Below are 70,198 nucleotides of genomic sequence, written 5' to 3'. Positions count from 1 at the left end.
TTACCACAAGTCCACAATCAATAATCTAGTTCGTATTTTCTTGTATCATTCCATCCACTTGTGACTTGGTCTAAAGAGCATCAAATATGATTCCTATCTTCAATAGGAAACATATTTTTGTTATGTTTCCATGTCATGAACATGGAATAGAATCAACAAAGAAATAAGCCACAGGACATGCTTCACCTAAGGAGCATATACGGAAATCTAATAAAGAAGGAGATGATATCGCCAGTCATCTGTTTTTCGTTCCAAAGCCTTGAGAATTGAGATATCAAAGAAGGATGAATGTGTGAATGACATATTCAGGGATCACGGTCCTCACAGAAGAAAAAAAAGATACTTTAAACCAAATTTCCACAGAATAGACTGTCTTTCATCTGTCCCTAGTAGCAGGCAGCGTACTATGCGCCTAAAAGTGCTTTTAGCACAAGATCATCACATTTCTAAGAGAGGGAACCAAACTCAATAGCATATCCTAGTAAAATTGATGTACTCACCACTTCAGGTGTCTGCATAGATCCTTGCATAAGTGTCCAAAGTGTTTTCTTCAGCACATGTATATCAACTTGTTTTGAAGTTTCGTCATATTCAACTTCAATTTTATCAACCTAGTTCAGTAGGACAGCAACAAAAAAAGGAATTTCAGAAAATTACAAAACCAGAACTATCAAAGCAGAGATGAAAAGGTAAATCAGATTTAAAATTTGAGGTACAAGTAATTACAGGATTGATTCCAAATATTTGGAGACTAACTACAGCAGAAATTATGTATGCCAACATGATCTCAGATGACCCAAAGGAGAAGAGGAGCATAAGCGTACCCGACGAGGTTCAGAAACTAGGATGTCCTCTTCTGTATCTCTGTGAATAAAATTGTCGTCACATGAGCCATAAACTGTACTTTCATGGTCCCATGAAGGAAATGTGACATCATCTCCTTGAAGCAAGGAACCTAAATACAAGAGATGATTAAGAGGCTAATCACTAATGATAGAACATTGGGATAACTTCCATGTTTAATGTAAAGTTGTAAACAGAACAGTCAGACACCACCTGTTCAAGTCCAAACTAATGGTAGAATCATTCAGACCATAACAGTTCCCATATTTCCATGTATACTCATGAAAGTTGTGATCACATTCCCATTAACATCAAAATTGACAGCAAAAACCACTTAACTTGTCATGAGTAACGGCCCATAGTCCATGAGATAAATCAAAACATTTGGTGGATAACTTCGGAGCACGTGAGATCTTTATCATACACTCTCATAAAGACAAAAAAAAAAATATATAATTTATAGGTCTTAATCCAGTAACAAGAATCATTTTAAAGTCCTCTAGCTAAACATTATTTTACCAGTCAGATAATTTTAACCAACTCAAGTGCCATAGCCTTCCAAAAGTTTCTTGAAGAACATCTATAGAGAGTTTATTCACATTTCCTTTGGATGAGTACACAAGGGTAAGCAACGAACTTACCTATTGTTTAAAGTTAATTATTTATACTATTCTTATAACATAATTTGACAACAAAATTTCAGGAACAAATGTAATTATTTAAAATGTTATCGGATTTGTCTTGTCTTGATGTATATTCTTAAATATAGCCTTTTGTATAAATTTTACTGATGAGTGGGATTTCGTTAGTTACTTCTCAATATGTAGTTTAAAAATATCAAAGTTTCATAATTTTACTAACAAGTAGCAAGTACTTAAAAGATATTAATAGTCAAAACGTGCATAGACAGGGGTAAAACTGCAACCATGAAGAGCAACGGGAATACGGGATAGTTCAAATGCTAATGACCAAAGTTGCGTGTTAGCAACCATGAAAGACAAAGGGTTGCAAGTTTTGGCGAACAGAGGAAGTAATTAACTATCACTCTATCAGCCTATATAAGCCATCAACATGACAAAATACTACTCTAAAAAGATAACGAAGGTTATTCATAACTCACAAGGAACAGTGTATGAAGTATGAACTGCATAATACAGTAAAGTCAAAAAAAAGGTCCCTTGACCCTTGGCGAAGATTTCATACCTGAAACTTTTCTGATTTTACCCAGGCACTGCAATATATGCACATAAAATTAATTAACTAGTAGACCAGAAAACTTTGCACAAGGAAATTAATCAAATCTAATGCATTAGTAGGTGAAATAGGCTGCTGTCTACTTCATAGCTCATAGCCATAATAAGTCAAAGATCAAAACTTGTGCAATCTAAGACCTAGTTGCTAAACTACATTGAGCAAACCATGAGGCGAGCCCAGAGCCACAAAGCGGACTTGCTTTTAACAGTTCAATAATTAGCAGGAGACATCAAGCACAATATTTCCTTTGGAAGAAAACAAACTATTAAGTTGCAGTAAGATTTTAATTACCCAAGCATTATCTTATGCATCATTAGAAAAACTTATTTTCATTCCAGTAAGAGCACACTGCATCATTAGAAAACCCTTTAAAACAATCTATATCACTATGGCTCTAGCTAAAACAGATTTTTAAGTTTCATGGAGAGGCAAGACTAGCAAAAATAGTATTTCGTTCATTAAATCCCCCGCACCCTCCTTCTAAAGTAGCCTAACTTAAATTACCATGACATGAGGAAGAAGAAACAACTTCACAAGATCCTCTGGTTGATAATGCCAATCCTCTGGAAGTTTGTTTGGAAAGGGAACTTTTCTAGTAGGAAGAAGCAAAGACTTCGGATTTTTCACAGGAACAAAGATATCAGGCACTTTATCATCCAAATTCTTGATGAAGTCAATATCTGATGCCCATGAACTTTTACTTTTTGGTCTCTTACAAGCACCATCTAACCTGCTATCATGAACAGATATACTTTCTGGACCTACAAAACAGCTATAAGATAAGTTACCAATTGTTGATCAGAAGAGTAGAAAAATTGTGTTCTAAGTTCTACCAAACATTTCAAACTAACCATTAGGCTTAGAATACTTCCAATGGTCAGGCCCAGCCCATGCATTACGTGCTGATTCATATCCCAATCCTCTGCAGAAAAGCGAACCAACATTCTCAAAGCTGTCGCCCACAAGAGGCATATATTGCACTGTGTCCTATGAGCATAAAACGAGAATGTTGCAATATTAGAAAATGTTATTCCAGCTTCAAGTACAGTCAAACGTCAGTCATTGACAATTTGGAGTTTAATCAATGAGGATATGTAGTCTACAACTAAAAAACGTTTAAATGCAATATAGCAGGTTCAAAATGACAAATCATACCTCAGTATAGTTTTGCATCGTAGGAATACCCATGTCTACATCTTCATCAGAAATAGTCACATCATGGTCATTGTCTGCAGACCACACCTCATTATAATCAAAAGAGCTATCGTAAATCTGAGCCCCTATATCCTCAGTCGCACCAGTGGCACCGTAGAATTTCTTGTCAACTTTGTTTGTATCAATTATGTTTTCATTTATAATGGATTCTGTACCATCAGGAACCCTTGATGGGAACCGAAGCTCATCAATCTGCTTTACTAAAACTCTTAGACTAGGAGAGATATCTTGATTCTGATGCAAGTTCGCTGCCATTAGCTCAATATGTTCTGAGAGAGAAACAAAACAAGATAATAGTCTGCTGGACCATGTAAGGTGGACTCCATCAAGGTTCATATACTAACCTTTAGCAAAGAAAACATCGACCAGATTAGAACTGGTACTGCCATTTGTGGATGATATACACTCTGCTGGGACTTCTTGAGAATCAAACAGTACCCTGCACCCTCCATAAACTCCAAGATTACATAAAAGGAGACCCTTTGCCCCACCTTCATCAAACTGTGCAGATGTCTGATGATACAGAGGATCCACTGTAAATGCAACTAGTGCAGCAGAGGAAGGTGAATCTTTAAAGTTAGAGAGAGAGTGCATGCTCATATGTGTATGATTGGTGATAGGAAGCAAAACAAGATTGCAATACCATCAAACTTCTTAATATTCAGAGCTTCAAAAGATGACTCCACTGTTGACAAAGGTGAGACCTGTTTTGATTCATATGTTATTAGGCTATAACATGCCAGGAAATTATACAGAAAGGGTGGAGAGATCTGTTTGATTCACAATTAAATAGACTAAAATATGCCAGGAATGTATGCATAAAATTGGATAGGAAAAGAGCATAACCTTTCTCTCTGTTTCCTTTACAGATTTTTTCCCATTTCTCGCTATGCAGGTCCTAGTTCCTCCAATCGAAAATTCTGTCAACAACCAGAACATCAGAAAGCTGACCAGAAAGAAATTTAGACAATAACTAGACATCTACAGCTGTAGAAAAACTATGTTGTAGTAAACTGTTAACAACTAGCAAATAACATCTCTTCACTTTCCATGCTTAATTGCTTAGCACTTAAAACTGAAACAGGTCTATACATTTATACTTTTTATGTAGAAATTAAGCTACGGAAAACATGTTATGCAAGATCAAGAAGTCGCCTCCTACTTTATTAAAAAAAATTATATTAATTTTTGCTACTTCTTTCAGAAGATCTATAGGAAATCATTACATTCTACTAATGAATCAACGTCTTTACCTGTGCTTATTCTGAGTCTAAAATAGTGCATGTTTCTATATAAAAAGCAAAGTAAATTTTAGCTCATAATGCAAATGGAGTAGCCTATACTTCAATAGTTCAATGTATGTAGTCAAATAGACATCACAATAGTAATAACATCATTTCAAATAAATATCAAACCGTGCTCATCTCCTAGACCAGTTCTGCTGATTCCACCCAGAACTCTGTATGCATCAGCATGCCATGCATCAACCCTTACAGCATATATTTTAACCCCAGTTTCCAGTGTACAACTTGCCTACAATAATAAAAAGTTCATAACATTACATCAATGCTGCAACCACTAATACATAAATTTACAGTTCCATTTGACAGACTTCACCAACATATAACTGTCTATTGATATTGTGATATTACTATATAATATTAGGTGGGTTCCCATATGTGCATGGAATTTGTGTCAAAGAAGACATCACATGTCCATAAGACCATAACGTCACAAGGCTTAAGGAAGCTGGACATATCAACAGATTCATTGATCTTTGGACAGACAACTCCATTATTATACCACTATCACAAGCAGAAAAGAGAAGTTTATATACTTAAACTTCCTTTGTTTCTTAATAGTTACAACACTTCGACTTTCATACTCTCCAACGTACAACTTTGACCATCAATATCTTTAATCATCTATTTGTAAAATGTGTATAATGTTGATAATTTACCCTTGTAGTCCACATTTAGTGACTTGCCTCACAAATTTCAATCCCTATTTGCACCTTTATAGAAGAGATGGATTTACAAATGTTTGAAATTCTAATCATCAATAAATAGGCTACAAATATTTGATAACAGCACGAATTCAAAGTTTGTATCACACTGCTAAAACTAATTGTGAAACTTTAGTAATTGTTGGAGTTTATAGTAGAAACTCTTAAGTTTTGCTTCAAAAGAATATGAGGAGCCTTTTGCCTTTCGTCCCACATTGAAAGAATAGAAAGGAAGAGTAAGGTTTATAAGTACTACTCTTCCTCTATCCTTTGAGTTGAGTAGCAATGAGGTTTTTAATGGGTAAGAGGTGATGAAAAGTTACCACACGCGTGCCTCCGGGGTATGGGAATTGGGGAATAAATTTAACTATGGAAAGTTACCACATGCGTGCCTCCGGGGTATGGGATTTCGGGAATAAATTTAACTATCTTTTTAAGTCAATTATTTATCAATATTTAATGAACGTTTTTGTAACAAGAATAAGTTACCGTTTTTCCTCTAATTTTTCTCTTAAGTGACCATTTTCCATAATTCCTCTCCAAGTCTGTTGCCATTAACCTCCATTTATTGATCGTCTTATGCCACGTTTTCAGCCCATGATGTGATCACATTTGTTGGTTCAGTTCTTATGTTTATCAATATTCACCATAAATATTACACTCTGAGTTAATTATTTTTAATACCTTTTTATGTTACTATTAATATTAATATGTTGTCGCACGTATCGCATGCATATAGTGCTTATATAATATATGCCAAGAAAGGTATGTTGCAACTATTCCCAAAGATAAAAAAAATAGGAAAGAGTTAGCAACTACAAAAATGGAAGTATATAATGAATACCGAATACTATTGTGTATGCGTAATTGGGTATGATTCCTATAGTGTTAGGTTTGAGAAGATATGTAATTGGGTCTTAGGCAACCCATGCAAAAAAAGAAGAGTAAAGATTCCATCCCATAACCGATACGCAACACGTAGAGTAGAGTAACTCTCTAGGCTACAAGTTGGTCTTAGGCAACCCATGCAAAAAAAAGAAGAGTAAAGATTCCATCCCATAACCGATACGCAACACGTAGAGTAGAGTAACTCTCTAGGCTACAAGTTGGTCTTAGGCAACCCATGCAAAAAAAGAAGAGTATGACCCACTTAAAAGTCCAAACAAGATTCCATCCCATTAATTATAGGCAGCACGTAGGGTAAAGTAACTCTCTAGGCTACGAGTTGGTCTTAGGCAACCCATGCAAAAAAAGAGTATGCCCTACTTAAAAGTCCAAACAAGATTCCATCCCATAACCGATACACAACACGTAGAGTAGAGTAACTCTCTAGGCTACAAGTTGGTCGTTATCTCTCCTCTATTTCCAACATAGGATTGGGTAACACAAATGTGACATATATGCTATATGGGGTTCCAACACTCCGCGTCTGAGCGTCCTTTAAACTTGAGCAACACAACCAAACCCTTATCAAGTTGCATGATTATAGGCCCAAATTATTAACAAGCCAATATTAGCTCTAATACCATGATATAGAAACGGGTATGGGCATCGGATAGAAGATAGGAAAGTTCGACTATTTACAAGCCCAAATAAGGTTTCATCCCTAAACCAATTGAAATTAAAGTAGCAATTCCCAATCTTATAAGGTGGTTACTATCTCTCGTCTTTCTGGATATGGGACAACTCACACGTGCACATACGTAAAGAGCTCAACATAGAATTACTGAATTAGAATATGTTGAGTATCCGAACTTACTCTACTAGTAAAGTAGCATGTAACAACAAAAGCAAGCAGAGTTTACCCTCTGGAAGTTGGTAGCAGCATTGTTGTTTTCTTCTTCAACTTTGATAATCTCACTAAGATGATCAATTAACTTCAGTTCCCACGTATTCTTCTGAGTTATTTTCTACATTTTCCAAAAACACAAACAAAATATCTCATAATTCAAACACAAACAAAAAAAAAAGAGAAAAAAAATTCAAAATTATACATTTTCACTTGCAAGCTTAACGCAATTGTGGAACAACTCCATAATTTGGTGACGGTCAAGGCAGGAGTCAGAGGAGAGAGAATTTCGAGGAGGAACAATCTCGACGGGTTTCCGACGGAAGGCGGCAGCACGTGCGGCACGTGCAGCAGCGCGTTCGAGTTGATCGTCGTTAGAAGCTAGGAAAAAGGGAGTAGTTGGAGCAACAATAGGTGGTTTATTATTGTTCGGATTTGAAATTGGATTGGGGGTTAGGGTTTCCGCCATTGTTACACCTTCAAAGGAGAGAGAAAGAGAGAGAGTTGAAAATGGTGGTTTTTGAAAATAGGACAACCTCGTTTTGATGAAATGATCACATATGCATTACTCCATGCGTACTCTGTAAGATATGAGTGAATGAAACGATGTCGTATCGTGTGCTTTTACTGTTACTCCTCGCTCAAGTTTTTTGGCGGGAAAGAGGATGTTATTTAGTTATTTTACTTGCATAGGTGTTGTAATTTTAATTTTTAAAGATGGAAACTTGAAAAGATAACTTGAGATGATTTCATTTCTCAATCCCTATTACATAAACTTCTTCCGTTTCAATTTAATTATGCCATTTTAAAAATTACGGACTCATAGACAATTTTTTGAAGAGGAGAGAGATAGAGGAAGAAAATAGAAGGATATCATGTGATAGGAGAGAAGTTATTACCCAAAATAAAAGTGTCACAACTAAATTGAAACTTCTTAAAATAAAAAGTATCACAATTAAATTGAAATGGGGGAAGGAGTTTTAAGTTTACAAGTTTGGAAATACACGTAAATGTGGGTGAAATATAAAATAGAGAATTGAGATAAATATTAGCAAGAATTAGTTTTTTGGAAACTACCTCTTGACAAAAAATAAAAGAGATTGTTTTTTTAAAAGAAAAGTGAAAATAGGTTGTCCATACAATAGTAACAATACTATATGGAAACCCTAACAAATTGAATTTTTTTAAAGAAAACAATTTGTTTCAATAACACAAATTTAAAAATTTTATCCCATTTTTTCGAAATAGATAGGAATAAAACATAACATACTATATGGGTACTCTTTTTTTTTTTTTTTTGAAAGATACTATATGGGTACTCTTAAAAAGTGAAAGTTATGCAATCAAAATGATATTTTGGCTTTATATATAACATAGATTCAAGGTTATTTTTTTAATCATTTACTAATGCGAAGATCTATTTCTATGCATTTTTAGAATAAATATAAATAGTAAAACAGGAGTAAATATAGTATTATGATACTGTTATATTTTCCTTTTGCACTTGAAATTATTGATTTCAATAACGAAAACTCCCAAATAGATGCATATTGTTACAACTTTTGAAAAAGGAGTAAAATTTTGAAAATACATGGAAAAAACTACAAATCTTTTGAAATTGAAATGATTATTATCCATGTCTTAAAATGTTTAATATACAATATTAATGATTTATTATCCAATCATAAAACTTGTAATGACCAATATACTTTCTCTGTTTCACAATAAGTGAAACATAGAAAAAGTACACACATACCAAAAAATATAGAGAAAGAAAGTTGGGACCACAATAAAGTAAAGTCATGAAACAAATAGATTGTGATCCTCTCTTGTTTTTTGGTGGCATATTTATAATAAGAGTGAATTTTTTTAACCATTTAGAACTTAGTTTCACTTATTGTAAATATGCCAATAAAATAAGTGTTTCACTTATTGCGAGACGAATGAAGTATTATATGAACTAGGCAGCCCTTCCCTACATCAATACTTGCTGATGCTCAACTGAAACAGTAGCCAAGATAGAACACATGCATAACTAAAATATGTAACATGTGCTACTTTATTTGATCTTTGCGCACTCCTATAAACGGTAGAACAGTTTTACTTGCAGACATTATCATTTCACCACACATTAATTCATTTCAATTCCCAAACGCACACATTACTGTTATTCTAAAAGAACATAAACTGCTAAAACTCAGTTATCTACAGATAAAGGATACAAATACAACAAATTTGTATGCTTTGAGCTTAGGTCACAACACCAACACAGCCAAAAATTACAATATCAAAATACTTCTTTAACTTCACATTTTACATAAGCCTACTGCTAAATTTCTCAGTTATTCGGCCTAGGGTGCAGAGATGGAATGTTGCGCATGTTTCGAGCAGAAACCAACGACACCATAATGGGAATCCATCTGCCATTGCTGGTGATTAATGTGATGCCGCTTTGATGAAGGGAGGTGGTGCAGCTATACAAATTACAATTAAAGCAGTCACACTGATTAATGATTACAAGGGAAACTCTTCATAATAATGTATGCTTTGACTCACAGCAGCATTAGCTACAACCTGCAATGTTTACAAATAAAGCAAAAAATTAACAAAAAAAACATCCACTAGAAAGGTACAGATATTCACAAGAAAGTATTCATCTCACAGTACTAATACACAAAGAAAAGATTTCAGAGTTCAGACACAGGCCATGAAGTAGAAAGCCAACCAGAAGAAGATAGTGCATACTTCGTACATATATGTGCACTTAGAAGGGACAAGAGGATTCTGTCTCTGGAACAATTACAGGATGAGTGAACAAAAGAGAAAACGTATCAAAGAGAAGTAAGCATTGCATCAATAATTTTAATACAGGACTTCACATGTCAAATCCTGGACTCACCAAAATCATGATACACAAATAGGGTGTCTACCAGCCCCGGGATGATAAAACTAGTCATAAGAACTAAGAAGTCACTACTCTCTCACAAACTTTATCAATTTTTCCCCATTCAACACTAGATTTAAGGTTTGTTTAGCGTAAGGTGAAGCCGTGAAAGAAATGATCTTACTCTGAAATTCTTGAAAGAAATGAACCCATGGAGAAGATACAAATCAGCACTAAGATCTAATAAGTTCGCACAAGTTCAAATAAGTGAAAGTTACCATGTCTTAACCAATGTACAGTGTAGAAAAAGAATTGCTGGGAAAAAAGACGTGAACCTAATTTTTTTTATCTATTTGTCAAAAGTGGCCCAAGGGATATTATTCCCTACGCCACCTTCATCTCCTAATAGTAAATTTCTGCATTATCCATGTTCTGCAATATGATTCTCCATTTACCAATTACTCTCTTTTTATTGCGAACCCTGAGCCCCTGTCTGCATATCCATCATTGTTTGACATAAAGCAGAATAACAGTGACACTGGCAAAAGTTATCATTTATCACCACCTCATTTGGACTCCAGTTCCATTTCAATTTGTCTGGTCAGGAGCTAAGTTCTCAGCTCATTAGCCCCACTGTCAAGTAGAAGGATGCATACTAAGAAAAAAAAAATGACCATGAAAAGCCAGATTCAAATCAAGCTTTGATGTGTGTTAATTTGATATGACATAATGACACTGAGACAAAGATAGATGGTGCAAGTTGGAGAAGCGCGAGATAATAACACTAATCACAAACTCCAACTCCACCCATATACTAAGCATTTCAGCTTCAGAACCAACATTAGGCTAAACATGTACGAATTTAAGTACTAGACAAGATAGGCCCCAATCAAAGTATATTATGGGGCTTATATGTATTCACCTGTGTCCTGGGAAGATGTGGGCAGATGTATACTGAGGTCATCCATATTTGAGCACCCCTGGATCTTCAACCCGTGCTCATTGGCTAGATGCAATAGGCAGATAAAGCATAGATGAGGGGAAATGTCATGGGCTGCTGCCGCACCACAATCATCAGGGAACGTGGCAAGTAATTGTTTGAAAGATATGGCATCCTCATCAACTTTCTGACAATGTAGAAAAGAATGAACATCAGATTTGAATATTATAAAGCAAATCAGCTGAAGCAAAAGCATAATGAAATTAAGTTTAAATAATAATAATAATCTAACGAGATCAGCATGTACTTCTCATTATTCCTTTCTATTCAGTACTATTCTCATTATTCGTAAGAATGTGGACAACAAAAGAGCACCTGCTACAAATGCCGCACCAAATGAAGTTAAGTGTACTCACCATTTCAGGTGCTTGAACAAACTCATGTATTTGATCCCAAAGTGTCTCCTTCAGCAAATGTACGTCAACTTGCTTTGCAGTTTTATCATACTGAACTTCAATTTTGCTGACCTATATTTGGACATGGATTAGAGCATGCTCATGGAATCGGATGGAGTTAAACTTGCAGGCAATCACTTTGCCTATGGCCATGAACACTAATCATAAGAAGGGTCACCCCAAAGGTATGAGTATGACTATGAAAAAGAAACAATTAGAACAGTTTACAAGTTTGATACCCAACTAGTTGCAAAACCAATAAAACAAGAACAATTAGACCCATGAATTGCGAGTAAAGTACCAAGGAAATATGAGAAGGCCTGAGAAAACGACACACCCTTGCCTACCTAAACACTATGCAACATTAAATGACAGAGACAACGGAAGCACGGAATTAGACAAACCTGACGAGGCTGGGAGACCAAAATATCCTGTTCGTCTATGTCACTGTGAGCATAACCATCATTATCTGGGCCACTATAACCACTTTCGTCATCCCAAGCAGGAAATGCTCCACTCTGTTCTTGCCAAGATCCATTTTCTTATAATATGAAGAAAAAGAGAAAGATTGTTCAATAATAGTGATATTATGTATCATGCAACAAATGCAGAGGACAAAGAAGCCAAAACGCAAAACTACAAAAGTTCCCTAACGATTCTACAGCTGAAGTCAAAAGACACAAAAGTTGAAAGTTAAAACAATCATTATATTTATCTATCCTGTTAAGTAACCAATGAGCAAAAGAAAATTTCTACCGTTTGCAGTATACTGTTAGGGAGATATGTGAATCACTTAACACACATGTAATGCCCATATAACATGTAGTTTCTGTAAAATTTGTCTATTAAGAATTGGGATCCTAGTGCACTGAAATTTGTTCATGCAAAATGAAACAAAGTTGTATTACCTATGACCTGTCCAGTAAAAGAATGGCCAACAACTCTTTTCATCTATTTCAAAGAAATTCATGATTCATGAGAAGCACAAAGGATGAAGGTTCAACTCAGAGATAACTTCTCTAGGTACAAGTGGGTAAGAAGAACAATGACTGATATGAAAGAAATCGATTTTGTATCCTTTGTTGAATTCGCAATTTCAAAAAATCATCTATACTATATACTAGATTAGGAGTTACTAAAGTTGTTTTTCCCTCCCCCAGACCCCCTCCTATACCTACTAATAAATGAATGCATTCGAAGTTTATACAAAGGTTGTGTTGAACATTAATTAAGTGTTTGCATTTTAAATTAAATTGTAATGAATACCAATTACAACCTTCGTTTCTTAATAAGTGAAACACTTCTCTTATTTGGAATAGTCACAATAAGTGCAACCAAGCTCTAAATGGTAAAAGAAATTCACTCTTATTACAAATATGCACCAAAAAACAAGAGGGGACCACACAACAGGAAAGAGTCAAGTTATATGAACCGGCAGATAAATACATGTAAGTGGCATTAAGGTGACACAAGTGACTACGATACTCTGAAGTGGCAAAGACGTATATGAATTAAAAGAGAGCTTTTCGCCCAAAAAAATAGAAAAAAGGATAAGATGGATATGTTTATATGACTTATACCTGCCACCCTTCTTCTTCTCTTCCCAAGGCACTGCAATACAAAAACAACCATCAATAACAAGAGAAAAAGATTTTTATTAGACAATAGTGATTAGTTCCAGAAATGTGTCGAGCCATGGAGATCTCTTCTAGCATTCGAACTTATCAGACCCACAATCTAGTTAGAAAATGTCAAAACCATGCCATTGAAATAGAGCTTCTACACTTCAGTGCTTCAAATATTACAAAAAAAAACCACTGCATCCATTAGAGGACGGAACACCAGATATTCTGAATGGGGAATATTCGTTATGCTGAAATACATTTTGGTGCATACAGTTCTCTAATCAAACAATAAAGAAGCTAGAAAGTGCTTTAGTTTTATATACAACAAGCAAATGATAGGAGACAATCATATAAAATGAGATTAAAATTACTTCAGCTTTCACTCCGATTCAACACTGCAAGGCATCAATATAAAGCCACAGATAAAAATGTATGGCAACACAAGCAATCAGTTCAGCTACTTGGGGTAGAAAACCACTAATATGGGGTGAATGATTTAAATTGACCCTTAAACTTACCATAACATGTGGAAGAAGGAACAGCTTCACAAGATTCTCAGGCTGGTAATGGCAATCCTCTGGAAGTTTGTTGGAGCAAGGCACTTTTTTGGCAGGAAGGAGTAAAGACTTCAGGCTTTTAGGGGGTGTGAAGATATCAGGCATGTCTTCGTCCAAAGCTTTTGTCAAATCAATATCTACTTCTGATGCTTTTTTGGTTTTCTGTCTCTTAGCTACAGAAGCTAAATCTGTGTCTTGAGCAACAGTCTCAGTACCTACAGCTAAAAATCAATACCAAGTCAAAGGCTATAAATTGTACAGAACATGGAAAAGAAAGGAAAAGGAGAGAGAATAAGGAGTTTGTTGACTGACTCTTAGATTTTCGATACTTCCAATGGTCAGGTCCAGCCCAAGCATTCTGACTTGACATAACTCCCGAAACACCCAAAAGAAGGGAGGCAACATTTTCAAATCTGTCATATGTATCATGTTCACTAGACATTGATGTTTCTTGATCCTACAAGTTAAGATCAAGTGATCAATTTAACACTCCATCAGTAATTCTTTGTAAAGTAGTCGATTTTGGTTTTACCAGAGACAGAAATCACATTCTTTGTAATAGAAGCCAAAATGTCAAAACTGAATATCTCAGCAACTGAGCATGCGAGAGATACCTCATACTGATTTTCCAAATGTTGATTACTTGTGTCAAAACTATCATGAGCATGATCTGCGTCATCATTGTGATCATATGACCATGCATCAGCATTACCATACGAACCATCATCCAACTCACAACCTTTGTCATCATCTGCATCATTCACACCCGTGAACTCTGAACCTCGATTTGACTCACCAGTGATATCATCAGTTGCAGTAACATCACAAACAGAGTCCTGACTACTCTGGTTTTGCCTTTCTTGCAAACTGTTTTCATCAAGCTTCTCCACTATAGCATTAAAAGTAGGACAAATATCGTTCTTTGTGTTCACATTCATCACCATTTGGTCAACGTATTCTGTAGGAGAGCAAAAGTAAAACATTTTGCCAATAGAATATTTAATTAGACACTACATAATATTTCTCCCACTTACCTCCAGCAAAAGAGATATCAATTAGATTGGAGGAATTAGTATCACTGACAGAAGAAATGCACTTTGCAGGCACTTCTTGTGAATCAAAAAGTACTCGGCACCCTCCATAAATTCCAAGGTTGTTTAGAAGGAGACCCTTTGCCCCACCCTCATCAAATTGCGCTGTTGTCTGATGATACAAAGGATCCACTGCAAATGCAACTGGGAAACAATGGATATGTATATGTCATATAGCAAGGTGAGAGGAACATGGGATTTTAATAAAAACATAGCCATCTATGTCCATTACCATCAAGCTTCTTGACATTCAAAGCCTCAAAAGATGACTCCAGCGTTGAAAGAGGTGATAGCTGCATCAAGTGCACCCATTAGCAAGGGGATGAACCAAAAACACATTGCTTTGTCTATATATACATATATGTCAAGGGCTAAAAATAGAATACAACCTTCTTCTCTGAATCCTTTCTAGGCTGGCCATCCTGCTCATTGCTAACATTGTCTCCTCCAGCCGAAATTTCTGTCAGCCACCATAATATCAAAGGTCAAGACACTGAACAGCGAGAGAAAAATCACATGTTCTAGAACTGATCGAGAAACATCTTTACATAAGCAAACTGAATAACATATACTACCAGCTCCTTAGGTCCATGACTTGCATTCAAGAAAACTAGGAAGAAGGTGCCAGCAATTGCCTCCTTCAGGGTTAAAGTACATCAACCTCATAACGATGTGGATCACAATTCACAAATCATCAACCGCTTTTTAGTATCACAGTATCAGTTCTCTTCACAATTCTTCCATGCATACAAGTGTATAAGAAAAAACTCACACAAGGCCAACATAATAATAGTACTTATTGTTAAGGTGACAATGTAAAGAAAGATAGAATTCGCCATCTGGCTCTCTTGCATTAAAACTTTCCAACCTAGATTATATTCTCTTTTTTCTCTCTGCTAGCACATGGAGGTCCTTATATCTCTTTCTATTTCTCTCCTCTCCTAAATTCTTGTGCCATACTTCAATGTTGCAAGTAATAAAACGGAGGAATTTTTTTCCGAAGCAAACTTAGCATCATTTTTAGCATTTACATATATGTCAAACCTTGTTGATCATCAAAACCAGCTCTACTGATTCCACCGAGGACCTTATATGCTTCAGAATGTACCGAATCCACCCTTAGTGCATAAATTTTCACTCCAGCTTCCAATGTGCAACTTGCCTGCCCAACAATGATAAGATACATAGAGTCCCGATTATAAAGTGAAAGATGCCTTATGGTGGCTAAGACTTAAGAGTAAGACAATACATTGATTGTGTTAATTCAACTGTTAACCCCTGGAGCAGCAAAATTAAGGATAAACCAGCTTCTTAAATGAATCTTAATTTCAGCCAATACCTCAAACATTCTCTATAATCACCAAAAAAATTTGTTCTTATTGCTAATAAGTAGGATAACAAGATAAACACATGAAGGTACAATGTCAAAAAAAAAAAAAAAAGAGAGTTTAAGTACATCTAGAATCATCGATGAATACACAATCAAGCATTTACCATCAACAACAGACTTACGATTCTGCAAAATTTTAGATAAAATAGAACTGGTCTCCAAATAATTAGCATACATATCAATGTGTAGCTTACATGTCTCTGAGTTGATTGTCACTAAATATCATTTAGCAGATAAGTTACCCCAGGAGCGGGGCAAATATGGGCAAAAATAATGGGGTCCTGTACAATTTCCTTAATTGGGCCTTCATTTGTATTTCAAAAAAGATAAAAGTATAAGATTTGTATTTCCAACTGGCTAATGACGACTATTTTAAGAGTTTAAACCACAAAACTTTGATGAATTTCATGTACTCATTATTCCTTCCCTTACACTTTTACTACGGATCCAAATGTTTTCTTTTGTTTAATCTTCAAACAATTAAAAATAAATATATTTTGGGGCCCTATTACGTCGCCGTGATTGCATGAGCCAAGAACCACCTGAGTTACCCAGACATTTTCCTCTTTACTCATACCAAAGTTCACTGTAAAACAATACGTAGTCGAATTAAAAAAGAAGCACCTTACCTTTTGAAAGTTGGTCTCAGCATCTTCTTCATCTTCAACTTTGATAATCTCACTAAGATGATCTATAAGCTTCAGCTCCCATGTATTCTTCTGATTGATTTTCTGTAATTCCCAAAAGAATTTAACCATTTAATCACTTACATTAGACCCATTTTCGCTTCTACAATGAAAGAACCACCAAACTATCTCTCCATCAAATAAACTTAGCCTCAAAGTTAAACAATTTAAGCAAACATACAAACAATCCCAAAAAATATACATTTTTGGCTTGATAAATTTTCCTTTTTCCTTTTGTAAACATTTTCCTCCAAAATTTCGAGGAATTCCATTTTCCTCCACTCTCTCATTACCAATTAATCTCCATTCTCTCCTTATTAGCTTAATAAATTTCCATCAAAACCATATATAGGTACACTAATAAAGTATTTATTTTCATTTTCCACCAGAAAAAATTTTCCAATTACTATCAAAATAAAATGGTAAAAAAAACCCTAAGAAAATTGGGGGAAATTAGGAGAGAGAAAAAAGATACATTTTCACTTGCAAGCTTGATGCAATTGCGGAACAACTCCATGATTTGCGCACCATCAAGGCAGGAATTTGAGGGAGAAGAAGGAGGAGGAGAGAGAAGATCATCTTCGGCGATTATCCGGCGAACTGCGGCGGCACGTGCAGCACGTGCTTGAGCGCGTTCGAGTTTGTCGTCGTTAGAGGCTAAGAAGAAGGGGCTTGTCGGAGATTGAAGGCGAGTGGAAATTGAAATTCTGCGTTTTTGTTGTGGTAGAGGATTTGGACTTAGGGTTTCCGCCATTTCTGTAGGTTTGATTTCTTCGATTGGTGTGTTTGAACTTTGAAGAGGAGAGAGAAAGGAGAAGAAGAAGAGAGGGAAGATGAGTTTTTTTTGAATTCAGTGTAGTTTCGGAGCGAGTGTTTGTTTTTTTGAATATATATACTATACGACGTCGTTTCTTTTTTATTGAAAAAACTTTTTTTGGTTTTTGAGAGTTAAATATTTCTAGTGATTATAAAATTTGAATATAACTTACAATCAAAAAAAATTTGTAATAATTAATGGCAACTTAATGTTGGGATATTATGACTTTACTAAAGAAAAGGAAATGATGAATGGGATTCTCGCTTGATATTAACTTTTATATAAATGAAAATTAGAGGTAATTAGAGACGGATCAGTTTCATCATCATTAATGTAAATGTGAGAGAAAAAAGTAGGATTTTATTACTTTTATATGGTAAGGAGGAACCGAGGAGAGGGAAAAAGAATGAGAAAGCGATTATTAAAAATCACATGGGTCGTGTTGTGAACGACAAATAAATCACTGTCAGATTTAACGATACGAGCGCATGTGTAGTTGAAGTCGCGATGATACGTAATCATTACCTTCTAATACCGAGGTTCCAACTAATTATAAAAAGAGAACGTATTGTGTCGGACTCGTCCGACACAACACTCTCATCGGACGAGCAACGCAACAACGCGCGCGACTTATTAAAGACCGAAAATAAAAAAAAAAAATAAAAAAAACAAAAAAAAACACTTTCATCCCCTTCATCCGCTTCATCCGCCATTGTTCAAGAACAAAAACATATCCAACACTTCCACTTTCTCACTACAAATCTAGTTCCACTACTGAAATCTAGTTCGTTACAAATTGAACAAGAATGTCAGCCGAAGATTCGAATTCACAAATCGCAAGTTCGTTACAAATTGATCTGAGCAATGAGAATACTCACAGAGATCTCACATTACAAATCGAACTAAACAATGAAAACCGTAACACAGATATCACATCAGAAAAAAAAAGAAAGAAATTACATGAAGAATCAGCTGGAATACAAGACAAAGTAACAGGTATATGTCTAAATTTAATTTTCAATTGCATTTACTCATTTTCAGTTATAATTTTGATTGTATCAGTTAGTATGCATAAAATTACCTTTTACATTGCAACAAAAGTCTATTTTTCACTCATTAACTTTTTTTTCAGTTAGACTTAATTAGTTTTCAGTTAGACTTATAAAGTGATCAGTTAGAGTACTTTAGTTTTCAGTTAATATAGTTTTCAGTTACACTTAATTAATTTTCAGTTGGACTTATTACCTCTTCAGTTAAACTTATTTACGCTTCAGTTAGACTTATTTACTCTTCTGTTAGACTTATTTACTCTTCAGTTAGACTGATTCAGATAGACTTATTAAGTGTTCAGTTAGAGTAATTTAGTTTTCAGTTAGACTTATTTACTCTTCAGTTAGACTGATTCAGTTAGACTTATTAAGTGTTCAGTTAGAGTAATTTAGTTTTCAGTTAGACTTATTAACTCTTCAGTTAGACTTATTTACACTTCAGTTACACTTATTTTCTTTTCAGTTAGACTGATTCATAGACTGATTCATTTAGACTAATTTAGTTTTCAGTTAGACTTATTTAGTTTTCAGTTAGACTTTTTAACTCTTCAGTTAGACTTATTTAGTTTTCAGTTAGACTTATTCAGTTAGACTAATTTAGTTTTCAGTTAGACTTATTTAGTTTTCAGTTAGACTTATTAACTCTTCAGTTACATTATTTTCTTTTCAGTTAGATGATTCATAGACTGATTCATTTAGACTAATTTAGTTTTCATTAGACTTATTTATTTTCAGTTAGACTTTTTAACTCTTCAGTTAGACTTATTTAGTTTTCAGTTAGATTATTTCTTTCAGTTGACATATTCAGTTAGACTATTTGGTTTTCAGTTAGACTCATTCAGTTTTCAGTTAGACTTATTTAGTTTTAAGTTAGACTTATTTTCTTTTCAGTTGGTCCTTAATTTATTTCATTTAGTATAATTATTCTTTCATTTGATACTATTACAATCATTCTCAGCTACACTTGTTTAGTTTTCAGTTAGTGCTTTTGTTCTTTAATTTAGTGTCCTAATTTTTTGACAATGAACTCAACAGCTGAACATGAATATCTCAAGTACATCAATGACGAAAATATCAGTAGCAGTTTAATAGGGAGACATGTTACAGATCACAAAGATGGCTACAACTTGTATCAAGCACACTCAAGAGCATTAGGATTTAGTATTAGGAAACAAACTCTAAGGAGGAGGAGAATTGATAATTCAATATACGAATTCTACTTGGTTTGCTCAAAGGAAGGAGGCTCAAAATCAACAAACAAAATAACAGAACCAAAAGAAAAAGACACACAACAAGAAAAACCTGTTCAGATACCAGATGTTGAGCAGCCAACCAACAAAAGAAAGGAAAGAGTAGTCAATGAAACAAGAACAGCATGCAAAGCCATGGTCAGATTTAAGCAAGAAAAACCTGGTGAAGACTTTGTTGTAGTAGCTCATGAGTTGCAGCACAACCATGAGTTGGTAATACAACAAGAAATACATCATCTGAAATCAGAAAGGAAGATAACTGAACAAAAAGGACAACTAATACAAACAATGGTTGAATCTGGCATAAAGCCAATGCATGCATACAACTTTTTGTGTCATGAGGCTGGATCAGAAGAAGTAGTGGGCCACACAAAAAGGGACCATCTAAACTATATCACACAGTACAGAACAAGATTGGTTGAAGGAAAGGATATGCAGAGTGTGTTGGACTTACTTCAGCAAAGAGCGGATGATGATCCTGCATTCTTCTACAGGCTGAAATTTGGGGAACATAACAACATCGTCAGCTACTTTTGGCGAGATTCAATGATGTTGGAGGACTTCAAAGCATATGGAGATGTTATGATATTTGACACAACATATAGGACAAACAAATATGGACTGATATGTGCACCATTTGTTGGCATAAATTGCCATTGGAAAACAACAATGTTTGCATGTGCTTTCATAACTAATGAAAAGGAAGAGAGCTTTGAATGGCTACTAGAAACATTCAAGAGAGCAATGTGCCAACAAGAGCCAAAGACAATTTTCACTGATCAAGATAAGGCAATGGGCAATGCAATTGAAAAGGTATTTTTCAGTTAGAATTATTTAGTTTTCAGTTAGAATTATTTAGTCTTCAGTTTGAGTTAATTATTTATAATTCAGTTAGACTATTTAGTTTTCATTTAGACTCATTAATTTTTCAGATAGCCTTATTTACTTTTTAGTTACACTAATTTACTTCTCAGTTAGACTCATTGAGTTTTCAGTTAGACGTATTTAGTTTTAAGTTAGACTCATTGAGTTGTCAGTTAGACTTATTTAGTTTTCCGTTAGACTAATTTAGTTGTCAGTTAGACTCATTTAGTTCTCAGTTAGACTCATTTAGTTGTCAGTTAGACTCATTGAGTTTTCAGTTAGACTCATTTATTTCCACTATTTCAGTTAGACTTCTTTCTTTTTCAGTTAGACGTCTTGATTATTCAGGTAGACTTAATTAATTTTCAGTTAGACTTATTTAGTTGTCAGTTACACTTATTTACTTTTCAGTTAGACAAATTTACTTTTCACTTAGACTTATTTAGTTTTCAGTTAGACTTATTTAGTTTTCAGTTAGACTCATTTAGTTTTCATTTGGGCTTCATATTACTTCTTTTTGTCTAATGAAATTTTCAGTTAGCATTTACACTGTTTTCAGTTAGACTTCTTAAATTTTCAGTTGGTCTTCATATTATTTCTTTACCTTTTAAATTAGATTCACAAGAATTCAAATGAAAGTGATTTCTAGCATAATATGTACTATCTTAAATCAGGTTTTCCCAAATACAAGACATAGGCTTTGCCTTTGGCATATAGAGAAGAACTTTGTAAGCCACTTCGGATCCCTCAAGACCAATGAAGACTTCAAGAACATGTTCAAGAACTGTTTGATGGGGTGTCAAAATGAATCAGGCTTTGAAGAATTGTGGGCGAAAATGATGGAATTGTATGGACACGAGAAAAAAGAATGGTTCGAGCAAGTATATGATCAGAGACACAAGTGGTGCACCGCATTAAACAGGGATATGTTTTCAGCTGGAATCTTATCATCACAAAGAAGTGAAGTCACAAATAAGGCAATATCATTCAATGCAAAAGCAACAACAAACCTGTTTGAATTCTATCATATATTTGAGCAAACAGTGAAAAGATGGAGAAGCAATGAAACTAGTGACAACTTCCGGAACAGAACTGAACGTCCCAAAGCCGTCAAATCCAAATCAAAGCTTCTGAAACATGCTGCTGATGTATACACACTAGCACTATATAATGACTTTGAAACAGAGTATGAGTGGGCAATGGCATCATTTTTACGAGCATTTGCAACAGAAAACTCACAGCTGAAGTTGTTTGAAGTCTCACCAGAAGAAGATTTCAGCAATTCACATACAGTAGCATACGATGAGGCGACAACAGAATTAGTGTGCTCATGTCAATGCTTCACAGAGACGGGGATGCTTTGCTTTCACATAATAAGGGTCATGCACATGTTCAGCATATTTCAAATACCACAACAATATATCCTTAAGAGATGGACAAGACTTGCAAAGTCAGCAGTATGGGAGAATGTTCAAGGTTAGTGAAATAAATCAATATGACTAACTGACAAATGAAAGCAACTAACTGAAAAACTGAAGACTCCAACTGAAACAATTAACTGATCACCTGAAAGATTTAATTAGTGAACTGAAAAAAAAAAGGCTCCAGCTGAAACATTACTATAACTAACTGATAAATTAATGTTACTACCAGAACATTAATTGGGGGTTTTCTTTGTGTGTGGGAGGGGGAATATTAGTAGTGGGGGGTTTTGGGGGTGTGGGGTTTAACACTTAACTAACTGAAACAATTAACACACCACCTGAAAGAATTTATAAGCTATCTGAAAATTTTAGTTAGTCAAATGAACTAATTGACTAAGAAACATTTATTAAAGCAGACAAAGACCAAAGCCAAAATGCACAGTTGTGGACACCATGGAGACATGCAATAACCAAGAATTTCTACAACCTAGTGTCAATATGTCAATCAAATGAGGATGCAAGAACATTATGTGACAAGTCGTTGAAGGAATTATACAAATCAGTGAAAGAAGTTTTCAAGACTGATCAACAAAAACAACAAGAAATCGAAGATGAAGAACTACGAAGACAAACAGTTGAAAATCCTGAGTGATAAAGACAAAAGGAAGACCACCAAAGGGAAACAAGAGAGTAAAAGGACATTTTGAGAAGCGTAAAATGAAGACAAGGCATCCGAACGAATATGGAACAAAAACCCCAAATGTACCTCAAGTTGAATAGTGTTCAAATAATATTAGTTTTCAATTGTATTCCACTCAGTAATTGATTGAAATTTACACTTGTTTATTCCTAAGCTACTCGAAATTCATTAATATTAGTATTTATTGTCCTTCAGTTAGACTTGTTTTTTTTTTCAGCTAGTCTTTCTAGTGCTTCATTTAGACGTGTTTACTTTTAAGCTTATATTAATTCAGTTTCAGTTAGACTTTATATTTTTCAGCTAGTGTTAATTTGCTTCAGTTAGACTAATTTATTTCTCAGCTTATCTTTATATTGCTTCAGTTAGACTTGTGTCTTTTTCAGCTAGTCTTAAAAAGCTTCAGTTAGACGTATTTATTTTTCAGCTTGTATTAATTGTACTTCAATTAGACTTGTGTATATTTCAGCTTCAGTTAGACTTATTTGATTTTCAGCCTCTATTAATTACGCTTCAGTTAGACTTGTGTAGTTTTCAGCTAGTATTAAATTTCCTTCAGTCAGACTTATTTATTTTTCAGATAGTATTAATTGTGCTTCAGCTAGACTTCTTTATTTTTCAGCTAGTCTTTTTAGAGCTTCAGTTAGACTTGTTTTTTTTTCAGTTAGACTTAATAACTCTTCAGTTAGACTTGCTTGTTTTTCAGCTACTATTTACAGTGTATAAGTTAGACTTAAAATTTATATTTACAAATATATGTCATACACTTATTATTATGAGTTAGATTTTTCATTTTTCAGTTGGTATTTGTATTTTTCCAATTAATTTTCAAACAACTTCATTTTTACACAAATGTATTCCATTCAAAGTAAGTGTAAATGTACAATTCATTAAAGAACACATATATAAAATGTAAAATGAGTTCTGTGCTATTTGTACTGTACATTGCAAAATTCAATGGTTTCTATTTCTACTGTACATTATAATAATAATAAAAAAAAGTTTGGCACCTAACAATAATGAAATTTCAACAGTTGCTCTATTTTACTTTGTCTCCAAAATTATTATTCAACACATCTTCTACTTTCGCCTCATGATCCCTCCTTCGCCGTAAAATGTGTGCTTCTTTTCTATTCGTCTTCTTTGATCGATTAAATGCTAATTTATCTAGGACAGCCTCTTTATCCTTCCTTATCTTCTGTCTTGCCATCAGTTCAGGTTTCTTTGCAGACCAAACATAACAGTCATGCTTCACTTTCTCTCTCAGTTTGTTTAAAGGATGGTCCACAAGACGAACAGCAAGCCTACACCGCTCAAGGTTTTTGGTGGCTGCCTAAAAAATAAAAAAATCAAAACTATTAAAAAAGGTTCAAAAATGTAACAATTACAAAATAAAACTAACTGAAAATAAACAACAACATCAACTAGTCTTTATAGTGCTTCATTGTTTTTCAGGTAGTCCTTATAATGCTTTCAGCTAGTAATGATTGTGTTTCAGTTAGACTTGATTGTTTTTCAGCTAGTATTTATTATGTTTCAGTTAGACTTGTTTATTTCTAAGCTAGTCTTTACAGTGCTTCAGTTAGACTTCATTATTTCTCAGCTAGTCTTTATAGTGCTTCAGTTAGACATCTTTGTTTTTCAGCTAGTCTTTCAAGTCCTTCACTAACTGCCTATCATACCTTTTTCTATTAAAAAACTTTCAAAAACAGAAATTAACAAGCAAAATAAAGTAATCATACCCTTTTCAGGTCAACAAGTGCAGCATGGTTAGTATTATGACCGTCATACAGCTCCATGGTTTTGATTGCATAGACACCACAATCAAAATTGTTGTCCTTGCTTCTCCAAGGGAAGTAAAGAGTCGATGTTTGCCAATGGTGGAGACGATCAAAATCACGACACCTCATAGTCTCTTGCATAAAAGAATCAAAAGCACGACACTGCATTTGAAGATCAAAAAAAAAACAACAATTAAAAAACAAGTAATAAAATGGAACAAAAAAAAAATACAAATGCTCATAAAAAGGTACTTACAAAGTATGTAAGACCGTTAAATTCCTCATGCTTATATCTATCAATGTCCTTCATGTCTGTACGATTGTCAATATTTTCAATCCTTTTTGCTTTCTTGTTCAGCACCAAGACAGTATAATGATCATCCTTGTGAACAGGAACAAAAATCTGGAAGATAAACATAAGATGCAAAAGCAATAAGTCTACCTGACAGAGAACAAAAAGAAATGAAATACTAAAAACACTAGCTGAACTAAAAACATACACTAACTGAAAACATAAACTAGGACTAACTGACAAGTAACATACACTAACTGAAAGAGAAAATTACACTAACTGAACAAATAAAAAAATAGTTAACAATAATACAACTAACCAGTTCAGCTTCTCGAATATCATTGCGTGGAAATGATTTCACCCATGAAGAAATAGCTTCCTTACATTTCTTGTAGAATAAATCATCATCTTTTGTAATAAGCTTTTTCTTGTTTTCTTCCCATTCCTTAAACTTCTGATCATACTGCCTAGTGCCCTCCAGGTTCTTCAAAATAATCTCATTTTCAGCAATCTCACTCTCAAACTGAACCTTTTTTACCTTCTCAGCACACAACCAATTGATATAGTTCTACAACAAAAGAAAATAGATATTATGACAAACTGAAACATTAAGTTTAGTTTTCAGTTAGACTTTTTAAAATGTCAGTTAGATTTATTTACTTTTCAGTTAGACTTATTAAGTTTTCAGTTAGACTCATTAAGTTTTCAGTTAGACTCATTAAGTTCTCAGTGAGACTCATTAAGTTTTCAGTGAGACTTATTTACTTCTCAGTTAGACAAATTTACTTTTCAGTTAGACTCATTTAGTTTTCAGTTAGACTTATTAAGTTTTCAGTAAGACTCATTAAGTTCTCAGTGAGACTCATTAAGTTTTCAGTTAGATTCATTAAGTTTTCAGTTAGACTCATTAAGCTTTCAGTTAGACTTATTTACTTCTCAGTTAGAGTAATTTACTTTTAAGTTAGACTCATTTAGTTTTCAATTAGACTTCTTTATTTTTCAGTTACACTTATTTATTATTCAGCTAGACTTATTAAGTTTTCAGTTACACTTATTTACTTTTTATTAGACTGAAAACATAATATGACCAACTGAAAAACATAACATCACAAACTGAAAAACAGAAGATGACTAACTGACAAAATAATATGACCAAATGAAAACAAACATATAAAACTAAGCAATAACAACACTTACAAAAGGCATAATATTAAACCAAAATCTCCTTGTTGCAGAAGGTGATTCCTCTTCTTGCCTATTGAACATGAAAGCGCATCCGTCAATAACTCCACTTGTCAGCCAACCTTGACGAGGCATGCTAATTAAGTCGAATTTGTACAGCTGAACCGCATAGTTGCTATGAGGATTATCAAAATCCACAATGAGATCACTTGTAAGTTCACTTTGCATAATGTCATTTTTCATCTTCACTTCCTCAGAATCTGTATCCAATGACATATATGCAACATCTTCATACTCATTGTAAAATAGATAATCAACCAGCAACCTCTGGTCAGGAGACAGATCACTCAAATATCTATTATAATGCTGCAAACTTCGACATAATATTATGCCATGGTTGTTGACAGGAACAGCATGCAAACCAGGCGTAGAAGATGAAACAACACCAGCTTCATTATCATACTCTTCTTTTTTAGCCTTGTCAGATGATGATTCAACTCCATGATCAGCAATCCTATCAATCAGGTCCTCCAAACCTTCATCGTCATAATCATCACCTGGTTCCTTAACCCTCACAACTTTCCCAACTTTCTCTGAAGAAGGGTCATAGTCCCACCCCTTCAATAATTCAGGTGTTGAAGGGATTTCTGACTTTACTTGTTTCTGAGGTTTGTAGGATTTGTATGATGATTGATCAGAATAAGAGCCATCACACTGCATTCAATTAAAATATTAAAAAACATGACAGATATACTAACTGAAAGATAAACATACACTAACTGAAAATAAAACAGATACTAAATGACAAGAAACATAAACCAAATGAAAATTAAACAATTACTAACTGACAAGAATGATACACTAACTGAAACATAACATAATACTAACTGACAAAAAAGAAACACTAACTGACATGAAACTTACACTAACTAAAACAGAAAAATAAAAAAACAGAAACTAAAACTATACTTACTCGAGGATATTTTACATTTACTGGAGTGATGATTGGAATTGAACTTCCAACACCCTCACCACTCTCTTCACTGTATGGAAGATCCTCAACAACAGGACTAGGAGTTAATAGTTGGAATGAAGGGGCATCGAAATCAGCAATGTTTTTCTTTTAGCAGAAGAATCAACTCTCCAAGACTTTCTGCTATATACATTCTCAACTGCTTCAACAACAGGAGGAGGAGGAGGAGGAGGAGTTGGAGTACGAAGATCAACAATATCAATACCAGCAGCGGTGCGAGTAGGGACGTGTGTAGAAATTTTACACTTATCCTTATCCTTAGCCCCTTTGACTTGATCATCATCAGCATTCCTCCTCTTCCTATCAGCTTCCTTTGGTTGTTCTTTCTCAAAATCTTAATTCAAAAACAAAAAAAAAAAAAAAAAAAATATAAAAAGTTAGAGTATCAAAATTTTCAGTTGGTCTGAATATGCTTTCAGTTTGACTTGTTTATTGTTCAGGTAGTCTTTATAGTCCTTCAGTTAGACTTGTTTTTTTTTCAGCTAGTCTTTATAATACTTCAGTTAGACTTGTTTTATCTTCCGTTAGACTTATTTACTATTCAGTTACACTGATTAAGTTAGACTTATTAAGTGTTCAGATAGAGTAATTTAGTTTTCAGTTAGGCTTATTTACACTTCAGTTAGACTTATTTTCTCTTCAGTTAGACTTACTTACTCTTCAGTTAGACTAACTTAGTTTTCAGTTAGACTTATTTAGATTTCAGTTAGACGTATCTACTCTTCAGTTAGACTTATTTGCTCTTCAGTTAGACTGATTCAGTTAGACTAATTTAGTTTTCAGTTGATATACTTTTCAGTTAGACTTATTTAGTTTTCAGTTAGACTTACTTACTCTTCAGTTAGACTAACTTAGTTTTCAGTTAGACTTATTTAGTTTTCAGTTAGACTTATTACCTCTTCAGTTAGACGTATTTACTCTTCAGTTAGACTTATTTGCTCTTCAGTTAGACTGATTCAGTAAGACTAATTTAGTTTTCAGTTAAACTAAAACAGTATTTCAGTTGTTATTTATAAGATATTATTCCTTTAGAGCATCACATTTTTCAGTTGGTCATTGAATTCTTTCAATTAGGAATAACATGAAAGAAACTTACTTCCTCCTTTCTCTCCTTCTGTATAAACCCAGCATCCAACTCCTTATTTCTTCCTTCCTCTTTATCTCCTTGAAGACCACAATCATCATCAGCATTGCCAGTCTTCTTCTTACCATCTTCCTTCGGTTTCTTTCTCATTATCTTCATTCAAAAACAAAAGAAATGAATAAATTCATTGACAAACTAAAACTATTTTTCCACCAGATTAAATAAAAAAAAAATACAAAAAGTTTCATTTGGTATTTATATGATATTCAGCTAGTATAAATATTATTTCAGTTAGAATATTACCTTCCTCTCCATCTCCATGAAGACCAGCATCCTTATCTCCTACTTTGTCTTCATCTCCTTGAAGACCAGGATCACCATTATCTCCTCCTTTGTCTTCATCTACATGAAGATCAGCATCCTTATCTACTCCTTTGTCTTCATCTCCTTGAAGACCAGGATCACCATTATCATCAGCATCATCATCCTTTCTCTCATTATGATTCTGGTGATCCTTATCATCACCATCATCATCATCATCATCATCATCTTCTTTATGCTGATCATCATCAGCATTCATCTTCTTCTCATCCTCCTCTCCTTCTTTTCATCATCTTCATTCAAAACATAACAAAACAACTAAAAACACATAAACTGAAAAAATTCATTTAGTATTCATCTCATTTTCAGCTGGTGCTCATATTATTTCAGTTAGACTGTCAAAGTTTTCAGTTGGTCATTTTATTCTTTCCGTTAGAGTATCAAAGTTAGCTATTTCACTTCTTCAGTTAAACATTTCTTTCACTTAGAGTCTAAAGTTTTTATTCCAACCAGATTACAATACTACAACATGAAAATAATATAATGAAAGGAACTTACTTCCTTCTTTCAAATCAACTCCATGAACACCAGAATCCAAATCAGGAACATTTTCAATTCTTCCAAACTCCAATTCAACAGGCCGCTTCACCAATAGTGAAATTGTAGGATCAACTTTGTTTGCACTGTCTTTCGCTTCCAAATGACGCTTGCATATGTCGTCAATTTGACTCAGAAAATCTGGGTTAAATACTTCACTATCATCCAGAGAAATACTGTCTTGAGACAGCTTCTCGCCTTCCTCCCGAATATTCTGGGCAATCTCCAAATTAACTTGACAGAATGCAAGCGCATTCCTCTTCAACTTGTGCATGTTCTTCACATATTCCTTCAATTAAAAGAGCAAAATAGAATAAACAAACAAATCAATATGATGATAAGGACCATCTGAAACAACATAAACAGAAATATAAGGACCATCTGAAAGAATCAAACTATCAAATGAAAACTTAAATGAAATATAAATAAACTTATTTAGTTTTCAGTTACACTAATTTAGTATCCAGATAGACTTATTTAGTTTTCAGTTAGACTTATTTACTTTTCAGTTAGACTTATGTACTCTTCAGTTAGACTTATGTACGCTTCAGTTAGACTTTTTTAGTTTTCAGTTAGACTTATGTACTCTTCAGTTAGACTTCTTTAATTTTCAGTTAGACTTATTTACTTCTCAGCTAGACTTATTTACTTCTAAGTTAGACTTATTAAGTTTTCAGTTAGACTAATATAATTTTCAGTTAGAATTATTAACTCTTCAGTTAGACTAATATAATTTTCAGTTAGACTTGTTAACTCTTCAGTTACATAGTTTCACATCAACTGAAAAAATACAAAGATCAACTGAAAGAATACCAACATTAACTAAAAGCAGACCACCATCAACTGAAACAATAGCCTAGATTATTTTTAAGGTACTCTATATAGTGCTTCAGTTAGACTTCTTTGTGTTTCAGATAGTCTATATAGTGCTTCAGTTAGACTTGTTTGCATTTCAGCTTATATAGATTGTGCTTCAGTTAGACTTCTTTAATTTTCAGCTAGACTTATTTACTTCTAAGTTAGACTTATTAAGTTTTCAGTTAGACTAATATAATTTTCAGTTAGACTTATTAACTCTTCAGTTAGACTAATATAATTTTCAGTTAGACTTGTTAACTCTTCAGTTACATAGTTTCAGTTAGACTTCTTTATTTCTAAGTTACACTTCTTTACTTTTAAGTTAGTCTTATTTGCTCTTCAGCTAGAACTGACATTATTTCAGTTAGAGGTCAACAGTCTTCACTTAGAGTTCAAGAGTAAAAAAAATAAAAACATAAGATAAATGAAACTCACAGGAACATCAAGAGCATCTATTTCCTCATCAGTCATCAAACTATGAGGAAGATCCATGATAAGCTGCCTAGTTGAAGGTGATGGACCCTCAACCACCTTAATTATAGGAGAACCAGACTTCCTACTAGCAACACTAACACTGGGAGTTTTAAACTCAACCTTCTGTTTTTCACGCTTCACCGGCAGAATAAAATCCATGTTGATCTCAAACTGCTTCACAACATCAGTCAAATCCTTCTCATCCTGCCAATAACTGATAAATGGCTTACTGACATTTGAATAATCCAGATTACGACACTTGAAGTTGTGAATAACAACAAGAGTCAAAGCGCTGACGCATCCACGAAGCTTGAATGATACTTTCTTCTGTCCAAGCTCAATCTTCTTAATCATAATAGACTGATGACAGTCCAAAACAGCAGCACAAAGACTTCTCAATATATATCCACACCAGTCATAACTTGAAATTGCAGATACATCTTCTAAACTCTTGGCACATTTCAGCACAGGCCCTAAATCAGCTATAGGACATAGAAGCTTCGACAACGAAAAGATCACAAATAACTTCTTGAAATCATCCCCGGATTCATATTTCTTAAACAAATCATCCCAATTTTTTCTACCAATATATACCTTCTTGGGATCAGAAATACCAAGAAACCTATGCCAATCCTTCCTGGCACTTCCAGCCTCTATCTGACTACCTTTCCTCCTAAAGGCGTCATCATCTATAACCTCTACTGCTCTATCTGACACAGGTAACCCCAAAACATCACTAATGGTAAACTTATTAAAAATCAGTTTACCATTCTTTGTTGAAAACATCATTCCAGATGCATTGTAATTTAACAACACCTCCAAATTCAGATTAGGACAAAACTTCTTTATCCTAATATCTAAGAGACTCCCAAACCCAATATCCCTAATGTCTCTTTTTTGCTCATCACTCAAATTACTAACCACTTCATTTAAATGGGAATAGTCTGACAATACTTGTAGATTAATTGACTTTATTTCTTGCTCAGTGAAATTCCTAACAAAAGTGAACAAAAATAACTTTAAAACATAAAAAAAAAACACAATCATATAATATAAAAGGAGAATAATGAAAAAACATACGATCTATCAAATGTGTCTTTCTGTTGATCGGGATTAGATCTTGAAAATGAAAACTTGATTGGTGATAGATCAGATTTGCTTTTCTTCTTAGACAAGGATTTATCACATCTGAAAGAAAGAAAGTTTAATCAAACAATAAAACTAACTGAAAAAAAAAAGCATCAACTGAAAAAATACAAAGATCAACTGAAAGAATACCAACATTAACTGAAACAATGGCCTAGATTATTTTTAAGGTACTCTATATAGTGCTTCAGTTAGATTTCTTTGTGTTTCAGATAGTCTATATAGTGCTTCAGTTAGACTTGTTTGCATTTCAGCTTATATAGATTGTGCTTCAGTTAGACTAGTTTATTTTTCAGTTAGTCTTTACAGTCCTTCAAAGTAAATTCTTTATTTTTTCAGCTAGTCTACATAGTGCTTCAGTTAGACTTGTTTGTTTTTCAGATAGCCTATATAGTGCTTCAGTTAGACTTGTTTATTTTTCAGCTAGTCTATATACTGCTTCAGTTAGACTTGTTAATTTTTCAGATAGTCTATATAGTGCTTCAGTTAGACTTGTTTGTTTCTCAGATACTCTCTACAGTCATTCAAAGTAACTTCATTATTGTGCTTCACTTAAACTTGTTGCTTTATCAGCTAGTCCTTATTATTTCATTTAGTATAATTATTTTTCATTTCATTCTATTCCAATTACACTTAAAATTTTCATTGAAAATTTACATTACTTCAGTTACACTTGTTTCTTTTATCAGTTAGTCAATATAGTGCTAAAGATACACTTGTTCGGTTTTCAGCTAGTATATAAAATGCTTCAGATAGACTTGTTTGGTTTTCAGCTAGTATATAAAGTGCTTCAGATAGACTTGTTCGTTTTTCAGCTAGTATACAAAGTGCTTCAGATAGACTTGTTCTTTTTCAGCTAGTCTATATAGTGCTTCAGATAGACTTGTTTGTTTTTCAGATAGACTTATTTAGTTTTCAGTTAGGCTTATTTAGTTTTCAGTTAGACTTATTTAGATTTTAGTTAGACTTATTTAGTTTTCAGTTAGACTTATTAAGTGTTCAGTTAGAGTCATTTAGTTTTCAGTTGGACTTATGAACTCTTCAGTTAGACTAATTTACGCTTCAGTTAGACTTATTTACTCTTCAGTTAGACTTATTTACTCCTCAGTTAGACCGATTCAGTTAGACTTATTAAGTGTTCAGTTAGACTTATTTACACTTCAGTTAGACTTATTTTCTCTTCAGTTAGACTTATTTACTCTTCAGTTAGACTGATTCACTAAGACTTATTTAGTTTTCAATTAAACTTATTTAGTTTTTCAGTTAGACTTATTAACTCTTCACTTAGACTTATTTGCTCTTCAGTTAGACTTATTTGCTAAACAAAATCAACTGAAAAAATATAAGAATAAACTGAAACAATACAAGAATCAACTGAACGAATATAAATATCAACTGAAAACAACATCAACTAAAAGAATACAAGTAGCAACTGAAAGAATATTATAATCAACTGAAAGAATATATAAATATCAGCTGAAAAACAACAACAACTGAAAACATCTGTATAAAACAACAAAAACTGAAACACAAACCCTAAAAACATGAAATAAATACTCTGATAAACTGAAAACATTCAAAAATAGAAAAAAAAAATATCTAAACTACTCTAAGAACTTGAAATCTACCTTGGATCATAATCACCATCTTTCTCTTTCTTCTTCCCAGCAGTAGACACTGCCAAAATTTTTCCTGAAGATCCAAGACTCTTCACCTTCTTCGACTTCGGGCTACATTACAATTACAACAACAAAAACGCTCAAATTTTGAAAACAAAAAAAAAATTACAGCAAAAACAAACGAAATTATACCTAGAATCATCATTTCTAATCCTCTTCACCATATTTGCGATGCAAATGTAATGGATTATGAACAAAAAAACACGCTAAGTTTCAACAGCAGAGAAGCAGAGAAGCAGAGGAGCAGAAAAATTCTAGAAATAATCAGTAAATAATATATCGGTTTCTTTGAAATGAAGAAGAATCAGTTTTAAAACTAGCGAGAATCAAGCAGAAATCCAAAAAACAGTTTCAAAATCGAAAAAAGATAATGACCTAATAACCGTTATATGTTTTTTCTAAAAATAAACAAAACTGCTGATCAACAAAACAAATATGAAAAAAAAAGGAAAGCCCGCGCGTTTTTTTTGGCCAGGCCCGTCCGACGGAAGCTATTGGGTCAGACGGTCTGACCCAATACTTTCTCTTATAAAAATGGTTAATTATTGTGAGTTACCATTCAAGGCTACCGAAAAATCAAAACACGAAATGGAACTTTTATTATCATTCCAACCCTTTATATATCTTGGCTATCAAATGGGTCACTAGTATTCTAATAGCTAGTTGTGTCGAATACCTATCTCAAATAATTACTTCCCAAACTCAAACTACTCCTACAGCTAATAATTAAGAAGGAATTAGCACAACTAATTTTACCAAATACTCCTTTAATCATTTCATCAATGAGTAGATATCAACCACTCCCATTTCTCTCGCCTTGTTATTTCTTTCATGTTGTGCAGCAATGCAAACGCTTGCAAGTGAACATACCTTCGCGAGTTACCACATTGCCATGGATGTTCGCAACTACCATTATACATTGCCATGGATATGACCATGGTTGCAAGGTGTAACCTTAACAATAAAATCAGCCATTTTACCAAACACCCCAAATAGAGTTTTGACCAATCAAAAACTCTATTTGGGGTCCAAAACTCTAAAAACACCTCAAACCTCTCATTGCCAAACACAGCCAATATCTAAATCATTGTTATTAAAATCTCGATTCGAATCTTACGATTCTACGATTTTACGATCCTGGAGTACCTCACCGATCCCGATCCTACGTAGGATCTTAATCTTGTAGGATCTTTCGATCCTGCCCAACCACAAAAAATCACATGGTAGAATCTTAACACGATTCTACGATCCTACGACTCTACGATCCGATCCTACCGTATAAAAACAATAAACTAATTTCACATATTATATTTCTCCTGTTAGATTTTGGTCGCATGTTACTTCAATCTTATAGTATTGAAAAACTATCATCATTTGCTAATTAAAAAATTCATTATTAATATGTATAAATTTTTAACATGAGGTTCTCACCATATTTTGGTATAATTATCTTTATTTCACCGAATTGTAGGATCTTACGATCCTATGATCCGATCCCACCGATTCGATTCTACCAACCTCTACGATCCAAAGTAGGATCCCGATCCTGATAACATTGATCTAAATCCCTATCCCAGAAGTGAAAGGAGAGCCTCCAACAAACTAAGCCAACCTTAACAATAAAGACCTTCGCTTACTATACACTTCACTATCACATGCTTTCAAGCATATACCAACGCAAATTAGGAATTCCATTCTATTATTCTTGAAAGTTGTACTTCCTATGTTTCTTTTTACTTGCAACAGTTTGACTTTCACGATTGCCAATGCATAATTTCAACCATCAACAACTTTAATTACCGATAAATAAAAATTATAAAAAATATATATTCGGAAAATATACATTCAGACGAATCTAACAAGATCCCACATGAATATGTATTTCCTTAACAATAAATCATCATACATAAACTAAGTAGAGTTAACTTTACCTTGAAAGAAAGGAAACCCTCTCTTCCCCCCCGAAAGAGCGATCTACCCCCTGGTTAACCTCCGCCGCGGCGGCCACCCTCCTCCGCCTATGGCTGAGGAGATCTCAAATTTCGTTTCAAAACTTAGAATAGATGATGAGGAAGACAAGGTTCTTGATCTTGTTTCCATAAACCCTAACCCCGAAAACAAAATCTCTCTTCTTCTGTTAGGGCGCTTACTCACTGAGCGTTCTTTTAACGTCGAGGCTTTTAAGAAAACGATCACCGGCGTCTGGGCCCCATCTCATGGTCTGGTTATTCGCGTCCTTCGCCCTAACCTCTTTGCTTTCCAATTTTTTCATTGGCGTGATATGTTGCGCGTCCTCGAAGGTCGTCCTTGGTGTTTTGATAATATGCTTGTGTTACTAAAGGAAGCAGATGGTGATGAACCCCCGGACCAGGTAATTTTGAATCAATCCCCCTTCTGGATTAGGTTAAAGAATTTACCTTTTAATATGCGTTCGGATGATGTAGTTAAAGCTTTGATTGGTAATATGGGACCTATAATTGAAATTGAGGAGGATGTCTTAGGTTTTGGTCGGTATCGTCGTGTCAAAGTGCTTTTAGATATCACCAAACCTCTAAGAAGATACAGGAAACTAAGAGACAAGAAAGGGCATGAAATTCAAGTGGACTTCGCTTATGAACGTCTACCTTTCTTTTGTTTAGCTTGTGGTGTCATGGGTCACTCAGAGAAAGATTGTCAGATTGTATTGGAAGAGGATAAATGTGAGAGTTTGGGGTGGCATTTGGGTCTTAAAGCCACCCCTCGCAAGGGTCGAACGAAGGAACTGGAAGAAGAGAAGCAATTCAGGCATTGTAAGAAGGTGCTTTTTGATGACAGTAAACCAGTGAGGGGGGACAAGTTGTTTGGAACAATTAATAACTCTTCTTTACTCCCATGCACAGATGGTAAAAGTAACAGCTTGCCATCCCATGCAATCTCGAGGGTTTTGAGTGAACCTGTTCTCTCTCCTTCCCCTAATGATTTGGCAATTATTAATTGCCCACAGGTTCCCCAAATCTTGGAATCTGGAAAGAGCACTCAAAAGGTGCATGGCACGGTTCACGAGGCATTTAATGAAGTGTCACCATGTGTTAATCCCAACTTCTCCCCAAAAGAGGCGGCTGGGGGCTATCATAGTTTGTCCTCTGTTGTGGTCCCTACTGCAGGAGACATGTGTCTCATAAAGCAAGGTGCTTCCACTAATCCATCAATGCAACAAATGGATTCCACTGACCCACCTAATGTGAATTTTGTTTTCTCCAGTAATAAGGAGCCCAAATTGCACAAAACCCACTCATGGAAAAGGCTGGCCCGTAGCAAAATGGACGAAAAAGGAACAGCTCAAAATATGGAAACGGATACTATCATTCAGGTTGGAAAAAGACCATTGGAGTATGATGCTATGGTTTGTGATGATTCTGAGGGTGTTGGGAAGCGCATGAAGCAGAACACCTCAGCTGATTCATCTACCTTTTTTTCGGCGGAAGTTGGCCTAGACCAACTCCGCCCATCATTATGAATATAATATGTTGGAACTGCCGGGGTTTGGGCAACCCCCGGACAGTTCGTCAGCTCCGTAAATGGAGCACCTTTTATGTCCCGGGTATTATTTTTGTTTCTGAAACAATGATAAATAAGACTGAAGTTGAAGCTTTAAAAGGTCGTTTGGGCTATGCAAATGCCTTTGGAGTTTCTAGTAGAGGTAGAGCTGGTGGTCTGTGTTTATTCTGGAAAGAGGAAGTTCTGTTTTCTCTTGTTTCTTTTTCACAACACCATATTTGTGGTGATGTGGAGGATGGTGATAAAAAATGGCGGTTTATTGGAGTGTATGGTTGGGCTAAAGAGGAAGAGAAACACTACACTTGGACTCTCATTCGTCATTTGTGTACTGAATCTTCTTTACCCATTCTACTTGGTGGGGATTTCAATGAAATATTAAGCATGGAGGAGAAGGAGGGTGGGGCTCTTAGAACTCGGGGTGAAATGTTTAACTTCAGAGATATGATGGACGACTTAACTCTCAGGGACCTTGGCTTTGTGGGCACTCGGCACACTTGGGAGCGAGGTAATTCTCCAACCTCTTGTATCCGGGAACGTTTGGACAGGTTTATAAGCACTTCTTCATGGTTTGAGCTATACCCGTCATCAGTTATTGAACATTCGTTTCGCTATATGTCTGACCATTCTGCCATCATACTCCGGTCCAGTACTTATCGCAGACCCACAGGTAAACAGCGACGTTTTCATTTTGAAACATCCTGGTTATTGGACTCGAGCTGCGAGGAAGTTGTTACGGATGCTTGGCTGGGTTCAGTAGGCGAGGCTTTGATGGGCCGCATCTCTGTTTTGGCCCAGAGCCTTGTTAAGTGGAGCAGCGAAAAATTTGGTAAATTGGGTAAGCAAATATTAGAGGCTGAAAAGGAGTTGGGTCGCATTCAGGAAATGGCTATCTCGGATGTTAACTGTACTCGGCGGCTGGAAGTGGAGAAAACTCTTGATGAACTCAATGCTAGACAGGAGGCATATTGGTATTTACGCTCTAGAGTGGCGGAGGTTCGAGATGGGGACAGGAACACCAAATACTTTCATCATAAGGCATCCCAGCGTCGGAAGAGGAATTATGTTAAAGGTTTATTTGATGAACAAGAGGTTTGGCGTGAGGAGACACATGACATTGAAAGTATTTTTACTGAATATTTTTCGTCGATATTCACCTCGGCCCATCCTACGGATTCGCATCTGAATGAAGTTTTACAATTCATTGATCCAGTGATTTCTGAAGCTTACAATCAGTTACTTACCAGACCTTATTCAAAGGAGGAAGTTTATGCTGCGTTACAACAGATGCACCCATGCAAGGCCCCGGGCCCTGATGGTATGCATGCTATCTTTTATCAGCGTTTTTGGCATGTTGTTGGTGATGATGTTTTCGCTTTTGTTAGTAGTATTTTAAATGGCTCCCTCTCCCCTAGCTGTGTAAATAATACCAACATAGCTTTGATCCCAAAAGTTAAACACCCTACTAAAGCTTCTGAATTCCGGCCTATTGCTTTATGTAATGTGATCTATAAGTTGGTGTCAAAGACTATTGTGATTCGATTAAAAGAGGTTCTGCCTCACGTTGTGTCTGAAAATCAAAGCGCCTTTGTTCCTGGAAGGCTTATTACTGACAATGCCCTCATTGCTCTAGAAGTGTTTCATTCGATGAAGTACAGGAATCGGAGTCGAAAGGGTGTTATTGCTATGAAGCTAGACATGAGTAAAGCTTACGACCGAGTGGAGTGGGGTTTCCTTCGAAAGCTGCTTCTTACTATGGGCTTTGATGGTAGATGGGTGAATTTGATTATGGATTGTGTTTCTTCTGTGTCCTATTCCTTCATCATCAATGGAGGTGTTTGTGGTTCTGTCACTCCAGCTCGAGGTCTCCGACAAGGAGATCCTTTGTCTCCATATCTTTTTATCCTTATTGCTGATGCTTTCTCTAAAATGATTCAGAGAAACGTGCAGGAGAGACAAATTCATGGTGCTAGAGCCAGTCGGTGTGGTCCAGAGATTTCTCATCTTTTCTTTGCGGATGATAGTTTACTCTTCACTAGAGCCTCAGTTCAGGAATGCACCATTATAGTTGATATTCTCAACAAATACGAGCTTGCATCCGGGCAGAAAATTAATTATGACAAATCGGAGGTGTCTTTTAGTAGAGGAGTCAGTATCGAAAGAAGAGAGGAGTTGACAAATGTTCTACACATGAGACAGGTGGAAAAGCATGAAAAATACCTTGGTATCCCCTCTATTTCTGGGAGATCGAAAAAAACTATTTTTGATTCTCTCTTAGATAGAATTTGGAAGAAACTCCAAGGTTGGAAGGAGAAACTGCTATCTAGAGCGGGGAAGGAAATTCTACTGAAATCTGTTATTCAAGCCATTCCTACTTATCTGATGGGGGTTTACAAGATCCCGTCTTCTGTTATCCATAAAATTCACTCAGCTATGGCACGATTTTGGTGGGGAAGTTCTGATACTCAGCTCAAGATTCATTGGAGGAATTGGGAGTCTATGTGTACGTTAAAATGCTTAGGTGGCATGGGTTTCAAAGATCTTTCTGTCTTTAATGATGCTTTGCTTGGTCGTCAAGCATGGAGATTAGTCCGCGAACCACAATCTCTTTTTGCACGAGTCATGAAAGCAAAATACTACCCTAATTGTGAGTTTATGGAGGCCTCTCGTGGGTATTCATGTAGTTATTCTTGGAGTAGTATCTGGAGCTCTAAAGCCCTCTTAAAAGAGGGTGTGGTGTGGAGAGTTGGTAATGGTACGCAGATTAACTTATGGGATGATCCGTGGGTTGTTGATGAGGATGGGCGGTTTCTCACTAGTAACCGTCTGGTGAACTACAACATGGTGTGTGATTTGATTGATTTTGAGCATAAGGAATGGAAGGTGGACGTGATTGAAGCCTCTTTCAATGAAAGAGACATCAAATGTATACTTAGCACCCCTCTTAGCTCTCTCACAATGAAGGATGAACTTACTTGGGCTTTCACAAAAAATGCTTGCTACTCGGTCAAAACGGCATACATGCTTGGGAAAGGTGGAAATCTCGAAAATTTTCACCAAGCTTGGGTTGATATATGGTGCTTGGAGGTAAGCCCAAAGGTCAAACACTTTTTGTGGCGCTGCTGTACGAACACACTCCCAGTTCGTGATCTTTTAAAACACCGCCACATGTTGGAAGACAATCTCTGCCCCCGTGGTTGTGGCCTTGCTGAAACACAGGAACATGCCATCTTCTCGTGTCCTTTGCTGCTGAATTTATGGAGTGAGAGTGGGGTGGATGAGGTGCGACAACTATCCACCAACGTGTCTATGTGTGAGGGTTTAGTTCGCTGGCGTGCTGTGGATAAATCGCTTAGAATCAAAGCGGCCTTCCTTTCTTGGGGATTATGGGGTGACCGAAATTCTCTCGTTTTCTCTGGTAAGTCTGCTCCACAAAATGTTCTACTTGCTAGGGTGGAAAGATGGGTCGAAGAATCTGGGTCTTATGTGCAGAAAATCTACCAGCCGCAAACTTCTTTGAGACCCAGCAGCTTGAGTGTGTGGGCTCCCCCCCTCCTGGTGTCCTGAAGATCAATGTTGATGCTTCTCTAGCAGTCGACGGATGGATTGGTTTGGGCAGTGTGGCTCGAGATTCTAGTGGGCGTGTCATTTTTGCAGCAACTCGTAGGATGCGAGCTTACTGGTCGGCCGAAATTGCAGAAGCTAAGGCAATCGAGATGGCTATGCGGCTTTGCAAGAGGTTCGGCTTTCAACACATTATCATGGAGTCGGACTGCCAGTCTGTGATAATGCGCCTCACAAAGAATGCTATCTTCCTTTCTGATTTAGACATTGTGCTCCATAACATCTTATCATCTTGTATTGATTTCTCTTCCATCGTTTGGTCACATGTTAAACGTGACGGTAACACTGTAGCTCACAATCTAGCAAAAATAATCCCTTTTGGGATTGAACAAGTTTGGGAGAACCACTCTCCTATGGAAGTGGCTCCTTATGTCCTGATGGATTCGTTATCAATGGAGTAACATGTCTTGCTTTTCCCCTCAAAAAAAAAAAAAAAAAAAAAACTAAGTAGAGTTGGTGAATAGTGTAAAAGTCAAACCGTTGCAAGTAAAAAGAAACGGGGGAAGTATTAGTTAACATCTCTTATTTGCTTGCTCAGTAAACCCAGAAAGTAAGATTTCAAACCACGAGTGAACCAATTTCTAATACACTCATAATGCACGTACACATACAATTCAGCTCTATTTGACATTGAAAATTAAAGAATTCATGCTTCTAAATAAGCACTTCAATATTCTTATCTACAACTATTTTAAAAATAAAAATCCAAACAGAAACAATAGATACAATGGTTAACTTTGGCCTAAACTTGGCAATCCAAAATAATGGTGTAACTAACAAACTTTAATAGGGTGCTACCATGTATATATATATGTGTTGTAACAAATCTTGACTGTTTTGTAGTTCAGTTATCAATAGGAGACTGACGAACGTCTAGCTGCTTGAGCTTCCTCATCCATCATCGAATCATGAAAACTGGCCATGCTGCGCAAAGAACTCTTTCAACTTCCACAGGTTTCAAAGTTTCTGATAATTTTAAGGTTGCCTATCGGTAGAATTTCACAAGGTAAGCAACAACAAGCCCCAAAATAGCCCCTGCTAGAACCTGCATCCCATGGAAAAAAACAAAATTGTTACTCTGAGAGAACCAAGAACGCACAAAATAAGGTAGAAGGCGATGTACAAGGTTTCAGGGTAGTCATCAAAGGAAGCAAAGTTGGTCCATGCACAGAAAAACGACTTGCCAATGCGGAGTAAACAGAATATTAGTGACGTAAAAAATCCAAGAGTAATAAAACCAACGGAGCACATGATTGAAGCAAGTAACATTAGATATGAAGTTTCAGATTGCTAAATCTTAGAAGGGAAAAAAGAGAAAAAAAAAGGTTCCTCTTATCAGGGAAGCAGCATTGACTGTTTGTTTACAGAGACTATCTAATAATCTGATCTTGAAGTGGTGATTCTGGTTGAATTTAAAATCTGAGAAATTTCCGAGGATCAAACATTAAAAAAAAAAAAGTCTGATGGAATATGAGAGCAAAGCTTCACCCTAGCAAACATAAAGTTATACAAAAAGCAATCCAATGAGACAGTCTGACCATTTAGGAAAGAATAAGTGAATATTTCCTCCTTTACCCATTTGATCCTCACATCACAGTATCACACTGTTTAGGAAAATTAGATACTACCGACAGATCTTCAAGCAAAGAAATTTCTGTTTCCTAAATGTCCAAAACTCCAGCTAAATCATGATAGTCCCTCTCCTCAGTCTAAGTGCATGACATCCCTCCAGCAGTTGACACGGCTAAGAAGGCCATTTTATTTGAAGAATGAGACATTAAAAACGAGAAGGATTCAATATTTGACCTAGCTCTAAATAAAGGGCTGTCTTCCTCTCAATAAGGTAGAACTTAATCAGCTTTACATAAATCATATTCTGAGAATCACACAGCTCCTTCAGGTGTCTGACTCCCACTTAACTCAAGGTTATAGATAGAGGCAACATGTTCTGCTCAGAAAAGAAACATGTCTACGAATCACAAAATGGTCACTGCATGTCAGAAGGAAGAGAGGGGTTTTCAACTTGTAGAAACATGCCTTTCGTCCATCCAAGAGATACCTTTCATCCATGCATTTGAAGATTTTAATTTCTACAAGCTTCTTCACACAACTGACAAAAGAACAAGTAACATCCAAAAGAATTTTACTTCTAGAATTCATAGGAGCATTCCTGAAGCAGTCCTCTGTTTCACAGTTTCACACTGTCAAACAACTCATACTTATTCACTAGCTAGCCTTTTCTCGGCAGTTTTTTGACCAAATTGATATACCAATTACCAAGGTGGTACTATAGAAGTTGCTAACAAGCAATACTTTAATACTAAGTCTTTTTTTAGAGCACAAGCAGTTCTATGCTAAAGATGACTACAAAATCTCAATAAAACATACTGACTGTAATCAGCCTCTTTCAACTATCAAAAAGCATCTGCAGAAGCATACAGCTACATTCAATGTTCAAGATGACATGCTGAGGAATTCTGTCTCTTGGAATGTGAGTAACAGTCATACTCTTTGACTTCCAAGCTTTCCATCTCATAATATCATACTAATACTTGTCTTTAATTAAAAATTGTAAAAAGGCAATTTAAGTCTAAAAAATTGTTGTCACTACTGCCAAATTATGATCATGTTATTTAAACATAAAGTCGGACAATGCCATTGGCCCACTGCACAATTTTCAATTGACTGCATCATTCAAGCAACGGTAATAACAGAGAATATATTGAAAAATATTAAAATCAGAATAAGAAAGTATGTCAATACAATACTAATAGAAAGTGTTACCAAGTATAACATACCTGGAGAGGCGTATGACCTAAAGAGTCCCGAAGAGGTTTACAATTAGAAACAGGATGTTCGGGAGGTAGCTCACAAACAATTTGATTTAATAACTGCAATAAGAAATCAGAAGGACCAAATTTAGAAAGAGTAGCACTAAAAATAAAAGTTCTACTGAAAAAAAATGAGAAGCAATATTAGAAGCTTTCTACATTCCTCTCAATCTCCATGATAAAAAGATTATAATTTACCCTTAACGAACAACTGATATAATGAAAATTCGTCAAATCCAAGCCAACTTACTTGAGCTTGTTGACCAGCATGAAGTCTTACACCGGAGGCATCATACATCACCTGCCAAGCAGAGAAACTTATTTCTTAAACACGTGTTTGAAACTCCTGAGAAGTAATACAAAACTCTTTTCTTATTCTTTATGCACAATGCATCTTATCTGACAAGCATTATTGAGTATGGCACAATTTGGCATCCCAACTACCTACCAATATTCTAGTCCATGTCTATGTCTAGCATATGAGAAAAACATCAGTTGCTTGTTTACGCATTCTTACCATCAATAATTCGCTTTAAAGCTCATGGAAATTATAACCTAGCTAGTCATGACTCATGACAAGTCCTTAATTCCCTGCAATATAAAAAACTAAACAAGTTCTATGCGTGCCTAAACATAGATGGGTAAATGCTACGCTAATAGTCATTACTTTGAAAAACAACGCCAAACAGTGGCCTCTAAATGACACTGTTTTGAGTGAAACTAAGCGTTCAAAAATAATGTACTTTTATAATGCATTTCCATTCTCCTATATGAGTGATGACTAATGAGGCAAACTCAAAAGTCCTCCTTCAAGATAAAAGATCTAAGATTCAAACTGCATGTACAGTTTTCTGATCATTAGTAAGTATTATAATAAAAATCAAAATAATCCAATCAGTTGCATTTCACAAAATTGCCAAGGCACTATCTGTCACTTTTAACAGGCAAAATTTAATTAAGAGCCTTGATACAAGTCTGTAACGATTGAAAGAGCATATTCACTTCTAGCTCCTGCCTCATTGAAGCAAAAACAGAGTCAAATGGACTCTGTGTCTAGCATCAGAATAGCCTCCCAAGTTACAAGGGGATCTTCGCTTTAAGAATTTTAGTATAAATCATGGCTCTCTGCCTCTCTTTCCCTTTAAGGATGTTTGTTTCAACATTTTTTCATTCCCTTTGCCCAATTTTCCTAAATGATAGACCCCAAAGTAGGTCTTGCTTACTCCCCTTTCCCACCCCCAAATTCTCCTACTCTTGATTTTGAGACTTAAGCTAGCTGTCAGTTTTAAATTTCCAGACCACAAACCCATTCCAGCCAATTCCTTGACCAATAACCACCATCCTAGTGACCTAGCCCTTCCCCAACCCAGATTGCCAACTACTAGCTCACAACGACCACTACTTGATCATCCACAACCACCATCACTCTAGCCCCCAGCCTTTCTGTTTCCTCTGGAGATTAACCGTAGTCCCTCTCCTTGAAACCCTGCGGTCACTCCTGGACCATATCCACTGCTAAACCACTGTATGTCGCCGAGAATGACACACCATTCCCAACCAAGTAGCCCCCATCAATCACCAATTCCTTCTCCTCAACATTTCCTCTGCCCACAGACCACTAACTTCCCCAGTTCCCCCTCCCCCTACCATCCTTCACCACTGAGAAGACAATCCCAACACACCTTTCTCTTGTACAAGAAAAAAGCATAACTACACAAAAAGAGCTCATCAACTTGATAATACTTCTCCAATACTCTCCATCAGAAACTGGCCACGAGCTTGGCTTTAGATGATTGACATTTCTTCATGGCCCAATCCAACCACTAAATGTCAAATTCAGAGCCTATGAAAACAAAATAAGATTGAATGGCCAGTGGAAACTGCGTATGAGACTGATGGTGGAGGTAATTGAGGGTAAGCATGATCTAGGAGAGTATCTGTAGAGGTTGAGGATGGGGGAGAAAAAAGACATTTATGTGCTTTTGCCAACCAAACATTTGAAAAAGAAAGAAACCCTTTCCCCTTCCCTAAACAAACAAATTAGGAAATAAAAGGGTTTCCATGTGTCTTTTCCTTTTTTTCCCTTTTCTTTCCCTGTGTGTCTTTCTATATTTTCTTTCCATGCCTTCAACTTGACCCAAACAGCACCTAAGATGAACCCCATGCAAATATAAAAGACTCTTCCCATAGCCTTTTAAATAGAAAGCATGTGAAGCTGTTAAGTGAAAAATGCTTATTCTTACTAGTAAAGATATCCCAAAATAGGTGAGACAATTGATTCATGGTAGTGAAAGTTGAAACTGGAAAGATGAATCAACATGTCCCCAAGCTTTAGTCTTGACAACCTTTTCACATGTTCCAATATAAAACCATCAAGTCAAAAGGGGGAAAAATACTCTAACAGCAACAAGCATGGCATCCACAGGGGATCCAACATAAAAGGCAGCATCCAGTAGGAAAGAAAGAAAACCATCTAGTTGAGAAATACATACAACGCATGCCAAAACCACAGCTAGAGCAAATGCTGATCCACCTGTTCCTTCTTGCAAGCCAATTGCCATGGCAAGAGCTGTCACACCTGCTGAATGTGATGACGGCATGCCACCAGAACTGAGCATCCTTTTAGAGTCCCATCTCTTTTCTTTGAACCTGCAAGGTTAAAAAAAAAGATTGTATTATAGAATAAACAAACTTAAGGACAGAAGACTCAGGGAAGAATTGCTCAAAACCCCATGTATCATATCATTTCAATAAAAAATTAATCAAGTCCTAGGAACTCAAACATCAATTCTCAAATATAAAAATTCTTAAGGAGATAATTGTCAAAAAAAATTAAGAGCATATTTAGAATTCCCACATTTTCCTTTATCTTTCAAAGATAACTTTTAGAGCAATTTTAGAATTAGTCTATGTTCATTAACAAGCTCATGTTTGTCTAAGAACATTGGTCCTCAACTCAACTTCATTTGTCTGTTACCATAGAGGTGGTGAGCTTGGCTCAACCTTGAAGTCAAATCAAAGCTGAGAAGGTTAGCCGAGAACCAGAACAGCAAAGCTCACAAGAAAATTACTATTAAAAGACCTGCATTTCGGAAAAAAGGGTAGTGCCGTGCTCCCGGCCATCTTATTAGATATTGTATCAGCCATTTTTTTCCACTCAGGTGCACAAAACCTAATCTCACCAACTGATCCAGTTCATGGCAGACTCAAAGAAGCACACTGCCTAGCTTGGCGAACACTAGACAAGAGTGGTCCCTCAATGCCCATCTCTGAAATTCAAACCACAAAGCATCAAAATTAACAACTAAAATTCTTTCATCTCCAATTGAAGTGTGGAGAATTTTGTTTCTCTTTCACTCCCTACAGATCAATTGCTTCAATTGAAAATTGTACTACCAAGTACCATCAGAAGCAATCCTCTATGATCCACTCACCACCTATGAGTAACAATCAAACTACTTGTGCAACCATACAGAAGTCTTGCCATAATTAACATAATTTCTATTTCATCACAAAAGTAAAGAAGCTTATCAGTCCATTGATCACCTAGATCATTATGCTAAAGCTCCACAACATATCATATACACGTGTCCTCCGAGCACCATAACGATATCCAAACTGCTTCTTCAACACATTACTCATTACATCTCAATCACCACCATATCAAACAAAAAACTTTCCCTACTCCCACAGACCACAATACATGTCACATGAGCCAATACACCCACAACTTCAATGAAATTTCAGCTTAAACACTCAAAATACATCAATTGCATCACAAAGACACCTAACCCATCAAAAACCCAAACCAAAAGACACCAAATTTGACATATACATAACATTAAACATCAAATAACACTTAAATTTCAAATCAAACTCATAGAAAACTAAAATTAGCAATACCCAAATCAAATTAAACAAATTAATGAACCCTAGACAAAACCCAATTCACAAATTCCATCCTAACCCACGAAATTAAACCAAATCAATGAAATTAAACTAAAAATAAATTGCACCCACCATGATCCAACATTTGAATCAGTACAAAATGCAATGAAATCAAACAATACAAAAAGAAAAAAAATGGTAGATGAAAAATACCAAGAGGTGAAGATCTTGAGAAACTGAGCAAGAGAAATTGCAAGGAGAGAAGAAACAAGGGGAAAATTAGGGGGAAACATTAATAGTTGATCTGAAGAACTTGCTGAGTTTGCTAATAATACGTCGTCTAATGTTCGACCCGTCATCGACACCTTTTTTCTGCTCTTTTTTTTGCTTTCTTCTTCTTCTGCTATCAACAGCAATAACAGAAGAAGAAGAGAGAAAGAGTCGAATTTAGGAGAGAGAAAGAAGGTTGGTTTGATGGGAAATGAATGGAAAATGGGGAGTTTTCAATTGGTTAGACTTGTCAATCGGAAGTTGCTTGAGTGGTGAGTGCCAACGGTGGAGATTGAAAGATCATATAATAGGATTATAGGACAGTAGTCTGTAAGAGTGTTCGTAATCGAGCACATACATCATACACTCGGATGTAGCATGTTGTTTTTTTTTCGGAATCATGTAGATTGGGAAACGGTGGAATTGTTTTGCTAAACACATGTTGTATCACTTTTTTCCTTTAGAATTTCCATTTTTCATATTCAACCAATCAATTTTATGTGCATTGGACCTTATAGTTATGAGGGAGTTACACTTTCTATATTCAATCAAATTACCACTGAGAATAATATGAAGTGAGTGATTATATTAACAGATGGAAAAACAAAAATGAGCAGCTCTTTGTGGAACTTAGGGTGTCACAAAATGGTATTAGGAATTATCAAAATTTATTGTTGATTAGTTAGATAATCCTCTAAAGCCCTATTCTTTTTTCGGTTTTTTCACCAAGTACCCACGAGTTTTCAGAAAATTCACCTGGTACCCTCCAAGTTTTCAAAATTCACGGGATACCCCTAAGTTTCAAACTAATACATGGGGTACCCTTAAATGCCCTTAATGACTAACGGCGGTTAACGCCGTTAGTCTTAACCTTAATTAATCGTCCCTAAACCCTAAAATCTAACTCCTAATTAAACCCTAATAACTTCTAACCCTAACCCTAACCCCCTTCCCCCACCCATGGCAGCCCCCACCCCAGCGGACCCCATCCCACCACCGCAGCCCCCTTCCCCAACCCCGTTGCCACCCCCTCCCCCACCCCGTCAAATTTTCGCACCCCCACCCCCGACGAATTCTGCAGCTCCTCCCCCCACCCCCGACGAATTCCGCGCCCTCCCCCACCCTCACGAGAATTCCGCAGCCCCTCCCCCACCCCCGACGAATTTCGCAGCCCTCCCCCCACCCCCGACGATTTTGCACCCCTCTCCTACCCCATGTCGAATCACGCCTACTCAGCTCTCCAGTTCGAAGATGAAGGCGATAAGGTTGTATGGAGCGCGCTAAAGTGGGGAAGGTCGCCGGTGACAAGGTTGTTGATTCTGGGCTCGCGAAGGCTTCGGCCTGTTGAATTTCGAGCTCGTGACGGCGGATGGGAAAGGGGGAAGGGAGGGGTGAGATTTCGAGGGTTGCGGTGGTTGCGGGAGTGGGGGAGGAGGGTGGGGGTTGCGGTGGTTGCGGGAGTGGGGGAGGAGGATGGGGGGTTGCAGGGAGTGGGGGAGGGAGGGTGGCTGCAGGGGGTGGGGTGGGTGGAGGGGAGGGGGTGGTGGTTGGGTGGTAGTGGGGTTAGGGTTTGAAATTTAGGGATTAGGATTAGGTCAATTAGGCCTAATTAGGGTTTAGTTAGGTTGATTAGGCTTAATTAGGGCTTAATGGGGTTAATGACTAACGGTGATTAACGCCGTTAGTCATTAAGGGCATTTAAGGGTACCACATGTATTAGTTTGAAACTTAGGGGTACACTGTGAATTTTGAAAACTTGGAGGGTACCAGGTGAATTTTCTGAAAACTCGGGGGTACTTGGTGAAAAAACCGTTCTTTTTTTACTAAATTGATTGGAACTGAAGTGAATTAAACTGAAATTGTGAGAGAGATTTGTCTAAACTTGAATTGAACTTGATTTGTCTGAAGTGAAATGAACTAAATTTCCATTATTTCAGTCCAAAAGAACAAGACCTAAGTTACGAATTTATACATATTAGTTTTTGGCTTGGTGGTGCAATAGTTTGGTGGTGGTTGGTATGGTAGTGCAACGGTTCCCCAATGGTGCATGGTGGTGTATTAGTTTCATATTGTCTTGCTGGTTTGAATTTCGGAATCATATTTACCTAAATTGTCTTCAAAAAAATTATAATAGCAGTCACACAGGACCTTCATGCTATTTTATTGGAGGATCTACGTGGAGTGGATTAGTCGCGAGTAGGTTAGTTTTTGTTTGTGTTTTTTTAGTTTCTTTGCTTTGCTTTTATTTTCCGTTAGCCTGTTTGTTTCCTTAAATCTGTTTCTTATTTTTAGAGGATGTGCCCCTCTCAACTACAAAAAAGAACTAGAATTATAATAGATTGGCAACCAAATAAACAAATATTTATTAAGAAACAAATTTTTCTAGTACCAATACAAATTTTTTACGATCTCATTGCATGTTAGTAGTCTACTTGGGACTCACTATAAATTGCTAGGAGTTATCATCAGTTCATCATTGTATCTAGTTATCTACCAATTTACATTCTTACTCAAAATAACACTAGTGAAATAGCATCAAAAAGTCTAGCAATATGCTATGATCTTCTATTACTAAATAAAACACCAGTAACTTAATATCATAACTGAAAAGTCTAGCAATATACTGTACTACTTACATAACGCCAAAACCTTAAGCTTCAAAAATACTCCTACTTATCTAATCACATCTTAATGCAAAGATCATAAAAAGACCCTCAAATTTATCATAGCATCATCTGATCACCATTCTCATCCTACAGTCTTTCAGATGCACGAGCTGTAATAGTTCTAAGCCTCGCCTGTATTTTACCAGCAGGCGAGCCTAGAACAAGCCTCTGAACACAATCTTTAGCAAATTTAATCGCATCAACTGATCCAACAATGTAAATTTGAGAACCAGCAACCACAATCCTAGTTTTAGTAGCATTCTCAATCATGAATTTAGTTTTGCCACCCTTCCCACATACCCTTCCAATCGCGCGATCCAAATGATTCCCCTTAAGTGTACACTTGACATCCCTCATATCCAAACTCGACATTTCAATATGTTCATACTTGAAAAATGCATCCCTGATTTGTTCAGGATCAAAACCCGCCATAAAGGCTTCGACAAAACTAACACTCCTACATAGGTTGCTAATGTCTGGAGTGTGCGGCATTGTCTTAAGTTCAACTCTTTTAGCCTTGAGATTCATACGAATGTCGATCTTCATCTCGTTGCGAATTGGTTCATATATGTGGCTAAACCATGCCTTTTTAAGTGGTGCATAACGGTGTTTTGGAACAAGCACAAACTGAGATTGAATGTCAGCATTATCTAACTCATCATCAGGCTTGATAGGTTCAAATTCTGGCTTCTTTGGCAACTGCATTGCAATGTCTCTCTAAATAACAAGAAGAACAATGTAATTAAACATTAGAAACAACCTAAGAACTCTCACAATAAAGGCTAAAAAGTTTCAATAGCTTAACATTGCGTTAAGGATAAAAGAGAACAAAAATTATAAAAGGATAGTAACTTGTAATGGCCAAATTATAAATTCATAATGGTTATGAACAAATTTCTAATAGGATACTTTAACCATAAAAGTGGTACATTGAAAAAAATTCATCATCTTATATAATTAAGAGATGACGTGAATACGCAATTTACATATACTTCCTTTATATTTCGTTTTATTTGCATCCATTTCTTGTTAATGTATAACTTCAACCATTAATATTTTTTATTTTCAATAATTAAACAATATGAAAAATAGATATTCAGAAAATATACATTGAGACAAATCTAAAGAGTCGTCAATATACAAAATTTGTTAACTCTTTGTGTACAATTTCTTTTTACATTCTCTTATATCCTCCCATGTCAATTTCTGATAGATTTGAATTTGAGTATGAGGAATAAACACACCTTAATATTATTTAACAACATAAAATTCAGCACATAAAACCGAGATAGAAAAATATAAAACAACCGCTCGATTAAAAAAAAAAAGTGTAACTATTAAAAAGAAACCACCGTAGTACTTTCTCGATAATAATAAAACCAAGACACTTGTAAAGCAGCCAACGACGAATTTCTGATCAATCAAACATCATTGAACCAACTATTCAAACAGATTAAAATCTATGACATGAACCAATAATGAAGAAAAATACAATTAAATTCTCTTAATTCAGTTATTCCAAGCAACTTTTTGGTGCTGAAAATTGCAAAAGAAAAAAAAAACGTACGTATAAATAAAAGTAGATTTAAAGGCCTCACGAAATTACAGGGGAAGAGTGACAGTAAAGTCGATAGCAACGCCGCAGGAAGACGCCAAACCCTACGTACAACGGAAGCTTCCTTAGTGCTTAGTATTTTTTTAATGTTTTTAGCAAAGTTAAATGGAGATCTTGGAAATTTTATGAGCTTATATAATCTTAAGATCTGGCTTATAGCATATTTATAAGTCGGCCTTGTCTGATTGCTTTGGTTTTAATTGATCTTTTTGGGGTTTTTTTTCCCTAAGGAAACTACAACAAAATTATCAAAAAATTTATATAAGAGGTCTTGTATTTATGATCTCTTATTATTTTTTTATTTTTTGTAGTTAGTAAGAGTAATCTTTGGACTGTCCTCGTACACGGCCTAAGCACTTGGAAGGAGGGGGAGTTGTAAGGGGAATTCTCCTTAGTAAGATGAGTAATCTTTGGACTGTCCTCGTACACGGCCTAAGCACTTGGAAGGAGGGGGAGTTGTAAGGGGAATTCTCCTCCAAGTTCCCCTCACTTGGTGGAATTCGAACCAGTCAAGTTAAGCTTGGTTATGACCTCTTTACTTTTTCTTTTTTGGGTGTTTGCACCTGGTTTACCCTTCGAGCTACATTCGGATCGAGGCCAAGTTCGGGGTGGTTATGTTTCATTCCTCTCCCAAGGGATTTGTTGTGGGGATTCGAACACGGGTCCGTCCTACCAAAACCAGTCCCCATCACCACTGAGCTAACACTTACTTGGTATGACCTCTTTACTTTATATGTCATGAATTTATCATTAGACTATGAATTATAACAAAATGTCAACCTCATATTATATACTCCCTTTGTTTACCAATGATGTCTTGGGCTATTGGTTGAGATTGAAGTGTTGTGAATGATAGGTCACAGGTTCGAAACCCCCCTCCCATTCTTTGTACTTTGTACTGCCTTCTTGGCTCATATGGATCAAAAAAAATATGCTCCTTTCGTTTTCTTTTGTTGTTCCTATTTGAAATTGAGGAAGAAACCAATACAACTCAACAAAAGGGTAAGATTCTGCTATATTAAATAATATAAAATTAACTAAAAATAAAAATTATGCCCTTTTGAGTTATTTTATGCTAGACAACCAGTGATACAAACAAGTTTGACGGGTAAAAAATTAAAGTAACTACAAACTAGTGTGAAAATATTTATTGTTCTTTGAGTTACTCTATGTTAGACAACCAATCACGCAAAAAATTGAGGGGTTAAAAGGTAAAAAGTAACTATTAAATAGTGTGAACACATGTATTGCAACATAAAACTAATGGAGAATTTAATTTATAAATTATATTATTTGTGGAAAGATTCAAAATATATAGGAACAACATATTGAAATTTCTCAATGTAGAATACAGGAACAACAAAATAAAGTATCTTTTTAACTTATTAAATTTTTAGAGAAATCACCCGAGCCCAATAACTAGTTTTCTCCATGAAAAAACATATAATTACTTAATAAATTATATACTCTTTCTGTTTTCTTTTGCTAATCCTACTTGAAATCTTTTTGTAAGAGAAAATTAGTCAAAATAGGAATAACTTTTGGAAACGGAGAGAGTATAAATCTAACTACCAATTTTTTTTCCAACATTTTTCCCCCAATTTAAAACTCTAATACTGAAAGTAACAAATGTTATTGAAATAAATGCAAATTAAAAGTCCTAGTCTTTGAATGTATGATTTACCACCAGAATTCAAACCCTATTAATGAATGGTGAAAAAAGAGTAACTAAAAAGAAAATATGCACAAATTTAATCCCTAATCTTGTTATTGATTTTCATCCCAACATTTTTAAACTCTAATACCGAAATTGATGTAAGAACCAAATATTAAAGACAATCTACGTAGATGGGAGTTTATATGGAAGAATCGAGATAATGGGAAGGAAAATAATTGGGAGAAAAGGTGAGAAGGCATTGAATGGGCCCGACAATCAGAAAATTTGATTGTTTTCTTAATCGTTAGTGTAACTAAAATAGTTGATACTAGAAAAAAAAAATTAATGTCAACCAAACAACAATTTTATATATCTATGGTACATGAAGTTTCACTTTTCATGTTTTTCATTGTCAACTAAACTAAATGTAAGTATGTATGAAATATAAAAAACATCTTAGTGTATAAATTAAGATGATATGTTCGCCACAAATAAGATTATATATGAAGTCATCAAGTATTATAATACAAAATTAGATTGTATACGAATTTCAAAGGGTGGGTTCAAATTATTTTTGTTGGGTAAACAACATATTATGTTATTGGACTCAGATTGATGTTTTAGATATTAATTCGTAAGTGGATATATATGTGATGATGGGTTGAGTGGCTAGCGGGTATCATATAAGAAACATATCTAGGTACTTTACTATCCATTCTTACCTAACTAATTATATAATACAGATACAATTGGCAAAGTTTGGTTCACTTGACAAGTTTTTTACTTTACACTATAAAGAGTTGGGATGTGAATCTTGTCAAATGATTAGGGTATTTGAAAGTTGAGATCGTCTCTTATATTTTTTCCGTCTAATCTTAAGTATTTGACTCGCAAATACTATATCTAGAACGCCAAGATACAAAGTATCTAACTCGCAAATACTAGGACTGAGGTACAACTAGTTTCCACCACGCCTTACGAGTTACACCGTTGGCATAATGGCATGACTAATTCAAGTAAAGCTAGTTTTATTAGATTAAGAAAGGAATGCTATCATTTTTAATACTCAAAAGTACAACTATCACCGGATTTTTCATAAACCGAAATTTCTTCATACTGAATAGTCCTTAAGGACCACTATTGACCATTTTGATTCTACGGGTTCCCCTTTTTCTTCATCAACCTCCAACTCCATCACTGATGCTCCTCCAGCGCACTGACGGTTGCTTCACGTTGTGTGGTTTCCTCCACCACCTTCCTTCAACAAACTCGATTTTGATGGTTCGGTACGAAATTCTTATGCTTCTGCTGGAGTTATAATTAGTGACTCGCAAGGCTCCCTCATCAAAGCATGTGCATACAACTTAGGAACTGCCAAAGTCTATATAGCCGAAGCTATGGCTCTCCAAAAAGGTATCCTACTTGCCATACAAGAAGGTATATCACAACTCCACATTGTAGGCGACAATCTTCTTGTCATTAACACTGTCCAAGTTAAATGGGCACCATCGCGGCAGATTGCCAACATAATCAAGGATATACAACATCTCTTAGCTACATTCTGTCACTGCAACATTCAACATATCTATAAAGAGGTTAACAAAGCGATAGACTGGATTGCAAAAGTTGACCATTTGATTAATTCCTCTTTTGTAATTGAAAATTGTTCAAATTCTACTTTACATTCCATCATTGTAAACGACATATTAGGAATACCCTTCATGTGGATGGTCTCCTAATATTCATTTTTCCTTATCTTTATAAAAAAAAAGTTTTATTAGATTAAGAATACCTGGACCATATGCAATTTCCCAATATAAATAATCGTTACGTCGTAGACATTACAAAAATGTCAATGTCATATCACAAGCACCCATCATGGATAATTTTATAAAAGAGATGTTGCCTTAACATCCAGTTGTCTCTTTTGCAAGTGAATCTTTGCCTCTTCTCCCAAGTATTTTTAATGTCCACAGAAGAGCTACATGGTCCCAAAGTTGGCCATGAAAAGTGTCTTCCCACGGAAAGTTTTTTCTGGCATGACTCTCACAAAATGTATTTAAGAGATGGATAGAAAAATTGTGTACCACTCACTTTGACACCAAATTCAATATAATTCAATAACTTTTTGTTTGTATTTAATTCAACAGTCATTTTGAGTGTGCTGGCTCTGTTTGACAAATAGAGTTTTGAGTTTACTGTTATAATTTTAACTTTTTGTTCAACATATTTGACTGCTAATTTGACAACTTTTTTTATAAATGTGTTTGGTAAAAATTAACTGATTACTAAAAGATTATTGCCATTTGTTTGTGTAAAATGACATTTATAAACAATACATATGTGTATTATTATTATTATTATAGGTAAAAAAGTCATTAAACATATTCCTACCTAATCCTCTAAAGAAAAAGCTCCTAATAGGAGCTTTTTTATTTTGAGAGTTTTAATTTCAAAACTCTCTCTAAAACTCTCTTTTACCAAACACACCTTTTAGAGTTTTTAACTAGTCAAAACTAAAAGTGGTCCAAACCTCTCTTTTTGCTCCAAAACTCTAATTGCCAAACACCCCCAATATGTTACTCCGTAACTCATTGTGTAACTGTAACACGCATAAAGACATATACTTAAACAAAAGTTACATGGACTATACAAATAATGATATGTTCATGTCATTTATTAATTTCATGTCATTTGAGGTATTTTTACAAACATAATGGTGATTTCTAAGTTGTTACACCTAAATTTTTTTGTAATATTAAAACAACAAAAACTATTATTAAATAACTGAATTTGAAATATCATAAGTTCAAAATCTTGCAAGGAAGAAGTTTAATGCAACAATTGTATTCAAAATATCAATTTTTGTTTGAACAACTACATACACATTCAATCAGCATCTTAAATAAAATCCATATGCCATATACTTATTCATCCTATAAAAAAAATTAATTAAAGGAGAATAATGATGCAACACAAATTAAATATTCTTATTCTTCATAAGCTCGTGCATAAAATCTAAGATAAATAAATGTCATGCTGTTATATGTACCCTTCCTTATACAGTCAAATGAGATATTAAAGACTTGAACCTATGACTTCTTATTTAATATGTTTTTTTTTTTGAGGGAATCTTATTTAATATGCTAATGTACTAACCAGCTACATTACAATACTCATGTTGTTCTTTGTGGAGGGGAAATGATTTAAATACAAGATAATATTTTTATTTTTAAAGTCTTCAAATACATGTTGATAAATAATACGGAACGTATCGCCCGAGACAAAAACTAGTTTCGTACTTTCGTATTATATCTAGCCACTTTCCTTCTTATTTATGACTCTTCACACATTCTTCTAAATCTAAATTCACTCCAAACAAGCACATACACAAAAAGAAAAACTGCTCTCTCTCTCTACAAAAACGCTCCCACTCTAACCCTAACCCTACAAAACTCCAGCCGCCTTTTCTCCTAGGCTCGCCGGAGGGTGGCAATTCAGCCTCGACTCCGGCGAGCTTCGGCCGCTGCTTCTTCTCGTCGTTTTCTTTTCTCTAATTTTCAGTCCCCGGTGCCGTCGATCCCTAACCCCTCCTTGGTTTCGGATCGTTTTTTGGTGTTGTGGTAGCGGCGTTCGGTCCGCCGCCATCGTTATTTCGTTTCGTCGGTCATCCTCCAGTCCGTAGGTTTCCCCCGAGTATGTGCGATTCCACCCCCTCCCCTGTTCGATGCGTCCCCTTCCCCCTTTTACCCCTGTTCGTGGTCGTTTCTTCCTACCACCCCCGTTTCGGCTCGTCTGTGGGGTGCCTAACCCCCAGCTTCCTTGGTCAAGCGTCTCCCCTCCCCGATCCCCCCCTCTTAATGTGGTTTAGTCTACGTTTCCCCTTTCCCGTCCCCCTGGTTAGGTTTAGGTGTAGTCGAGTGTCCCCTCCCCGTCCCCCACTAGTGTTAGTTGGCGTCCGTGTATTTAGTGTGCCAAGGAAGCGTTTGGTGCAGGTTCTTGACGGTGTTGTGTGCAGGCGTAGTTCTATGTGTCGGGTGGTAGTTTTTGGTTTCATTATTTTCAGGTTCGTTTGTTTCAAATCTGTTGTTTGTCGATCTTGTAGAATTGGGATTGTCACTTTGGATCTTAGGATCCGTCAGTGGGGCGTAGTTTATCATTCTAACTCGCCCCAAATTCTCGTGATGACTTCATGTGTCATCACACCTAAAAAACGCATCTTGTGGGAGGCCCCCCAACTTGATTCGGGGCACGTCAAGACCTCCACCTCTTTCGAGTTTCAGTCTAGTGTGACTAAACTTCGCATACCCTCGCAGCAGGGTCAGAAGTCACTATCGAACGTGACTTCTTTGTTAATTGCATCAGGAGAATCCCAGGAGGATCATCCAGGACCTTGGGATTTCGTGCCTAGTGGACAGGATCTACTAGCAGTTGTACGACAATCTTTCTATGAAGATCGTAGTTGTGTACTTCAACAGTTTGTGTCTCACATCCAACTTCACTCCCCATCGCTCAAGATACTCGTTATTCGGACTGGACTTTTACTAGTTAGTGTTTACGTTAAATTGTTTGTACGAGTTATTGTGGTTTTCATAGTTTCAGTTGTTTCTTGTTTCTGTTTAGTTTGGTTGTATTACCATTAGGTTGTACTCCCGATTTTCATTAATGCAAATTTTCTTGATATTAAAAAAAAAAAAAAATTTCACTCCAAACATTTTCCAACCCGATCCAGTGCGACAACGTTAAAACGAATTTTGGTCTTATTACTACATTTCTTCCACTCCACACATATATACCCCTAAATCCGTAAATCCTAATACTAGATAGCAAATGAACTCCACTCTTTTTCTAATTGGTAGAATAACAAACTTGCATTGCTTTTAGTCCAAACCGATCTTCTCATCACAAACTTACAAACGAGATGTTCACATGATAGTGTTTGTCTCGTAAAAGACCGTCTATTTTTAGATTAAAATTAGGCAATGGTAAACTCAGTATTAAAAATAGAATTAGCCCAATATATAGTAATTAAGTTAATTTCTTTCGGTCACTAGTAGTTTAATCCATTTAGTGACTAGGTCTACTTTTATATTAAAATTAGACCATCTCTTTTCATAATTTTTGTACACGGTAATACCATCTCACTACTATGTTCGAAATTAACCTATTCTACTATAATACTTCCCCCTTCTTTTTTTAAATTGCAAAGTTTTTCTTATTTGGAAATCTCATATTAATTGCAATATTTTTTTATTTGGTAATTTATTTTCTCTAACTCTCTCCTATCACATGTGTCCTATTTGTATCTATCTCTCTATCTCTTCATCTCCACATGAGTTTCTTAAAAAATATGCCAATAAAATATGTTGCAATTATTATAGGAGTAAAGAAGTAGTAATCAAGTAAGACGACCTTCTTATGGAACAATAGTCGCATATAGGAGTGTAAGGTGTTAATGATCTATCTGACTCGCAAAATAAACGATTCGAACTCGACTCAAATTTTTGTAGTGTCGAGCACACATATCAAAGTTCGATTAGGAAAGTTTGTGAGCAAACTCAAAATATATTTTTTAGCTATACTATTTTCTATATTATAGAAATTAAATGAAAAATTATAATTAAATTGAAATACTTGTGCAAAACTCACAATGAGTAGTTTAAAACCTACTTATAAAATATATATAATATAATTTTTTAACGCAAGTTAAGTTTTAAGTTAAATTAAACTAGACAATTTAAACCTCAAAAAGGTCAACCGCTCAGCTCAAGCTCGACTAAAAGTCTTATGAGCCGACCCAAGCCGACCAACCCCAAGCTCACACGCTCAGTCTCGGCTCGACTCTTTAATATCCCTATTCACATATTCTTTTTTTTAACGCATAGTACACCAGGTTCACCAGAGTTTAGCTCCTAATACATCCGAATCCACTCGTGTCGCACAACTACTTTGAATAAGTGAGTCAGCTAACAAAAGTTTCTGCATACGGCGAGGCTCGAAACCTAGTGGCATATTCGCTTCAGCATATACGCCTACATGCATAATAAACCTAGGTCCGACTCTTTAATACCCCTAGTCGCATTCTTTTTTTAACGCATAGTACACTCGGTTCATTAGAGCTTAACTTCGACTACTTCCGAATCGACCCGTGTCGCATAACTGTTTGAATAAGCGAGTCTCCCAAGTCCCAATAAAAATTTCTGCATACGGCGAGACTCGAAACCTAGTAGCATATTCGCGTCAGCATATACGCCTACATACTACCTCCGTTCTCTTTTAGTTGCAACGTTTGACAAATTGCACTATTCATGTTCTCTTATTTGACCACATTTATTGATTTATATGTTAAACAAAATATAGTCATTGGGGTCTTGTTTGATTCGTTTCGATGTAAGCTTTCATAATATCAAATTTTTATAATTTTTACTTACATACAATTAGAGATAAAACGATTTGAAATTGTACATTGACAAGCGTGAAAGTCAAAATGTTGCAACTAAATAAAAACAGAGGTAGTACATAATAAACCCAAAAAATTGTTAAACGACCAACCGTTACCTTCCATATAAATCCTCTCTCTCTCTCTTTACCTCTTATTTGTCAAATCTCCACATTCAAACAAAACACTCACCACCCCAAAACTCTTCCTACGTTTCTCAAACCACAACCACAAAACTCCCCACAATTCCACAATCCCTTAATTCTTTTTTCTATATAATAAACTCCACCTTCTTCTTTACTCTCTCATCTTCACACCCACTTCAAAATTCCTTCATCTTCTTATCTTTTCCTTATATGAGGGGAAAAAAGGTTGAATTACATACACAAAAGTTAGCGCAAATTGTTTGCAAAAACGGCTATACAAGGAAAAACTCGATCTCTTCACGTAAATAATGTGCGGCGTAAAAAAGGTGCTTGTTATTGTATGATTATTGATAGCGGAAGTCCTTCGTTGCACGGCGGACGAGGCGCCTTGCCTTCTGAAGGCGGCAGCCCATCCGATCTTCTATTTCTTGCTGGTGGTGGTGCTTGTTTTTGTGCGTAATTTGATTATATAGTTTTTTAGAGTACAGTTTTTTTGGTGATTTTTTTGTATAGAAGAGAAAAAAGTTGTGATTTTTTGAGAAGGGAAATTAAAGATGTTGAGAATTAAGAGAGTTCCGACGATTGTATCGAATTATCAGAAGGAGGAAGGTGATGGGTCTGTTCGTGTTGTTGGTGGGTGTGGACGGAATTGCCTCAAAGAGTGTTGCGTTCAAGGTATTCGATGAAATTCCTCTTACAACTTTTTTTTTTTTTTTTTTTTTTTTTTTTGTAGAATTGATTTTATGATGCAAAAACTTGAATGGAGTGGGTTTATAATATGTTTTTGTGCATTAGAAATTATATGATATAGTCAGTTTTCGTTTGATATAGACAATTTTTGTATAATATATTAATATGTCGTTTTGTGTGATAAGGTGGTTTGACTGCACAATAAATTATTGCGAATTCAGTCCATCTAAGTCTTTTTATTTTATGACTATGCTGGTCTTGTGTTGCTGAAGTTGATGAAATTCCCCCAAAAAAATGAATTTTTTTTTTGATGAATTTGAAGGGTGGGTTTTTTCTCTGTTTATAGAATGTTGGGTTTAAATTAAGAATGGGTAGGCCCCATTTGTTTGGTATGGGTTTGTACTAGATTTTTATGGGGGTTTATGTATTTTTGATGGGGATGTTGTTTTTTCTGGCGGGGGATTGATTGACCAACTGTTTAAATTGATGGAGGTTGAGATTGTTAAAACCTTATAGTAGCTTATGTAAGTGTCTTTTTTTTGTTTGTTTGGGTTTCTGTTAGCAGAATTGTGGATTTGGGTTTAGAATCAGGAATATGTATGTGTTAGTGGTTTGTTCTTTTGTGTGTGTCTAGCTCTAGATATGATGAGTAATTAGTTACCTGAGTGTACCATGGAGGCGGCCGGAGCAGCGGCCGAGTGGGAACTGGGTGTAGACAATTAGGGGGTTGCAGTCAAGTATTGAATATTTTGTCCAAGTAATTTTGTTTCTTATTGTTTTCTTTATGATTTCTCAAATTAAACTTGTACTTGCAGTCAACTATTCTTGCAAATTTTGCTGATCTTGACTGATTTTGCTTTTCTTCAAGTTGGTGTATTGGAAAATCTTTGAGATTGTTGGATTCTTTTGTATAAGAACAATACAGGAGACAGTGTTAGCTTTGAAACACAAGCATGTATTTATGTTTGCACACTTGTTTTCTTGTGCATGTTACGTCAAAGGTCTAGCATGCAGTATGGGCTTTATTGCTCATGGAGCATGAGTTTGATTGTAGTGGTTTTCTTTCTGATTTTTACTTATTACTTTATTAATCCTTGTTTGTTGGATTCGGTATTCTTAATAGGAGCAAAGCTCCCTCTGTATGCTTACAAGAGGGTCGATAAGATTGGCAACCAGAAAGCTTTGGATGTTGATGAGGCTAGAGAGTCTCCTGTTGCTTTCCTCGACTCACTCCTGCTTGGAGAGGTAATTGATTTTGGATGAAAAACGAAAAATCGGCACCTAATCATTCATATTGTAGACCAGGAACTTTTAGTAATAATCTCACTTTTAATTTGCTTTGACAGTGGGAGGATCGCATGGAAAGGGGCTTATTCCGCTATGATGTCACTGCTTGTGAAACCAAGGTATCTTTTAGCTTTCTCTGTTTCATTATTTTTTGTGGCTTGAATGTGTGTGGAACTATTTTTGTGGTTTGCCATGCTGATATATTGTTCTGGATAATCGTAATAGGTGATTCCTGGTGATTACGGATTTGTTGCCCAGCTTAATGAGGGCCGTCACCTGAAAAAGAGGCCAACTGAATTCCAAGTGGATAAGGTCTTGCAACCCTTTGATGGCAGCAAATTCAACTTCACTAAAGTTGGGCAGGAAGAGGTGCTCTTCCAGTTTGAAGCAAGTGAAGATGGTGAAGCTTACTTCATTCCTGGTGCTCCAATTGCTGTTGAGAATACTCCAAGTTTTGTTGCCATTAATGTAATTTACTTTCTCTGTTCCTTTGTGTTATGAATCCTCTTCCTCTTTACATTGGTAAAACAACTAATTTTAATTTCTATGTTGTGTCAATGAACAGGTCAGTCCGATTGAATATGGACATGTGCTTTTGATTCCTCGAATTTTCGAGTGCCTGCCTCAGAGGATTGACTATGAGAGTTTCTTGCTTGCTCTCCACATGACTGTTGAAGCTGGGAGTCCTTACTTCCGGCTTGGATACAATAGCTTGGGTGCATTTGCTACTATCAACCACCTCCACTTCCAGGTATTATCTCAGTCCTTCCTTTTGGTTGTTTTTGCGTGAGATGAGAGCGCCACGTGGCAAATGAACTGGAGGGACAATGTCTTGTATGATAGTACAGGTTTCTCAAACATTGAAATGATTGAACTCAATTGTATGTTGTTTATGTAAAACAGGCTTATTACTTGGCTAGCCCATTTCCCATTGAGAAGGCTCCTACCAAAAAAATCGGCACTACTAGCAACGGGGTAAAGATTTTCGAGCTTCTGAAATATCCAGTCAGGGGTCTTGTCTTTGAAGGTGGGAATTCCTTGCAAGATTTAGCCAAGGAGGTCTCAGACTGCTGCACTTTTCTTCAAGACACTAACATCCCTTACAATGTCCTCATTGCTGATTCTGGAAGGCGGATTTTTCTTCTCCCACAGGTCTTACAAATTAACCCCTTAAACTCTTTACCCTAGTCTTTTCATCATTGTCATAACTAAAAATCTTTGATTATATATGCACTTGCCAAACAAACAATGAATTCAATTAAATTATTAACATATTCTCGTGTTATGTTGGATCCAGTGCTATGCTGAGAAACAGGCTCTAGGGGAAGTGAGTCCTGAGCTCCTTGATACTCAAGTCAACCCAGCGGTGTGGGAGATCAGTGGGCATATTGTGTTAAAAAGGAGAGAGGACTATGATGAGGCTTCTGAGGGGAACGCATGGAGGCTCTTGGCGGAGGTGTCTCTTTCTGAAGCAAGGTTTGAAGAAGTGAAAGCCATGATATTCGAAGCCATTGCTTGTCCCGTTGTTGAAGATGGTTCAGACACACTTCGTGAGGAAGCTGAGCTCAAATCTCGATCTGGTCTCAGTGAAATGGACGCCATCAACTCAGCTGCTTCTTCTATGGTAACCGGAAACCACGGATGCTTAGTTCTCCAGTAATGTGGATCTTCAGCTTATTAATATGCTGTTGTAAAATAATGCAACCAGAGTTTGCATTGTATGTTTTTTTTCCCAAATATTGCATGTTTTTCTGCTAACGGATTCTTAGGTGTTGTTTGGTTGGAAGCTATTTCCCTTGGAAATAGAAATTCCTAGGAAATGCATTATGGGTGTTGTGTTTGGTTGGAGGGAAATGGGAGAAGCATAGGAAATACAAATTCCAAGGGAAATAGAATTTCCCATGAAACATGGGAAATCACTCACCAAGCCCCCCTTGGTGAGTAATTTCCTAGGAAATGCAATTTCCTATGGTGTCAACCAAACAATTTTGTCTAATTCCTAGGAAATTAACAAGGGAAATAATTTCCCATGAAATGTAAATTCCCATGGGAAATTACTTCCCATGTGAACCAAACGAGGCCTTATAGTATTGTAAGTATTAACTCATAATAGAAAAAAAGAAAAAAAATAGCAGGAAAAAAATATGAAAAAAGGATCCTGTTTATTATAGCTATTGTTGGCAGCTTTCCTCAGGATTAATGTGATATTGATACGGTTGCCCTGAGCAATGTTACGCTTGTAAAATGCTGGTATTTGGATTTAAAGTACTTCTTGCGTTTCAATTTAGTCGTGACACTTTTTATTTTAGTAAGTTTTAATTTAGTTGTGATATTTTTATTGGGTAATAATTTTTCTTTATCTTTTTCCTATCACATGGGAGCTTTTTATTTTATTTTTTTCTCTCTCCTCTCTAGAAATTATCTAGAAATACGTGATTTTAAAAGTATCACAATAATATTTGTTTCAATGCTTGGTAAGAGTCTTGCGCCAAATTCTAGAGGCGACATCTTACCAAATGAAGAGATCTCCTTACATGCAAATACTGAATGGAGAATCAGCAAGGGTTAATCCTTGAGGTGTAGTACGAAACCTTCTCATCGTCCTTTTTTGAAAAAAAAGGACTTAAAAAATACACAAATGATCTCAACTAAAACTTTATCTGGAAAGATGTATTACATTGAAACAATAGTGAAACCTCGATAGAAAATTGGCAATATGAACTAGAAAAATGAGGTGGCCATGGGCCGGGCTGGCCGAGCCCGGCCCGTTCCCGGCCCGACCCCGCTATGGGCCCGACCCGGCCCGCTGCTCATAACATGGGCTGTGGATCGGCAACGTTTGGGGAATTTAAAAGTCAGTCCGGGCCCGGCACGAGCCCGCTATTTTGGCCCGTTCAGGCCCGTGGGTTGGGCCCGTTGGCTGACCCGTGGGCTGGGCCCACGAAAAAGATGCTCGCAGTCGCAGACTTGAATGTGTGCCGTTGAGTTGAAGTACTCTCAATAACTCTCCTTTTGCTGCAAATTGTGCAGGTAAAGTGATGATAATTGATGACATTGTGTCATTGTGACAATGACAATACATATTAAGTACAATGTCACAAATACACAATGTATTGCAACGTCCATAAATAATCCATATGCACCAAGCAACAAGCAACGACTAATTTTACAAAAGTTTTGAGGCAGTAGTTTATATAGATTACGGGCCTGTTCTCTTCGGCATTAAACAGTTGGACTGAACTGATCTGAACTGAACTGAACTGAAATGAATAGTGATATGTGAGAGTAAAAGTATTGTCAAGAATTGAACTGAACTGAATTGAACTGAACTGAATTGTACTGAACTGAACTGAATTGGACTGAACTGAACTGAAAATAAGCTGGGGAGAACAGGCCTTAAGTGAAACACTTTTCTCTTTTATGTAATAACTTTTTAATAAAAGTGTATCACTTATTAGAAGTATTATATGTCGACTGTCACGTGTTGTTTGGTTGGGAGCTATTTCCCTTGGAAATACAAATTCCTATGAAATATATTATGGGTGTTGTGTTTGGTTGGAAGGAAATGGGAGAAGCATAAGAAATACAAATGCCAAGGGAAATAAAATTTCCCATGAAACATGGGAAATAACTCACCAGCCCCCCCTCGGTGAGTAATTTCCTAGGAAATGCAATTTCCTATGGTATCAACCAAACAATTTTGTCTAATTCCTAAGAAATTAACAAGGAAAAAAAATTTCCATAAAATGTGAATTCCCATGAGAAATTACTTCCCATGTGAACCAAACAAGGCCTCAATAGATCCATAATCACATATTGTTTCTTCCTTCCTTTTTTTTTTTAGTAAAGATGATAGTCAAAGTTGAATATATCTTTGTAATTGTGTTTATATCTATCTTATTGGGTCACTATCAATAAGCAATGATTCTCTACATATCTATCTCTATATTGTGTCACATAAAGAAAAAAAAAAAGTCAAAATCTTCCTCGTTTCCCCCTTTCATGCAACAAAATACAATTGATATAGGAAATGGAACAAAGAGGATACATTATAAGAAGGTAAAAAGTGAACATTATTAATAAGGATTTTTTGTCTCAAACTAGCTTTAACTTTTAAGTTTTTGCGAAAAACTACTTTATAAAAAAATTGTTGTCTCAAACTACTTTTTTTTTTTTTGGTAAACAAAGCCCTTCATTCCTTAAATAATAAAATTAATAGTCTTACAATCCAATGATAATTGTTCAGAACAATAACTAGGGGGATGGGGAAAATCCTAGTTACAACACCTTCGTCATCCATGACCTTACACGCTTTGGCCATAGTGTCCGCCACTTGGTTAAACTTGCGGCTGCATTGCTTAATCAGAGTCTCCGGGTGCTTCGTAAGCCACAACCTGTACGTATTGATGACAATAAATCACAATGACCTGTTGTAAGAAGCTCTACATCAAACTTGCAATCAGAATATATAATGGCCTTGGGGAGGTTGTGTGCCTCCACAAAGTACATAGCCTCCAAGATCGCAAGAAGTTCAGCTGCAAGAGAGTAATTAGTGTAAACCTTTTCCCAAACCTCACAAACCATTGTCCACTTCCGTCTCGAATCACCACCCAGTACCCACCGTTTCCAACAAACTACCTTTTTTTTTACCATTTTATTGTTGACAACTACCTTATATCAATTTCCAGCGTTGATTTTTTTCCCCATTCATTAAATATTACGTGATAGCATGTGACCTCTTTAAACCCCCTTTGTTTTATAACAAGGGTCAAGAACGACCAATGAGACGATGGTGGATAAGCTTCGTCATCGAGAGGGTAAGGCCCTTATATGACCACTCAGTGATAAAGGAGGTAGAGGTGCAACCATGAGGTTTGTCTAGAAGCAACTACCCTTGAAAGAGTGCATAATAACTGTAATACTCCGTATTTTTGGAATTAATTCGTAATAATTAAGAAATATAAAGAAGTTAATAAAAAGGTATTTTAATATTATTTACAAGAATAATAAGAATATAATAATATTAATACGAGTCGGTTGTGTTAATTTCGGATTTATAAAGGTTAAACCGAGTTCACCCGATCTAGGGTTACCACTTTTGGAAGGGTATAAAAAGGGAAAGTAAGAGGAGAAATTTCAGAAAACCCTAAGTTTTCCTTTCTCCCTCAGCCGTCATCTGCCTTCCTTCTCTCTCTCTCTCTCTCGCTGTTCTCCCCTTCCCTCTCGCTGCTCTTCATCTTCTCTCTCTCTCTCGCCAATCGTTCCTCTCTTCGTCTCCTTCGCCGGGTCCCTTCGCGGATCATCGTCGAGGTGTGCGAGTGAGTGACGCTGCTGTGCGGTGTTCGAGACGAGCGACGAAGCTCGAGTGGCGTTCGAAGGTCAGCTCGAGGGTGCGAGCGACGTGCGAGTATTGTGCAGTGAGTGAAGTCGAGGGTGCGAGCGAGGGCGAGCGAGTTGCGACGCTGTGCGCGACGAGCGAGGCTAAGGGCGTGTGTGTGTCGGTGTTTCGAGACGAGCGACGAAGCTCGAAGTGCTGTGCGAAGGCTGCGCGACGAGCGCGAGCGGATCGTGCGCGAGAGTGGTGTGCGAGCGGTCCGGGCCGTGAGGCTGCTGTGGTGGTGCGCAGCTAGAGGGTCGCCGGAGTTGCCCCGCCGGCGAGTCTAGTGGTTCAAAACCAATAGGTATATATTGTATTAAATTATTAATAAATTCTGTTTTCATAATTATGTTAAGTATAATCAGTTAATTAATAATTCAAGTTAATTAGTTATTTTATTATTCTGACTATAATTGCGAATATAACGTTTGGACATAATACTGGATTGGACCTAAGAGTTTTGGACATAAGATTTGGACATAAAACATGGTTGGACTCATTTAACTGGTTTGGTAAAGATAGTGGACTAATGTCACTAACTAATATTAATATGTTCACTAGATTTGACTCATAAAAGACGTTAAACTCTTTATAATAAGAAAAGTAACGAAAATTCTTAAACAAGGGGTTTATTAATCGTTTATTTCGAATTATTAAACCGTATAGTCTGGTTACGTAGTAGTTGTTAATATTACCAACGACGTAGCACTAAAGCTTTTATTTAACGGTTTAGGTCCCAATTTCATAAGCGGAACGTTCGATTAAGACAGCGAAAATTCTCCGTTATAAGGTACGTACGCGTACCAGTTTAATCCCAAGTATTAGTATCATGATTAGGTTGCAATCTATGTTATTGGAACCTAGAAGCATGATAGGGAATGTTTGATTGATTGAGATTGTCTGGTTAGACATTTGTAATTGAAATTGATATGTTGCATGGGAATGCGTAATTCTATCGTAGTATTTCAAAGAGCATTTTTAATCTATCCATAGTGTAACAAGGTTGTTACAAGAGATATGATTTGAGCATAAGAGGACAGGTAAATGATTCTATGTATCCATAGTGTAACAAGGTTGTTACAAGAGATACGATTTGAGCATTTTAATGAAGAGAACAGGTAATTGATTCTATGTATCCATAGTGTAACAAGAGTGTTACAAGAGATACGATATGTGGTTATGAAATGAATGGTTAATATTAAAATGAATTATGGCAATATCTTGTAGCTGGACTCCCTACAAGTGATGAACAATGGGGGGAGTGTGGGACTTGTCCTACGCTCCTACGCAGGCCTACTGTGACGACAGTAGTGTCCTTATATTTTTGACACTCAAGTAGGCGGAAGGTTCCGTTCGATCTTGGGGGTATGCATACTAAGGTGATGGGTGTGAGACGGCTCGAAACCGTATTTGCATTTCATCTAACAGACCTAGTGTCTGTTAAGGATTCAGTAGCCCGTATGATTCTAGTAAGATGACGGTGCCCGTTCGATGCCAATTAAAGATTAAAGATTAAAGGTTAAAGGATGTAACATAGTGTAGCATCATGCTTAAGATTGTTCATGTGTGCATCATTTATGTTTACATGTATTCAATGGTTCATTACGTACTCAGCATAGCTGATTGTGTGTTATTATGTGTTTGATGAACTGCGATGAACCATTGATGCTACAATGGGGAGCAGACTAGGTGTGCTGGTGTGCTGCATAATCTCGAGCATACGGGGACTAGGCTTGGTATTTACATTAAAGCATTTTGAAATAAGTATTATTGGTTTTTCTAAGACTTATATATGGTTTGTGGTTTGAATGAAAGGGGTCATTGATGATTCCCGAGTTGTATTTATATTTTAATTCCGCTGCATTTTAGTTTTCAAGTTAATGTTTTAAGTTATCGTTAACTTATTATGCCTTGCGTTCCATCGCGGCGGTAACGCCCCGAGGTCGACGCGACGCAGCAGTGGTAGGCGCGCGTGGATTTTGGGGGTGTTACAAAACTGGTATCAGAGCCGAAGGCTCTGAATTTCAAAGACGTTTTAAAAACGATTTCAAAATGGGTAGTATGGGATAGAAGCATATAGAACATATTATGTTATGTGCATTAAGTCATAGGAATGATTGCAAATGTGATTTCGTTTCGTGTCTTGAACTCGAATGTGTTGTTTGATTGTTCAATCGAAGTTGCGAACGATTCTTGCAATATTCAAATATGAATAGGTTAAGAGGATGTACAAGGATGTTTCAAAAATGGTGTTGAATCAAAACCTTATTTTTGCGACAAAACTATTTACTTGCTTGAAACGATCGTTTTATCTCTTAAATACATATATATACATATAATGATATATGTTCGAAAACCTTTAAGGATACTTTATGATATTCCTTGTTATGGTTGTGACGTCTCATGTGAGATGTTTGTGTTGCAAGTCAATAAAGACTTAATATTTGTTCGTGACAACTGCTTGCTATATGTGCAATGTGTATTGGTTAAGAAAGGACAGGATATGTGTGTCACTGAGATAGCTATTATGTTATTTTCAGCGTAGAATGGTTCGGGAGGGAGGCACGCCTGAAACCTCTCTGAATATCGAGCAATCGATACGTGACTTGGTGCAAATCACTGCCAACCTAGCCCAAGGTCACAATCGTGAAGGGGATTTATCTGAAAAGGTTGCCCGTAGGAACCCACCAATACTGAATGGGAAAGGGGGACCTGAGAATTAGAAGAACTGGGTTGGGGAATTCGATAAACTTTTCTTCACCTTATCTGCCCTGATGAGAAAACTGTGCCCTTAGCGAGCTACTACCTTCAGGGAGATGCTCATTTCTGGTGGACCCAAGCTAAGAGCAACCTCCTGAGTCAGCCTGGTTTTGGGTGGGAAACTTTCAAAAA

At 36.0% G+C, this 70,198-nt stretch overlaps 7 protein-coding genes across 10 annotated transcripts in view; 1 reads left to right on the top strand and 6 right to left on the bottom strand.

Moving 5' to 3' along the window:
* LOC104891701 (condensin complex subunit 2) overlaps positions 1-7,633 on the bottom strand; it is a 9,368-nt gene extending 1,735 nt beyond the window's left edge. The window contains exons 1-12 of one of the 2 annotated variants that reach the window (XM_010677436.4): positions 7,312-7,633; positions 7,123-7,227; positions 4,728-4,845; positions 4,159-4,232; positions 3,956-4,016; positions 3,657-3,857; positions 3,253-3,581; positions 2,949-3,084; positions 2,602-2,858; positions 2,047-2,074; positions 825-955; positions 501-611 (exon numbers count right to left, since the gene is read on the bottom strand). In XM_010677436.4, the coding sequence (XP_010675738.2) occupies positions 501-611; positions 825-955; positions 2,047-2,074; positions 2,602-2,858; positions 2,949-3,084; positions 3,253-3,581; positions 3,657-3,857; positions 3,956-4,016; positions 4,159-4,232; positions 4,728-4,845; positions 7,123-7,227; positions 7,312-7,575 (1,815 nt within the window). In that variant the 5' untranslated portion in view covers positions 7,576-7,633. The remainder of the gene's footprint in view (positions 1-500; positions 612-824; positions 956-2,046; positions 2,075-2,601; positions 2,859-2,948; positions 3,085-3,252; positions 3,582-3,656; positions 3,858-3,955; positions 4,017-4,158; positions 4,233-4,727; positions 4,846-7,122; positions 7,228-7,311) is intronic. The other variant, XM_048642556.2, reaches the window with a different exon arrangement.
* A 1,586-nt stretch (positions 7,634-9,219) lies between these two features.
* On the bottom strand, positions 9,220-17,590 carry LOC104891702 (condensin complex subunit 2). The gene is made up of 14 exons (XM_010677437.4): positions 17,210-17,590; positions 16,678-16,779; positions 15,703-15,820; positions 15,048-15,118; positions 14,891-14,951; positions 14,602-14,802; positions 14,182-14,525; positions 13,880-14,024; positions 13,529-13,788; positions 12,966-12,996; positions 11,790-11,926; positions 11,347-11,457; positions 10,913-11,117; positions 9,220-9,680 (listed from the first exon to the last, which is right to left on the bottom strand). Exons 1-14 carry the CDS (start codon positions 17,486-17,488, stop codon positions 9,670-9,672), a joined length of 2,076 nt encoding a protein of 691 aa, XP_010675739.2. The 5' UTR covers positions 17,489-17,590; the 3' UTR covers positions 9,220-9,669.
* A 6,156-nt stretch (positions 17,591-23,746) lies between these two features.
* On the bottom strand, positions 23,747-27,574 carry LOC130591027 (uncharacterized). Its single transcript, XM_057393845.1, has 6 exons — positions 27,064-27,574; positions 26,106-26,804; positions 25,228-25,476; positions 24,873-25,019; positions 24,578-24,778; positions 23,747-24,168 (listed from the first exon to the last, which is right to left on the bottom strand). The coding sequence occupies exons 2-6, from the start codon at positions 26,364-26,366 to the stop codon at positions 23,875-23,877; spliced, it is 1,152 nt and encodes a 383-aa protein (XP_057249828.1). The 5' UTR covers positions 26,367-26,804; positions 27,064-27,574; the 3' UTR covers positions 23,747-23,874.
* LOC130590956 (uncharacterized) lies at positions 26,449-31,761 on the bottom strand. The gene is made up of 6 exons (XM_057393749.1): positions 31,538-31,761; positions 30,734-31,451; positions 28,220-28,360; positions 27,123-27,210; positions 26,513-26,683; positions 26,449-26,456 (listed from the first exon to the last, which is right to left on the bottom strand). Exons 2-6 carry the CDS (start codon positions 31,244-31,246, stop codon positions 26,449-26,451), a joined length of 921 nt encoding a protein of 306 aa, XP_057249732.1. The 5' UTR covers positions 31,247-31,451; positions 31,538-31,761.
* A 9,230-nt stretch (positions 31,762-40,991) lies between these two features.
* LOC104891704 (hypothetical protein) lies at positions 40,992-47,688 on the bottom strand. Of its 2 annotated transcripts, XM_057393844.1 has the most exons (6): positions 47,373-47,514; positions 46,354-46,540; positions 45,764-45,920; positions 43,522-43,572; positions 43,239-43,331; positions 40,992-41,485 (listed from the first exon to the last, which is right to left on the bottom strand). In XM_057393844.1, exons 2-6 carry the CDS (start codon positions 46,416-46,418, stop codon positions 41,426-41,428), a joined length of 426 nt encoding a protein of 141 aa, XP_057249827.1. In that variant the 5' UTR covers positions 46,419-46,540; positions 47,373-47,514; the 3' UTR covers positions 40,992-41,425. The 2 variants fall into 2 exon arrangements, with proteins under 2 accessions (XP_057249827.1, XP_019104706.1); XM_019249161.3 differs by lacking the exon at positions 46,354-46,540 and having other exon boundaries at positions 47,373-47,688.
* A 2,424-nt stretch (positions 47,689-50,112) lies between these two features.
* Positions 50,113-50,800, bottom strand: LOC104891920 (uncharacterized). Its single transcript, XM_010677708.3, has one exon. It carries the CDS (start codon positions 50,798-50,800, stop codon positions 50,183-50,185), a length of 618 nt encoding a protein of 205 aa, XP_010676010.2. The 3' UTR covers positions 50,113-50,182.
* Positions 50,801-60,013: 9,213 nt separating this feature from the next.
* Positions 60,014-64,261, top strand: LOC104891705 (GDP-L-galactose phosphorylase 1). 2 transcript variants are annotated; one of them, XM_057393843.1, is made up of 8 exons: positions 60,014-60,627; positions 61,766-61,887; positions 61,989-62,048; positions 62,155-62,397; positions 62,495-62,680; positions 62,833-63,081; positions 63,227-63,700; positions 64,018-64,261. In XM_057393843.1, exons 1-7 carry the CDS (start codon positions 60,507-60,509, stop codon positions 63,587-63,589), a joined length of 1,344 nt encoding a protein of 447 aa, XP_057249826.1. In that variant the 5' UTR covers positions 60,014-60,506; the 3' UTR covers positions 63,590-63,700; positions 64,018-64,261. The 2 variants fall into 2 exon arrangements, with proteins under 2 accessions (XP_057249826.1, XP_048498512.1); XM_048642555.2 differs by having other exon boundaries at positions 60,015-60,627; positions 63,227-63,693; positions 64,011-64,261.
* The last annotated feature ends 5,937 nt before the right edge of the window (positions 64,262-70,198 follow it).

The sequence above is a fragment of the Beta vulgaris genome, chromosome 4 (assembly GCF_026745355.1).
Source record: "Beta vulgaris subsp. vulgaris cultivar EL10 chromosome 4, EL10.2, whole genome shotgun sequence".
Classification (NCBI taxonomy): Eukaryota; Viridiplantae; Streptophyta; class Magnoliopsida; order Caryophyllales; family Amaranthaceae; genus Beta; species Beta vulgaris.
Note: the sequence above shows the minus strand (reverse complement) of the source record. Positions and strands in the feature narration are given on the sequence as shown.

Excerpts from the sequence above, each read along its gene's own strand:
- LOC130591027 (XM_057393845.1), bottom strand. The coding sequence starts at position 26,366 with ATGTCATTGGATACAGATTCTGAGGAAGTGAAGATGAAAAATGACATT. Across the intron at positions 25,477-26,105 it reads GGTTTAATATTATGCCTTTT|AACTATATCAATTGGTTGTG; the intron begins GTAAGTGTTGTT and ends CTTTTGTTGTAG. Across the intron at positions 25,020-25,227 it reads ATATTCGAGAAGCTGAACTG|ATTTTTGTTCCTGTTCACAA; the intron begins GTTAGTTGTATT and ends TTTATCTTCCAG.
- LOC104891702 (XM_010677437.4), bottom strand. The coding sequence starts at position 17,488 with ATGGCGGAAACCCTAAGTCCAAATCCTCTACCACAACAAAAACGCAGA. Across the intron at positions 16,780-17,209 it reads TCAAGCTTGCAAGTGAAAAT|AAAATCAATCAGAAGAATAC; the intron begins GTATCTTTTTTC and ends TGGGAATTACAG. Across the intron at positions 12,997-13,528 it reads TCCTTCTTCCACATGTTATG|TGCCTTGGGAAGAGAAGAAG; the intron begins GTAAGTTTAAGG and ends TTTGTATTGCAG.
- LOC130590956 (XM_057393749.1), bottom strand. The coding sequence starts at position 31,246 with ATGATGTTTTCAACAAAGAATGGTAAACTGATTTTTAATAAGTTTACC. Across the intron at positions 28,361-30,733 it reads TCAGCGCTTTGACTCTTGTT|ATAATGAGAAAGAAACCGAA; the intron begins GTTATTCACAAC and ends TTTTGAATGAAG. Across the intron at positions 27,211-28,219 it reads AGAAGGAGAGAAAGGAGGAA|AAAAACATTGCTGATTTCGA; the intron begins GTAAGTTTCTTT and ends TTCTGCTAAAAG.
- LOC104891705 (XM_057393843.1), top strand. The coding sequence starts at position 60,507 with ATGTTGAGAATTAAGAGAGTTCCGACGATTGTATCGAATTATCAGAAG. Across the intron at positions 60,628-61,765 it reads CAAAGAGTGTTGCGTTCAAG|GAGCAAAGCTCCCTCTGTAT; the intron begins GTATTCGATGAA and ends TATTCTTAATAG. Across the intron at positions 61,888-61,988 it reads ACTCACTCCTGCTTGGAGAG|TGGGAGGATCGCATGGAAAG; the intron begins GTAATTGATTTT and ends TTGCTTTGACAG.
- LOC104891704 (XM_019249161.3), bottom strand. The coding sequence starts at position 47,518 with ATGACGGGTCGAACATTAGACGACGTATTATTAGCAAACTCAGCAAGT. Across the intron at positions 45,921-47,372 it reads CTCAAGATCTTCACCTCTTG|GTTCAAAGAAAAGAGATGGG; the intron begins GTATTTTTCATC and ends TTAACCTTGCAG. Across the intron at positions 43,332-43,521 it reads ATGCTGGTCAACAAGCTCAA|TTATTAAATCAAATTGTTTG; the intron begins GTAAGTTGGCTT and ends TTCTTATTGCAG.
- LOC104891920 (XM_010677708.3), bottom strand. The coding sequence starts at position 50,800 with ATGCAGTTGCCAAAGAAGCCAGAATTTGAACCTATCAAGCCTGATGAT.